This window comes from Capricornis sumatraensis, chromosome 10 (genome assembly GCF_032405125.1).
Source record: "Capricornis sumatraensis isolate serow.1 chromosome 10, serow.2, whole genome shotgun sequence".
NCBI classification, from domain to species: Eukaryota; Metazoa; Chordata; class Mammalia; order Artiodactyla; family Bovidae; genus Capricornis; species Capricornis sumatraensis.
In genome coordinates, this window is record NC_091078.1 from 19813464 (window position 1) to 19866731 (window position 53268).

The 53268-nt window shown below is 38.1% G+C and overlaps 2 protein-coding genes across 2 annotated transcripts in view; both read right to left on the minus strand.

The window, feature by feature from the left end:
- Positions 1 to 14099, minus strand: part of SUPV3L1 (Suv3 like RNA helicase) — a 22013-nt gene extending 7914 nt beyond the window's left edge. The window contains exons 1-10 of the mRNA XM_068982536.1: positions 14022 to 14099; positions 13553 to 13660; positions 12346 to 12460; positions 11013 to 11181; positions 8673 to 8784; positions 6327 to 6404; positions 4992 to 5083; positions 3784 to 3964; positions 3126 to 3219; positions 1 to 68 (exon numbers count right to left, since the gene is read on the minus strand). The exon at positions 1 to 68 is cut by the window's left edge and continues 152 nt beyond it. Of these exons, the coding sequence (XP_068838637.1) occupies positions 1 to 68; positions 3126 to 3219; positions 3784 to 3964; positions 4992 to 5083; positions 6327 to 6404; positions 8673 to 8784; positions 11013 to 11181; positions 12346 to 12460; positions 13553 to 13616 (973 nt within the window). The 5' untranslated portion in view covers positions 13617 to 13660; positions 14022 to 14099. The remainder of the gene's footprint in view (positions 69 to 3125; positions 3220 to 3783; positions 3965 to 4991; positions 5084 to 6326; positions 6405 to 8672; positions 8785 to 11012; positions 11182 to 12345; positions 12461 to 13552; positions 13661 to 14021) is intronic.
- Positions 14100 to 20816: 6717 nt separating this feature from the next.
- On the minus strand, positions 20817 to 48062 carry VPS26A (VPS26 retromer complex component A). The gene is given in 11 exon segments (XM_068981674.1): positions 20817 to 22522; positions 24740 to 24882; positions 27214 to 27282; positions 29611 to 29717; positions 31510 to 31674; positions 32524 to 32680; positions 33784 to 33859; positions 42543 to 42692; positions 47962 to 47982; positions 47984 to 48025; positions 48027 to 48062. Coding segments are annotated over 11 exon segments (1080 nt in total). The 3' UTR covers positions 20817 to 22408.
- Between the last annotated feature and the right edge of the window lie 5206 nt (positions 48063 to 53268).

The window sequence follows — 53268 nt, forward strand, 5'->3', positions numbered from 1 at the left end:
TTTCTTTCTCTCCCTTTTCATTGATACTTGGCTTCATAAGGGAGTAAAAAATAATTCTTCTTATGCTCCTGAAAGAGAAATAAGGATGATCTCATGAGCTGCTGTCTGAAAAGTCATCCATCATTTGGTTCATTGTACAAAGGCTCACTCGAATTCTAGTTAGGCCTACTTGCAATATTGCCCACTGTTTACAAAGTAAGGTAAAGGGGTTTGTCAGTAATTATTTTTCTTCCCTTTAAGTAGCATTTTTTACTAAAAATCATCAAAGCATCCATTTAAAGTGGGTGAAAAGTATAATAACATAAATTTTAGATCATGGCATCCGGTTCCATCACTTTATGGGAAATAGATGGGGAAACAGTAGAAACAGTGTCAGACTTTATTTTTTTGGGGCTCCAAAATCACTGCAGATGGTGACTGCAGCCATGAAATTAAAAGACACTTACTCCTTAGAAGGAAAGTTATGACCAACCTAGATAGCATATTAAAAGCAGAGACATTACTTTGCTGACTAAGATCTGTCTAGTCAAGGCTATGGTTTTTCCTGTGGTCATGTATGGATGTGAGAGTTGGACTGTGAAGAAAGCTGAGCACCAAAGAATTGATGCTTTTGAACTGTGGTGTTGGAGAAGACTCTTGAGAGTCCCTTGGACTGCAAAGAGATCCAACCAGTCCATTCTAAAGGAGATCAACCCTGGGATTTCTTTGGAAGGAATGATGCTAAAGCTGAAGCTCCAGTACTTTGGCCACCTCACGCGAAGTGTTGACTCATTGGAAAAGACTCTGATGCTGGGAGGGATTGGGGGCAGGAGGAGAAGGGGATGACCTAGGATGAGACGGCTGGATGGCATCACGGACTCGATGGACGTGAGTCTGAGTGAACTCCGGGAGATGGTGATGGACAGGGAGGCCTGGTGTGCTGCAATTCATGGGGTCGCAAAGAGTCGGACACGACTGAGCGACTGAACTGAACTGAACTGAAGGCTCTAAAAAATAACTCTTTTTACAAAAAAACCACACAAGATCTTCTTAGGCTACTTTTAAATGCTAGCTTCTATTAATGGCTTTGAATAGCTCATTCATAAAGGTATAGCTGCTTTCATCCCCACAGAGGAATATTTATGCTTAATATTGTTAACCCCTAAAGATAATGGCTGGCCCTACATGCCTAACAGGCACACACACTTGCCGACTGAGACACTGAAAATAAAGTGAGGTAACATAATAGGTATTAAGATATTAAAAAAGAAATACGGATATCTTAAGATATTAAGAAGAAATACAGATATCTTAAGATATTAAGAAGAAAAATACACAGAACTATACAAAAACGATCTTCACAACCCAGATAATCAGGATGGTGTGATCATCAACCTAGAACCAGACATCCTGGAATGTGAAGTCAAGTGGGCCTTAGGCAGCATCACTACAAACAAAGCTAGTGGATGTGATAGAATTCCAGTTGAGCTATTTCAAATCTTAAAAGATGATGCTGTGAAACTGCTGTACTCAATATGCCAGCAAATCTGGAAAACTCAGCAGTGGCCACGGGAATGGAAAAGGTCAGTTTTCATTCCAATCCCAAAGAAAGGCAAAGCCAAAGAATGCTCAAACTACCACACAATTGCACTCATCTCACACGCTAGCAAAGTAATGCTCAAAATTCTCCAAGCCAGCCTTCAACAGTACATGAACTGTGAACTTCAAGATGTTCAAGCTGGTTTTAGAAAAGGCGGAGGAACCAGAGATCAAATTGCCAACATCCACTGGATCATCGAAAAAGCAAGAGAGTTCCAAAAAAACATCTATTTCTGCTTTATTGACTATGCCAAAGCCTTTGACTGTGTGGATCACAACCAACTGTGGAAAATTCTGAAAGAGATGGGAATACCAGACCACCTGACCTGCCTCTTGAGAAATCTGTATGCAGGTCAGGAAGCAACAGTTAGAATCGGACATGGAAAAACAGGCTGGTTCCAAACTGGGGAATGAGTATGTCAAGGCTGTATATTGTCACCCTGCTTATTTAACTTCTATGCAGAGTACACCATGAGAAATGCCGGGCTGGAGGAAGAACAAGCTGGAATCAAGACTGCCGGGAGAAATATCAATAACCTCAGATATGCAGATGACACCACACTTATGGCAGACAGTGAAGAAGAAATAAAGAGCCTCTTGATGAAAGTGAAAGAGGAGAGTGAAAGAGTTGGCTTAAAGCTCAGCACTCAGAAAACTAAGATCATGGCATCCGGTCCTATCACTTCATGGCAAATAGATGGGGAAACAGGGGAAACAGTGACAGACTCTATTTTGGGGGCTCCAAAATCACTGCAGATGGTGACTGTAGCCATGAAATTAAAAGACGTTTGCTCCTTGGAAGAAAAGTTATGACCAACCTAGATAGCATATTAAAAGCAGAGACATTACTTTGCCAATAAAGGTCCATCTAGTCATAGTTATGGTTTTTCCTGTGGTCATGTATGGATGTGAGAGTTGGACTATTAGGAAAGCTGAGCGCCAAAGAATTGATGCTTTTGAACTGTGGTGTTGGAGAAGACTCTTGAGAGTCCCTTGGACTGCAAGGAGATCTAACCAGTCCATCCTAAAGGAAATCAATCCTGAATATTCATTGGAAGGACTGATGCTGAAGCTGAAACTTCAATACTTTGGCCACCTGATGCAAAGAACTGACTCACTGGAAAAGACCCTGATGCTGGGAAAGATCGAAGGCGGGAGAAGGGGACAACAGAGGATGAGACAGGTGGATGGCATTACCAACTCAATGGACAAGAGTTTGAGTAAACTCTGGGAGTTGGTGATGGATAGGGAGGCCTAGCGTACTGCAGTCCATGGAGTCGCAAAGAGTTGGACACAACTGAGAGACTGAACTGAATTGAACTGAACATAATAGGTTAGCAGTGGTAGGGAGCAGCACTCAAAAGTCCAAGTGTATGTGATATTTTAATTTTATTTCTTCAGGTGTGAGCAAGATAAATCTAGGATCTATACTACAATACCCATTCACCTAAAGCCAAAGAGTTTGGTCATTCTAATGACATTGAGAAGTGTTTAAATTGCTATCTAACCCACTGAATATCCTCGATTATTAAAAACAAATTACTTACAAATTAAGTCCCATGCCAATTGCATCTGTAGCAACCAGGATTTTGCATGGATCATCAGGATCATTAAACTTTTTTGCTTGAGCAAGTTTGGTCCCTAAAATAAGAACAGTTTACATTAAATTAATGTTCTCTGTCTTTTACTACATCACACTAAGGAGTATCTTGTAGTGTCTTGGAAACCCTCACCTCTTATTGTCTGTTTTATGGATAAAACTCTCACTGTTTCAAACTTATTTCTTTTTATTCTCAAATAGTCACTTATCCTTTCATTTCTATTCCTCTAAATAACCTCACAAAGAGCAACACAGTCCCCTACCACACTAGCTATATCATTTTTGAGGACACTTTTAATAGATTTCCGGTAATATTTTAGGAATATTACCAGGATCATATTTTAATGACATTTCTGTAAGAAAATCATCAGCTCAACATTTAAAATACAGTCTACTAATAGCAACAATTAACAAGAGCTATAGATAATCAAAATACTTCTATCACCATAAAGATGACTAGAGAAGTATGTACTTTATATGACCTGTTACAAATTATACACCAAGCAACTTAACTCAGTATCTTACGGTGTTTTCTTTATGTATTTCAAAATACGTGGCAAAAACAAGAGACTTCATATCCTATCATGAGGAAAGTCAATAATTACCAGGAGGGAGACTGCCATATATAACAGCTGATTCCAATCCCCGAATTTCAATCTGTCGACTCACAGAATAAATATCATTCTTGCTAAAACAAACAATGCAGTCCCCGGGCCGAAGGTTGTCTAAAGATTCTAGCGCGTGATCCAGCACAGAAATGGGGGTAAGCCTTTTATAGGTTCGAACCTACAATAAAGGACATGATACTGTAAAATAGCATACCTGACGGAACTTCTTATGACTAACCATTGTGAAAAACTCACAAAGCAGTCAAGTAGCTAAAAACTGCTAAAGTTAGACAAGTTCCAACATTTTCAAGAGAAAATACAGAAAAACATTTATTTTGATATTATAAGTGTTACCATCAGTTCTCATTGGTATTTCTAAATTAGTAAAATGTTACAGAGGATTTCACAAATTTTCAAAGCACTTTCATATATATTTGATTTGTATAGGAACTTGCTAAGTTCAGAACAGTTATTAACTGTTACTTCCATTTTATGAAAAAGCAAAATAGAGTCTAATAAGTGACCAAGCCAAAAAAAAAAAAAAAAGAAAGAAAAGATCAGGTCTGATGAGGATTTTTCTGGCTGTAGCCTTCTGTGATTTGCCTAAAAACACAAAGTGAGTTAACAGCAAAACCAAGACTGAAACCCAGAATTTCTTCCACTATACTCCACTATCTCTCCTTGAAAGCTGAGTACAAAACTAATGGACCAGTTTTTAAATATTTCATTTTATTATAGAAGTCTGGTAAAGAAAGCAAAAAGTAGGATTAAGCAGAAATGAGTTGCTTCCTATTTTAGGACTGTGAAAAAAGAATACAAACTATCTCTAGCAATTAGCTGTGTATCAGAGTCCCCAGTATCTGACATTTGAGACTTTGAAAATGACAAACTTTTGCTGAGCCTCAAATTTCTGACATTCCAGATTTATTTAATTCTAAAGAGATTTTTTCAAATTCCAAAAGGTTCTGTCAAGAAAAGGTTAAGGAATCTGCTTGGACTTTTGAAGACTTAGGGTGTGAGAGCCACTCGGTCAGAACTTTAGATCATGAGGTCCAACCAACTATGCATGATCTAGTCAACTACAGGGAAATGAAGCTAATCTTTCAAGTTCTGACTTTGCCATCATCTAGGGCCTATGAAGCCACTGCCTGGGTACTCTGGCTATTTGCTATGCCACCTTGAGAACAAGCCATATAATTGAGTACCTCCACATCCTCCCCAGTTGTGTACATAAGCTCGGTAACCAGATCAATTGCAGCAGATTCTCCACACAAATGGATTTCTTCAGCACAGAGTCCTGTTTAATGCAAAATTGGGATTTTTTTTTATTTTAAAGATACAAAAGTAAATATGTAATACTTCACATACCCAAAATACTTTGCTTACCTACTGCTTTACAACTTTAAGAAGGGTTATCATAAATGCGATCTCTGTGATTCAACCCTGAAAACAAAAATCTTCTAGTGGGCAAAAATTATCACCATTTTTATAAATCTTGGTGTTTTTAAACTGCTGCGGCCAAGGTTTTGAGTCTACTAGATGGTGAAGCCAGTCTGAACTAGAATCTGGCATTTTGATGGTTAGTACTGACCTATACTTTTCTTTTCAAATCAGGCTCCATGAAATCACTGAGGTGACTTGGGGGTGGGGGTTAGGGGCTGGTGGGTACAAGAAACTCCAAGATCCTTACCACTTAACATATACACTTTCATCTATTTTATATTACAGGTTTTAGTGTACACTCTTGGTTTAAAGAAAGAGTTCACCTATTTGTTTTTAAATTTGAAAACACTTGCCCTACAACATGCTGATCAAAAATTCACTCCAAAGATCAAGCAGGAGAAATGTTCATTCATGTCTGTGGACTTCAAGAAGTCCACTTCCAGGAGTCTATCTTAAAGAAATAATAAATAAGAAGTTATGGCTACAAAGATTTTTAAATTGCATCACTAATAATAGGGAAAAATGTTCACCTCTTTGAAAAATGCTCAACAAATTACAACTGGTTTCCCACATCCACAGGTTTCACATTGCAGATTCAACCAGGGGTGGACCACTGGTTGAATTCATGCATGCAGAACCCATCCACCTGGAAGGGATTTGAGCATTTGCAGAGGACAGATACCGAGGGACGACTATAGCACAGCTCTTCAATGGATAATACACAACATTAATATGTGTTATGAAAAAAAGTCTATGAAAAAGCACTGAAAAAAAAAAGCAAGATACAAAATTTATATATATTCACAAAACACCATAAAAATGAGAAAGAAGATTGTCACGAAACACCAAAATGTTAATAGTGGTTGTGTAAATATGGTAAGATTTGGACACTTTTATTAAATGATTATGCTTTTATAATAGAAAAAAAAGACCAATAATTAAAATATTTAGAAAATTAAAATTCACACCTAGCTGACTTTTTTGTTTCATTTGTGTCAAGACAGGGTCTAGCTGGCTCTATTTGGCAGTGCCAAGCACATAAATGCCTTCCAGTGCAGATGTCACAAAGCACAGATTTTACAGTATTAACCACCAACCTAGTAGTGCCCTGGTCCAGGCCCATCCTCTGGCTGGATCTTTAATCATCTGAATTTCGTCAATCACGGCCACTTCATCTTAAAATAGAAAGTTATTGTGAGCAAGACAATCTACTTCAATAGTATTATAAACAAATCACAATATCAAAATTCAAGCTTTCAACATCACCATAATCATCACCATTACTTACTACGTGCTTCTTTGCTGGCAGGCTTGTTCTAAGCGCTTTACAACTACAACTCATTTAATCCTCACAATACACCCACTAAGTGTCATCATAACTTACATTTCCTTTTTTTAAAAAATCTCATACTTGTATTTTTAATTTTAAAAAAAAATTGGGGGGGGGGGGGTGGGCAACTTCCCTGGTGGTCCAGTGGCTAAAACTCTGTGCTCCCAAAGCAGGGGGCTCGAGTTCAGTCCATGGTCAGGAAACTAGATCCCACATGCTGCACCTAACAGTTCACGTGCCACACTAAAGCTCAAAGACCCCATGTGACACAGTTAAGAGCCAATGCAGCCAAATAAATGATTAATTAAAAAAAATTTTGGCAGCACCATCCGGCTTGCAGGATCTTAGTTCCTTGAACAAGAACTGAACCCATACCCTGGGCAGTGAAGTGTGGTGTCCTAACCACTGGACTGCCAGGGAATAGATAAGCCGCTGTAAACGAAGCACCTAAGGAATCCATATGGGTGTTAGGAGAAGTGGAGTGGAAAGTGTAATTCCCTGAGCTACAGCTCGGCTCATTCTTTGGGGTTTTAAAGTTCATTATTATGGCTAAAAAAAAAAGCCTCATTTTATTTTCTAATGCCAAAATGCTTCCAACCATATTATCTTATTCTTTCTGCTGCTGCTGCTGCTGTTAAGTCACTTCAGTCGTGTCCAACTCTGTGCGACCCCAGAGATGGCAGCCCACCAGGCTCCCCCGTCCCTGGGATTCTCCAGGCAAGAACACTGGAGTGGGTTGCCATTTCCTTCTCCAGTGCATGAAAGTGAAAAGTCAAAGTGAAGTCGTTCAGTTGTGTCCGACTCTTAGCGACCTCATGGACTACAGCCTACCAGGCTCCTCCGCCCATGGGATTTTCCAGGCAAGAGTACTGGAGTTGGGTGCCATTGCCTTCTCAGTCACATAAATTATATTTTAGTTCTCTTCCCAAAATACCAAAGATTTGAAAGGAACATGTTTTAAAGAAAAATTTAATATGCCCAGAATGACACTAAGGAAACAAAAGAAAGCTAATTTTTTTCTGAAAAACCATTAGATTAAAAATTACTTAGTATATCTGAGTGTATACAAATAAGGTTAGAAAAGAGGGGGCAGAAGAGGGAGTTTTAATTTATAAGCGCTATTTTAATATTTATAATGTATTACTTTTAGAATAAATTGATTTTTAAAAACTATCCATTTACTCAGAAAGTTAAGATTATTAAAATGAAAAAAGCAAGATACTAAACAGTACATAATGTATAATCCCTATTTTAATATACACACCCACAATGTACATGTAAGCATATGCATACGAACACAACCTAGAAAATACATACCACAGGGTTAATACTTATTGATTCTGGATGGATGGAATTGGGAGATTAATATTTTTTTTTCTCTTTGCATTTATTTTTATATTTTCTATAATGAAGGAATGATTGTCTATATAGTAAGGAAAAAGTTAATTTTCATTTTAAATGTTTTCAAAACTACCATACTTATACAGAAGTTCATTGTGGTACTATATATAATAGTGAAAAACTTTAAAACAACCTAAATACTATTTAATAGAAGAATAAGGAATAAATACACTTAGTCATAATATGGAATACTATGTAACAGTTTCAGTGAATATATGTGATATATATATATTTATGATACATATACATGTAAACAAGACTAGATCTAAATACATGTGTAGAAAAAAAAGCAAGTTGTAGAGCAATAATACAATATGATTGTCATGTAAACATTTTAAAACACACAAACTATAGCATTGATAGGTAATATATAATAGTGACGCCAAAAAAGACAAGAAAGTTATACACCAAATATTTGACAGCAACTGGATCACAGAGGGGAGACGAACTGAACTGTGGAGTGACACAAAGGAAAATTCATATCTGTTAAAATTTCAGTTCTTTTAAGAGAAAAAGGGAGAGAAAATTCAAAAGCAAACATGATGGAAAGTTTGGCATTTTTAAGTAGCAGTTAAATACTGGGTATTTGCTGTTACTAGTCTCTGCCTCAGTTACAAATTTTTTTCACAATAAAAAACACATTCCACATGTTCATCTGTATTTTAAAATAAAAAATACTGAACCATAAAGTTTTAAAATAGTATATACATACAAGGAGTTGTAACACTGCACATCTCAACAGTACAAGCAACATGGGCAGCCTGTTTACCGTCTGGGTCTACTGTAACACGCTCTTCACCTGTTACCAAGTCACATGGCACCCCCTAGGACGACAAAAAGAAAACTGGATTTATCTCCACCTTGAAAACTATAGCAAAAAGAAGATTCGGATGTTTAATAGACTATTCCTTCTATTAAATATAAAGTATTTAATAGACTAGGTCGGAAAGATCCTCTAGAGAAGGGAATAGCTACCCACTCCAGTATTCTTGCCTGCAGAATTCCAAGGACAGAGGAGCCTGGCAGGCTACAGTCCACGGTGTCGAAAAGGGTTGGACCCGAATGAGTGATTAACGCTTGCACTTGTTTTTCTTTTCACTTCCTTCCATTATATCAAATTTATTTGTCTAGTACTTGAAACAAATATTCCCAATCCTCTAAAAAAACTTTTAATAAAAAATAAAAGCCACTTTCATATAAACTATGTACACTTGAACATCTCAAATCAGCTAAATTCTCAGGTAACAAAAGCAACTGAAGCACTTTTATTTTTTCAACTTTGTACTGAACTTTCTTGGTGGCACACTCAATGGGAGTCTGCCTGCCAATGCAGGGGACAAAGGTTCGATCCCTGGTCCAAGAAGATTCCACACGCCATGGAGCAACTGAGCTGGTGATCTAGGGCCCTTGAGTCCCAACTACTGAGTCTGAGTCCTGCAAGGAAAGAAGCCCATGTGCCTAGAGCTCATGCTCTGCAACAAGAGCCTTCCGGACTAAGGCAATGGCACAGCTGAATAAATAAATAACCAAACTTTGTATTATGTCAACAGTTCCTGTACTATTTTAGTTTATTAAAATGAAATTGTTTCTATGTTCAAGAAAAACATTATGAACAACATTTAAGAACATAAAGACCTCCTAAGATATTTCTTTGAGAAGGACTCATATCAGTGCTATGTTATATATGTGAGTAGCCAACTACCCCAATCCACTCAGAACCGAGGGATAACTCAGGACAAAGACCATTTGGTAATAAATCTGGGAAAGTCCAGGCAAACTGCAACAGCTGGTCTCCCTAACGGCCTGAAACTAATGAGGATACATCAGACATCCAAACTGAGTGACAGCTTCCAACACGAATGACCTGTAATCTTCCCAACTGTACAAGTTATGAAACACAAAGACTGAGGGATTGTCCCAGATTAATGGAGAAATGACAATAAAATACAGCAGGAGACCCTGAACAGAACGCTGGAGGTGGCGGGGGCACAGGGGGAGCGGAAGTGGAGCAGTGGTGGTGTTACCGAACAACTGGCAAAATTTGAGTATGGACAGCGGATTAAATAGCGGCATTCTATCAATATTAAATGTCCTGCTTTACATGAACATCCTGACGTTTTGTAAAAGAAAGTCTTTGTTTTGCAGAAATACTTCTAAGTAGTTATAAGAAAGAAGGTATTATGTATGCAAATTATACAAATTATCCAGAACATGATGCAAACTACCTACAAAACTGGTTAATCTCACATTATAAAGTCATAATAAAACAATGATCCAAAATGTGGCCCCGTTTCTGAAATGGTGCCTCAGACCACAGAGCATTCAGTCCTTTTCAGGTTGGAAAGCTGGCTTCAGTCTTTATCATTAGTTCTAGCAATCACATCAAAGGTTTGATCATTAAAAAAAAAAAGGTAAATTGAACACATCAGAGTAGTGGGTACCTCTCAGGGGGTAAAGGAGGGGTTCAGAGGGAGTTTCATCTATATCAATATTTTATTTAATGCTTTTTTTTTTCTGGTCATGCCACACACCTTGTGGGATCTTAGTTCTAACCAGGGGTTGAACCCAGGCCCACGGCAGTGAAAGCATGGAGTCCTAACCACAGGACCACTAGGAAATTCCCCAATATTTTATTTCTTAAAAAAGTTAAAAAAATAAGTAAGTATGGCAAAATGTTAGAATCTGACGGGAGCTGGGTAGGGGACTCAAGTTATTTGAATGTTACGCCTTCATTTCTCTGTATATGTGAAATATTCTATAATATTGTATTTCACTCATTCTAATATATTTTTTCACATTTTAGTATCTCTGAAACCAGGGTATCTCTTAACAATGGGTGGCACGTCAGAATTCAGTTGGCAGCATCAGCATCTTTCTCAATTTTGCATAAAATAATAGTACATCTTACAATTGATGGCCTTAAGTTAAAGGCAATGAAATATGGCACTTTTTGTTAATAGTAAATTAGTACTACACACACCCTCTCCCTCTGCCCGGTTCACTCTTTCCCCCAAATTAGCAAGAAAAAGAGAATATTTGGCAATATACTAACAGCAGCATTACTCTTTTCGAAGATCTCATGTGCCAGTAGTTTTAAAGGGCCACAATACACTCCAGATTTTGCTGACAAGTATTTCTGGATTGCATGATAAGTCTTTCCACTGTTTGTGGGACCTGAATGGAATATTATCTTCCGACGTATGGCTCTAGCTTCTGGGTACCTAAAACATGAGTAGATAAACTGCTTAATTCCATTAACCTCCAAATCCTGGCAAAGGTATTAACTGAAAAAACTTCCAATGAAACATCCCCTTAACATTCACAAAATAGCATCTTTGAAAAACTAAATTAAATGGTGAGTTTCATGTCCACACCAGAATGACTGCTTTCCAAGAATGGCATTTACTAACTAGAGGACCGAAAAACCCAAATGCAAATTAATTTCTTGGATATTCTTGCCATTGTACAAATTCCTTTTCCCCAAGAGTTACTTAAAATAAATTTAAACTGCTATCAGCTCCAGAGACATGTTCACATTATTTTCACATTCTCTATATATGCCCTAGAAGTAAATATTCCCAGGCTTCTGAATTTTAGCATATACAATAAAATGACTGAATCTTCTGCTTCTGGCCATGATGAATGGTACTGGACTTGACCTATTATGATAACTACAAAACTGGACAAAATATATATAGCAGCTCCCTGGTGAATGGGCAAGAGGCAGTGCAGGACTATAAGCTCCCAAAGAAAGAAACACTTGAGATGAGCCCTACGGACCCCAAGAGGGCACAGGGAGGTGGAACCCAAGCAAGTTAAAATAGTCCCACCGAGCTTAGCAGTAGAGATCAAGATTAAAGCTGCTGAAGCAACTGGAATCTGAAGGCCTGAGTGTGGAAGAGAAGAAAGGTGCAATAGAGAGGGAGCTTTGTAAGTCTATGTGGGGGTTCCTTGGGTCCCTGACCAACGGCTGGACTGAACACATGCAGGGCCTAGCAGAGGACAGCTTGCTAAGAGTTTAAGTAGAAAGTCTCAAAGAAATGGCAAAGTGCTAGGAGATGTTAGAGTTCCAGGCACAGCGGTGGTGGAGAGAACTTATTAACAGCATATTCAGTTGAGACACCAGAAAGGTCACACTTGAATTGTAAGGACAACCTAAAGACCTACTTTAGATCTGCCCTAATAAAACCTTAAACCAAGCTTGATTAGGATTTAGGAGGAGATACCAGCTAACTGCCTGCCAAAACTAATTGTGTATTTTTCTAGAGAAAACAATCTAGACTACTTGATTTATCATCTAGTATACACTAAAACATATATATAGTGATCACTAATCTCCCAAGATCAGAAACTGAAAATTTCAAATCCACAATAAAGAAACTAACCAGTTAGGTGGTATTCTTAGGTCACTGATTTTTCGTAGATCATCCTTACATTCCAACACAGGAAATATTTGTTTTGCATGTCTCAAGAAAAATGGAAATAAGTCATCCACATGAGCTGGAAAATAAAACACTGCATTAATCTGTGCAATCTAAATGTTATTCACAACTGAACTTAATGAAAGCTTTATTCTTAGTGAGCTAAGTTAAGGGGACGTTGTCAGGAAAAAAAGGTAAACCCTAGAACAAGGAATGCTATCCTTTCCTGAGATCCTGCTTTGCCTTCTGTTTTCTTCCTTATTTCACTTGTATTTTCTAGGAAAGCAGCAAAGTTTGGCTGTCAGCAACCATGTTCCACTTCTTCAATGCACCAGGTAAAGATCAGCACTGATGAAAGTTAAATTAAAAACAAAGAACCTGGGGGTACCTCCCTGAGAGTCCAGTGCTTCAGACCCAGTGCTCACACTGCCAGTGCCCTGGGATCTATTCCTGGTTGGGAAGGTGGGATCACGGACAGCAAAAAACAAAACAAAACACCTGGGAATATACATTAGCAAGAAGGCTCCATGGTTACCGAAGCAAAATACGGGACCCAGATGCAAGTATTTTTTAAACTACAGATACCACTGAGAAACAAAATGTGAAAGTGAATTGACTTCTCAGCAAGAAGTCACCACACCTTATGGCTTTGATGAGGGTGGGCTGAGTTCCATTCTGCTTTGTGTCCCGGTTCTACCTCACTGCCTGGCCCAGGGCAATGGTCTAACAGTCAAATACATAAAAACATAACCAAAGTTAAACTGCCCATAGGAATAAAATAATGATTATTTCTCCTTTTTTTTTTCTTTTACAGCAAGCGGTCTGTCAAAGTATGAAGGACAAAGAAGTCAGTGGCAAAAACAGATGGAATCTGTATTGTATTAATTCTACCTTGTGTGAGAGTTCATTCTACCGAGGCCTATACTAGTGAAGAGCAGATGCTGACAGATTGTGGTCCCAGTCTTCCTCCAGTCTAAGACACATGGGTGACTTAATAACCAACCCAGGCCTACTATAAAGCAAAAAGACCTAGAAGGCCTCCTATGACAGCACTGAATTATTTAGAGGATGTTAACAGGGCTTATTCTAAAGCAAATAAGCTAACTACAGAAAAAAAAACAAAAGAAACAGCAAGTATGTTGAAAGGATTTTAAAAAGTCTAAATACTTGCCTGCACTGAAGCAAATATCATTCAAAATAATGTGAATGTCCACATCCAGAGAATGAGACTGCATGATATAATTTCGAAAGCTTATGAAAGCTTGGTGGAAGAGACGAGCTGTGGGAAACACAAAATCAAAACAGGTAGGACTTAGTTTTCATTTTCTCCTTTTAAAAAGTACATACACACATCACACCTAACTCATCAAAGTGTCTTTTTCCTTTCTTGTAGTACACCTGGTTTGTTATGATCTGGGCTAAAACTGAAATTCTAGTACAGCATGAAGGAAAGCTGAACACACAGCTCCTTTGCCATGTGTCTGGCTCACCTTTACCCGGACAGAGGCAAAAGACAGGGACATTCTCTATATTACAACTATGAACTTATGTTCAGGCCACACAAGGTCCCACACAATAATGAAAAAGCTGTAATCTAAGCAGCAATAAGGTATCTCTAATGGAAATGGTATTAGTCTTACCATCGAGTCCATAATCAGCACTCAGTTTCTGAATTTCTTTCCTCTTGTAAAACTTGTCTAAGATCTTCTTTACTTCATCTGGAAGAAAGATAACAAAACTGAACATACGTTTAACATTTGTTTTCTAGATAGAGAAATACCCCCAGAGCAAAAGAAACTTGAAGTCCTAACACTCAAGGCAGTGGTCTACTGAGTGTTGCAAGAACTTGAAGGTGGGTTAGTTGATCACAAACTTTTTATGGTTTAATAGTGTCAAGAAAAAGTATAAAGTCAAACAATGCAATCAATATTCCCATTATACTGCAGAAGACTAAGCAAGGTGCCATAGGACTGGCATCACCCTATCCTCCACCGGACCACTGTTAGATACCCATGTTCTGTTTGGTTTACTCACAACCATTCTGCACATCTAATAGTGAGCAGCCAAAAGGTATCTTTTAGCTGAAAGATAACCAGTACTGCAAGGGCCAGATCATCATGCTTTTATGTGAATGACTAAAGGAGCCTCGGATAACCTTTAGCTTGAAGATGATTTCTAGGGAGAACAAATTACATGTATTTCATTCTAGGTGGCATAACTAAAGTCAGTGGGAAGTGAGGCAAACAGATTTCAGTGGAATTTATACAAGAACTTCCTAATAATTAGAATAAGAAAAGGGGTTGCCTGACAAAAGTACCACCTCTGTGTCACTGAAAGTGCTCAAGTAAGGCTTAGATGACTGTATTTCAAGGGTGACAGCAGAGAAATTACTATGCTGCAAAGGAGATTGAATTAGATGCCTGCTGAAATGCTACTATCAATCACTAATTTTACAGGTGAAAATATTTTAAATTAATTAAGCTGAGATTGCATTAACAACCTAAAAAAAAAAGAGAGGTTTAGAACATTTATTTATACAGTAACCTAAAAATACTTATTTTGTTAAATCCTCACATCAACCTATGTTATATAGTTGGGGTAGACTATCTGGCCTCCTAGGGAAACAGTTTTCCCAGCTTCCACACATCAGATTCTACTGTAGGGTAATTCCATTTTTTAAATAGCAAACCTTTAGTACAAGTGATACTAGTTTACACTTATTCATCCCTTCACACTTTTCAAAGTGCTTTGCCAAACACGTTATCATGATTTTCACAATCCAGAGATACAGGCAGAGAAAATATTATTTATATTTTAGCATTTGGGAAGTGGACAAAAGGTAGGTAAACTGTAAATTGTTCCAGTCAGTTAAGCAATACATGACTATCACAAATGTGCAACATTTTCTACTTGTAGTCAGTCTACCCTTACTTGCCTAACTGTATTATGATCAACCAGAAAAAAAATGATATATACATTTACCTATATATGTGTATATATATGATATATACATATACTCATATATGTGTGTGTTACAATCAACCAGAAAAATGTGTATATTTTATACATATATATTACTATATATAACTTTCATATATATATACACACACATACATAGGCACCTACTGTGTGACTAGAAGAGTGCTTGGAAATTAGCACATAGTAGGCATTCAATAAGATTTGTCGAGGATAAAAACTACTTCATAAGCGTTTTTAGGAAGATTAAATAGGTCACATGTTTAAAACAGTACCTGTCTCTAACACTCAGTGTTAGCCAATGTTATTTTTTCGAAAAAGAAGGAACCACAGAGATATTCTAGGGAGCAGGAGTAGCATTATGTAAAAAGCCCTGGAGCACAAGTGCCTATTTCATCAATCTGGCTGAAGGAAGGAGAGTGGTGTGCAACAAACCTTCTCCAAGAGTTACCCAGGCCAGATCAGGCAGGGAGTAAGGACCCTTTCTAACTGGGGACAATGGAAAAGCATTAAGCAATTTTTTGCAGGGGAGCCACAGGATTAGCTATTGCCATTTGCTGATGCTAAGCGAGAGCTTTCTCTCTGGAGCCCTGGATGATCAGGGTACCTTCCGCCTTTGGTAAGCTCACCCTTATCGTGTTCTACCTTGATGTATAGTTGGTCATCCATCGGTCCTTCCTCCCACAAGGCTGTAAGTTTCTGGAGCGGAAGAGATCTGGATCTGAGTCTGGTTCCTCTTGGCAACCACCATACAGCCTAACAGTGTCTGGTTTGCGTAGGTACCCAGTCAATGACAAGAAGTCCTGAAAGAAGTCTTCCTCTGGCTTTTCACCACCCCACTCCCTTGTCCCTTCTGGGAGCAACAGTTATAAGCAGCGGTGGCGGGGGGGAGGGCGGGGGGAGAAAGACTATACTAGAAAGTCAGTCGTGCACCCAACGGCTCAAAAAAGATGAATCGTCCCGTCACAAGGGGACTTAGACCATTACCACGGGTACAGTGAAAGGGAGAAGGCCAGTTCAAGGGCAGCACATCAAAGGATCAGACACAATCCCAAACCTTGAGGGGCTCAAAACCAGCAAGGGAGGCAGGCACTGACAGGTACAGTGACAAAGTTCGAAGGGACCTGGGTCTCCAAGGGATGCAAAAGCAGCTGCCTCGGAGAAGCGTCTCGCGCTGCACCAACCACCCTCGCCACCCTCTCCAGCTCCTACACTCACTCTTGTCCAGAGGGCGGGTTAGCTCAGCCCCGACGTCGCCATCTGCGCTAGGACCCTGAGGTTTCACAGTCAGCGGCACGAACAAGGACGTGTTTGGAGCTTTGGAGCCTCCGGAGGCAGAGGAAGAGGCGCAGGCAATAGCAGGAACGCGCCCCAGAGCCCTAGGAAAGAGCCCGGTGTGGGCGCGAAGGGCAGAGCAGACGGCTGCCCCGTGGCCAGCCTGGCGCCCCGCGGGGAGCCGAGCCCACAACAGGGCACACCGGCGTAAGGACATCGAGACTGCAGGCTCCAGAGGAGGCGGGCTGGAGCAGCCTGGGGACGCGGCGGCGGACAGTGACGCGCGGCCACCGACAGTGACGCAAACCGCCAGTGCCTGAAGCCCTCAAAGACCCAGAGCTGGGGAGCTGCCCAAGAAGAGGCCCGATCAATAAGGAAAAAGCAGAGCCGGAAAATTGCTCATAAAGGGGAGTAAAAACTTCGAAGTGAAAATCAGAAAAGATACGTTCCTGTAAGTCCTTGTTCTCTTTTATAAGAGATTGGCGACAGCTTTCTTTAAAGAAAATAATCAGGCACCTTTGGGGATGTCACAGATGAGAGGCGGGGGCCTGGGAAGTGTGTCACGTGTTGTTAGCAAGCTGGCCCTGAACGGCTGTGTTCAAAGCACGTGGGCAGAGCTGTGAGGTGTGTGGGTGCCACTGGTGGAGATGCGGGTAACTGGGATGTAGCTACAGCGTTCCTTGCGGGTTGGAAACTCTGCAGAGCATTTTCCTTAAGTTCCTTGGATAATTACCTTTAGTTTCCGGATAGAGTAGCGTTAGAGAACATATCTTGATCTACCCTCAGGACCGTAGAAATTCTGAGTTGCTAAGGAATTTTATGAGTTCTTAGGTAAACCCTTTGTATGACATGCGTGTAAATTCTTATACTTTAATAGGAGCAGTGTGTGTACATCATACGCTGCTGTGTTACAACCGTGTAGCAAAAATATGTCCTGGTACCCAGGCCAAAGTTGTTTCTTTTGCATTAGTTGGATACTGTTTCATATGAAGTTGAAACATAAAATTCAAGGTAGGCCCTTGGATTTTCCATATCTCTGTATTATACTTAAAACATCACAGTCTTGCAACTTGAAGGAATATGTCATGTGACCTGTAATAGTGTGTGTCAAGTAGGATTTCAGTAACAACATTATGTGCCTTTGATTCACATACTTTTTAAACATCAGGGATTCAAGTAGACAGCCTCTTGGCCTCAAAGAGTTTCTGATCTGGCTCTGGTCATATGAAGGGTTAACATTAACTAATGCAAATATTTATTATATAATATATAAGCTAATTATATAATATATAAGGTAATTATATAATATATAAGCTAATGAGAGGTCAAAGGACGATTCATGTCAAAACTACAGGCCAGTTGTTAGTTATGTCATCATTTCTCAAGTCCATACGTCATAGGGTGCCAGGTGCAACTGCTGTCACAGCACTAAAATTGTATCATAATTGTGTCTCTTGAGTAGTACTTCTCAAGCTTTAGGGTGTGTAAGAGTCATCTGGAAATTTTGTTAAAATTGTTGGGGCCCTACTTCTGGAGTTTCTGATTCAGAATGTTTGGGGTAATGCCCAAGATTGGAATTTATGTTTTCAGGTGATACTTCTGATGATTTGGGGACCACACTTTGAGAACCAGTGCTCTGGGTTATCGGAGAAGGCAATGGCACCCCAACTCCAGTACTCTTGCCTGGAGAATCCCATGGATGGAGGAGCCTGGTAGGCTGCAGTCCATGGGGTTGCTAAAAGTCGGACATGACTGAGTGACTGCATTTTCACTTTCATGCATTGGAGAAGGAAATGGCAACCCACTCCAGTGTTCTTGCCTGGAGAATCCCAGGGATGGGGGAGCCTGGTGGGCTGCCATCTATGGGGTCGCACAGTGTCAGACACAACTGAAGCGACTTAGCAGCAGCTCTGGGTTATAGTTCCTTCAGGGTAGGGCCAGGGCCAATAAAATAGCACTAAAGAAACACTCAGGAAAATGCTGAATGTGTGTGTGAAAACATAAATGTGAGACAGGGAAAGGAAGTGGGAGAAATAAAGATAACTCTTGTGGTAGGGAATAAAACAAGTTCTCTCTTCTTTGCCTTTGCTGTTAACAAAACCTGGTTTATGAGGTTTCACAAAATGCATTCTAGATTTCTCCCCCACATCTCCCTACAAATTTCTGTACTTTGAGATTTCTGACATTTTTCTAATGTAAGGTTATCGTGATCTAGATACCAAATTGTTCATCATGGAAGGGGTCTCAGAGCTTATCTGGCTGTTTCCCTATCTTAGGAAGGGAGCCAACTATCATATGCATTTGTAGAGCTGTAGTGTCCACATGGTCCTGCTCTGCTGTCTTGCTTTCTCTCCAGGACCTGATATGACTCCTAGAATCCAGTCTATTTCCTTTATTCCAATAATTATACGTTGTATTAACAGTTCTTACCATAATGTTACTACATGTAGACAATGTTTTTTCTAAAGGCCGCCACTTTAATTTTATAATCACTCTTTAGGAAAGTAAGCGTCATCCATTTTCTCAGATATTTTAATGTGTATTATGAGATAAGCACAAAGTATAGCAAAACAAAATGGGCTGAACCCCCAAGAGCTATACTAAGTCCATACAATTAAAAGTCTTCTAAAAGCGGGGTAATAAATAAATAAATAAAAGCGGGGTAAAGTCTTGGAGATGTGCCTGGCGTGACTTGTCAACATAACAAAGGGACATGTAACACTTGAAGAGATGGAGATGGTATCAAGACAAAAATGGCCTGGAGAGTCTTAACTTAAGGGCTGGTTGGCATAAGGGAATGTATTCTCCAAGGAGTCTGGCATAACTGGAGCTGAAGGTGTTTTGTAATAGAGGATTAGAACTTTTCCTGCAATTGAGTCACTAAAAGATTTCAACCAGGGGAGTTACATAAGAATTACGCTCACAGACGACCTCAAGCCTAAAAAACGTTTAAGGGTGCATATTTTCCTCACTCTGTTTTTATCTAATTTGAAATTGTAAAATGTGTTACATTTCAATCCAGGCGGGTATAAACCTCCCAGAGAGGGCCATTATGTATGTTCAGATTCAGCTGAATATAAAAGGAATTAAAGACTTTGCTGACTCACAGGGTAATTAGAATATTCCAGCTTCTTGATCCACATTGAAGGGATCCAGAATACACCACTGTGGCATAAACTTTTTAATAGAATGCATTTGAGTTCCTGAAATCCTGTCTGCCTAAATGCAGAGCCTCCCTAAATGCAGAGCCTGCCATAAGTCCCCTCACAGAGAGCAAACTGGAAGGATTAACTCATCACCGTGAGAACCTGGCATTAACACCTAAACGGACTTTGGTCACAGAATGCTATCTACCACCTGTTCTCCTCAAGACCCTTTGTCTTCCCTAAAGCCATCCGCTTTGCCATTAGTGCTCTTTCCTCCCCACTACTTCCCCTACTAAGTCAGTTGTAAGTGTCCTTCACCCCCATTCCCCTAGCAAGATGGTAAACAACCCTCAAATTCTAACCACCCCTGTAAATCACATTTTTGTGAATGTCCTCTAACTCAATTAGAATCCTTTTCTTTTCCTAATCTACCAGTTTAATAGTAGGCTCTCAAACACAAAAGAAAGCAAAGAGAAGTTTTTCCTCCCTAGCAATTCAGAACAATGACAACTTCACCAGAAGAGAAATAACTAAATGGTTTGAACAGTGGTTCTCAATCCTGGGTAGTTTTTAAACACCGGTGTCCAAGCCCCTGAAATTCTGATTTTATTGGCCTGGATAGGATCTGGCATGATTATTTTTTAAAACTCCTAAAAGTGATTTGACCATGCAGCCCAGGTTGAGAACCACTGCATTAGATATTGTGCTCTAATAGACACAATTTTTTTTCAGTTAATTTCTAATTAACTGGTTAACTTTTTTACAGTTCACCAAATACTGTTCAAATTTTTATTTTTCAAACAGGTTATGCATGAAGTCTCATTTATGCTGAATAAGCATCCTATTTATGACAGTGTTTTAAGCCACCTAGTTAAAAGTAATTATATAGATATTTGAAATTGATATTTGTAATTATCACAATTACAGCTTCTTACACTAGTGAGCAATTTTGTCCTCAAAGATAAATATGACAATGAGAAGAGATTTCAGAATATAAATATTTTAATCATTCAAATAGCAAGCTTAATATCTGTTTCAAATTCTTTATTATACATCATGGTTGCACAATTTGAGACTGGTTAAATACAACTGGTTTTCAATTTTTCTTTGAATATTTTCCAGATTACTACATGCAAGTGACCATGAAAATATTTGGCATTTTAAAATTCTGAAACTCTGAACAGGCACTTACATGAAGGAAAACATTATCATTCACAGATATCCACATTTATAACCAGTGCTCCAGCACTGGAACTTTTTGCCAGTTAAGAAGTTGGTTACTAACCATTTTTCAAAGAGCCACAGTAGTAAAATAGGCTTAAAGAAATGTAATTTGGGTTACTTAGTTTACTCATAAAGTAAGGTTAACTGACAAGACTTGCACTGAAGTGTATAAAAAAATATTGGTACAAAAACCAATGAACCATAAGTGAAAGTAGTTTCATACATCAGGTTTTAGTTCCTATGCCCCGTATTTAGCGTATCTGAGATCAGACCCCATGCATAGCATAAAAACAGATGACTGCAACCTTCTTTTTTAGAGGCTTTGAACAATGTTTGAGTTTAATGTTAAAAAAATTTAAACATAATGGACAAAGAAGTTTAAATCTGAGTTTGAACTAGTCAAGGTTCTGATTTAACAAATGTGAAATTGTCCAGATCTGGGTAACTACATGCTTCACCAGTTCTTCTGAGTGCCCTCATCCTCAAATTTTCTCCGGAAAAGAGAATGTTTGCAACAAAGTTTATATTTGCGTACATGTGCTAAAAAGATTCCTTAAATCAAAAAAACTTTTTTCAAAGTATTATGGAACAATCATATAGTTTTAACAAATTCTAAACTGCCAACATAAAATCCACTCCACACTGCAGAAAACATAACAGTGGTACCTGTTGGATAGCAGTAGCAAAATGGTTACTTAATATGGTCCCCGCCCCAAAAAAAGCTGCAATGACATGCTACATTATCCCTTAGGGGGAAAATTTAATATACCACAGAAGATTTCAAAGAGAACGAAATTCAGGAAGCCATGGAATGGCTCAGAGGCACCTACAGTGAAACACTCATATGCATTTCTCAAACACATATAGAAAAACATTAATGTAGTTTTCAAAAATATTGAGATGCCATGTTTTAAATCTTTGCAGGCTGTAAGGGCCACTCAGGTTTTCTAATTTTATTTGAACACAAATTTTTTTGCATGTAGAGAGAGTAAGAGGTAATCATTAGCATAAGAAAGAAGAAAAGAATTTATAATCAACATTATGCAGAAAAAAAGCACAAGTACAAATATCAACCTACTTACATGAAAATATAATGTTTATGCTGATGTATATCTGAGTGCTTATGATCAAATCAAAGTGTGCAGTTAAAAAGACAAATTAAAAAAAAAAACAACGGCAGTTTAAGAAAGTTCCAGTGTTTCAAAGAAAGCACTTTTTAAAATGTATATACATGAAGAACAGTTATGTCGTAAAATAAATTCAGCACTGTAAGATAAAGGAAGACTATCATAAATGGAGTTTTGGCCTTTTCCCTGCCCTACACGCTGCAACCATCTTTAACCTGCCAAACCTAAATCTCAATGGATATAGGAGGTTTTTTTCTTCTTTTTTTTCTCCCATTCAGTTCACATTTCAGGCTGCTCAGCAGATGCCTGTGATTCTGGTGATTCAAATCGCTGGTGAAAGTTTGTTCTCTGTTTCCTCAGTTTTTCAGGAGCTTTTCTCCACAAAATGATCTCCTAGAAAACAAATGCATAACAAATTAATATCCTCAAATTAATATTCTTGTATTATGCCTTAAATTTTCACCACAGAAATAATACACTTCAATTTTAACCATAACAAAACTAACTTCTTCCCTACAAAAGCTCTCCTCTTTTCCTGATGGACCTACTTTCTTTCAATTCTAATAATGGGTCTCCCCTTCTGCCAACTCTGCTCCTCCAACCAACACCTATGTACACTACCCACCATGAATCCAAACTGACACAAAGGTCTAGCTACTACTGCTTTAAAGAATTCCTAAAATCTGTCGTTTAGTTTGTTTCCCCTGTCCTTATCCAAATTCAAGCCCTTGTCACTAAATATTTCAGCTTCCTAATAGATGGGTCTCCCTCCCTTGCCTGAAACCCTTTTTTAACCCATCCTACCCATCACTGCCAGACTCGTCTAAAACACTGCTGGATGACTCTTCAGTAGCTCTCAGTTCCTCCAGGATAAATCTCCAGCCCAGTGTTCAAGGCCCTCCACAACCTTTATCCGATTTACTAACATCACTCTTCCCCACCAAGGTCCCAGTACCCAGCCAGCGAACTGGGTTACTCTCTGCCTTTAGACACACTTCAAATTAAACTTTCCCTCCATCCTCCCCTTTATATTCTTCAAATTTCGATTCCTCTGCTTGTCTTACCCTAACCAATCCATCCTGAGAGCTCTTCTAAACTCTTTTTTAAAAATAATAATTTGAATTTATTTTTGGCTGTGGTTGGTCTTTGTTGCTCTGCAGCCTTTTTCTCAAGTTTCAGTGAGCAGGTGGTGGTGGTGTAGCCGCTAAGTCGTGTCCGACTCTTGTGACCCCATGGACTATAGCCCGCCAGGCTCCTCTGCCCATGGGATTTCCTCCAGGCAAGAATACTGGAGTGGGTTGCCATTTCCTTCTCCAGGGGATCTTCTTGACCCAGGGATCAAACCCCAGTCTCCTGCATTGCAGGCAGATTCTTTACCAACTAAGCTAGGAGGGAGGCCCTTTCTAGTTGCTGTATACAGCTTCTCATTGTGGTGACTTCTATTGGTGTGAAGCACAGGCTATAGGGCATGTGGGCTTCAGTAGTTGCGGCACGTGGGCTCTAGAGCACAGCAGGCTCAATAGTTGTGGCACACAGGCTTAGCTGCTCCTCAGCATGTGGGATCTTCCCAGACCAGGGACCAAACACTGCATCAGCAGGCAGATTCTTTATCACTGAGCCACCAGGGAGGTCCATCTTCTAAATTCTTCAAATTACTTGCTTCATGAAGTCATGGCAGGCTGTTTGTTTTTTAACCAACATAGCAGAATTTAAACATCTAAATGAATGACCATGGCAGGCATATACTACTCAATAGGGTCATAATATGTAATTGATTTGAAAATTGTAAATTTCACATAATCTAATTTGAAGTTATAAATCACTTATGTTTAACTATATAGCATTATGGCAACATTAGCAAAATAAGTTTTCTCTCTTCCAAATTGTTGTCAAACCATTATTTAAGTTTTCTGTTAATTATATAATTTTTCTTTTTCCACAAATATGCAATATGAGAATTGTAAGGAAAAACTCTGTTTAAAAAGGTGGCTTTTATATTCTTCACAGTCCTCAGCACAGAATGCTTTCTTTTTTCCCCCCAGAATAATTTCCAATTTAGCTTTGAACACTCAACTGACATTCAAATATTTATTACTCTGATAAAGAACAGAGAAGACCATTCTAATCACAGGCTTTACTCAAAATTCACTGAAAGCTTTTAATTGATTTTCAAATAAGAACAAGTTTTATGATAAAGATATTTTAAAAAGTAATAGATTTGGGTCATCTCAAAGACATTTATAAGAGGATTGTTTAATTAGGGAAAAATGGAAAACTGAAATCCATCAAGTGGATGCAGTCATGAAAAATGAAAGGAAATCTTTAAAAAAACAAATAGCAGATTTTGTTTTTATAAAAAACAAAAGTTTCAAGAGAAAAAAATAGAAGCCCTGCCAAATTATAGCCCATCCTGGAGTCCTGCAGAATGACTGGAAGGAGACTGATCACGACAGAGATCCATTCATGCCTTACTTCTGTGTCACACTTTCAGTGTTTTCACTTACTTAGAAACCCCCACTTGCTCAGTACAATAAAGCTTAGAAAAGTGAGTGCTTTCCAGGTGTTTTTAGAACCACCACAGAACAAAATATCATGTAGGTGGCACCATACCTGCTGCTTGAAGTACCTTCTATCTTCTTCATCAACAAGGACTAGATTCAAAAAGTACCTTACTGAAAATTTTTTGTTCACATCTCTCATTGTTGGAGTTGGGTCATATCCTGCTAAAAATAGTCTTATTGGAATTGATTCACCTGAAAGAAAAGCAATTTCTATTTAGTTCTAAAGGATGACCAAATACAGTTACATAACACCTAAAACTAAGTATTATAAAGACACTAACGCTTCAGTTCCTCCTGAGACGGGAGCATAACAAAAACTTTAGACCAGAGTTTCTTAGTGTTGACACTACTGACATTTTAGGCCTAATAATTCTATGTTGTGGGTAAGGTCATATACACTGTAAGAAGTTCAGGGCATTCCTGGTCTCTGCCCATAAGATGCCAGTTAACAGTCCCCAAATATGACAACCAAATACGTCTCCAGACATTGCCAAACTTCCCGTGGGGAGGAGGGAGTTAAAAGTGCACCTGGCTGAGAACCACCAGCTCTAAAGTCAAATGCCTGGATTCGAATTCTAACTCCAGTCAAGTATATCCATCTTATAAAGGATTTGTAAGGACTATATGAACTAATATGTGTAAAAGCTTCAAACAGTGCCAGCAGTTAAGTTCTACTCTAGCACTTTTGTTACTTTCAAGCTTTCATGAATTTTGCCATTTCTCATCATGTGTATAAATTCTTGAATACTTATTACTAATAAGATTGCTATTTTTGGTGACTTGATGGCTTCTCTTTTCCTAAGAGTAATTATTGGCCTATTCTGTTTTGAATTCTTTTTATGTAATACTTTTCTTATGTGTATCTATTTCCTTAAAGATATACAACGGACGGCATGGAAAGGGAACAAAGGAGAAACCTCAGGTGAAACAAACATGCCCTGTTCCTGATCAATGATGAGTGCTAGCCCTAATTTATATAGGGCAGACTGGAGGGAGGAGACAAAAAGTGCAAAAAGAGGGAACCAGATGGGTTGGGGCCACTCCTTCAGGGGTCAGCCCACCCTCATGCCTTGGGGGGTATACTATCCTTTGTTTACCAAATAAAATTAAGCTGTAACCAGGGGGCGGGGGGGGGGGGGAGGATATACAACTGGTTTCTTTTACATAAAAATTTGTGGCTGCTGGAATTTTACTAAGTAATGTTGCATAACACACAAGTACACAGGCATGAGTTTCGAAGTCAGAAACGCCCAGGCTCAAACGCCAACTTTGCAATGATTAGCTCTTGAAAGAAACCAGAATATGTCACCAAAAAATGTGCCTCTTTGACATTAAAATTATTTCTGAGCTGAAGGCAATTAGGCAGCAGTGAAAGCAAAAAAGAATTCCCCTATTCTGCCTAAAGGCAGGATTATTTTATTGGAGACACCCTCTCTTTAGCCCAGGGATGGCACCAGAGGAATCTGCAAACAAGCCTACTCTGCTAGTTTCCTCCCTCATATTTACCTTCCCATAGTCTGTGCCCTTGGAAGCCTAAGCTGCTTTCCTTTGCCCAGTCGTTTCTCTCCAAATTTACTGTTCTTTTGAAGATGCTATATAAGCTGAAATGCTAAGTCACTGCTTTGAGTTACTTTTTTGTTGAGGTTTCTTCTGCATGAGGAGAAGACAATGGCAACCCACTCCAGTACTCTTGCCTGGAAAATCCCATGGACAGAGGAGCCTGGTAGCCTGCTCCTGAGCAACTGAGCGACTTCACTTTCATGCTCCTGCGTGATATGCACTGCATGCGTTAATAAACTGTTTTTCTCTTAATTTTGTTAAACAATTCTAGCTGAAAATCTAAGTGGGTAGAGGTAGTTCTGCCTACCCTAACAAGTTTTTAACCTCTACATCTCAGTTTCAGGGATAAAATAAGGGCTACCACTACCTAACTCAAAGTGTATATGGAAGGGAACTTTAAGCACCTGAGAATACAATGCCTCATCAATAGTTGGCACTCAATAAATGGTTAACTGCTTTTTGAAGTAATTACTAACAGAGTAAGAAAAGCCAAAGATATAAATTTAAAATAAGTACTGGCTTCATTATCTTAGATACTGAAAATTATTTAGTATGGGAGCTGCTTATTTTCTTGGGGGCTATATAGAATTCCAAAATCCCACAGAATAAATGCCCAGCTATACTGTACCTTATGTTCAGCATGAGTAAAAAAAGATTTACAGAGAGAAACTCTTGTAACAGAAGACAAAATATTATAAATTCAGAACTAGGGAACAGATATACATCAATGTCTTTCCTAAATTCTAAATTTAAGCTGAGTAAAAAATTAAACCTTATTTCAAACCAGAAAGTACTACTACAGTCTCCTCAGTATTTATACAAAGATGATCTTAAAAATCATTGTAAAAAACATTTTAAGAATTCACATATTCACAGTGAATAAATACTTTCAAGCTAAACTGCCATGAACACTGCTATCTGCACTACCTATAACACAAAAGAAGTAAAAGAAAAGTTGATTACCTTTAACTGGTGCACCATCCATTATTTCATATTTGGCGATTGTTTCTGTTTCTGTTGTGGTACTGGGTCCTAGGGCAATAATGTAAATGATATTAATTTAACTATTGCTAGAATTTCCAGGCTTATACCTTCTTCCTATTTTCTGATATTATTTTAGTCCTAACTGACTTTCCCCCTTTTGTGAAAATGTTGATCATTCTTTTCTATTTCTTGATCCACACTTATTTGCCACCCAACTGAGGTCTCACTCCCTTCTCCTCAAAGGTAATTCAGTAGACGCCTGAAAAACTGCAGGGGCTGAAGTGCTTCACTGTACACGCATGAAAACCTGCATGTAATTTACAGTCCCTGCTCTGTATCCTCCACTGCTCCCTGTCCACAGTATCCACAGTTCCTTCCTATGCAGATTCAACCAACTGCAGACCACGAAGCAGCATAAAATCTACTACTAAACAAAATCAACTGTAAGTGGACCCATGCATTTCAAAGCTCATGTTCTTCACAGGTCAACTGTATACGGCTCAGAAATAATAAGGAAGTCTCCACAGACTTCCTTCCATCATTCCTAGTATCTGCTGAAACAGAAACTAGGAAGGCACAGCAGAGCACTGACATGCTAGCTTTCTCTGTAACACCCAAATGTCTTTTCTTGTTAACTTTAACAGAGATAAAATATCAAAGTGAATGCTTAATTGACATACAGTTCTTTTGAAGAGTCAATGATACAAGTTTAAAAGTATACCAAAACACACAGTAATGATCCCAATGTTGTAAAGTATATAACATGCAAAGACTAAGATCTGTTCTGGATTATGAGTACAAATTATTTCTTATTGAAAATTTTCTAGAACACCCAAACATAATTTTTATAACTAGAAAAAAATGTTTAAATAACTTTTTTAAACAACAAATGGGAAACTGAAGTTTGGTTTTAATATCTTTAAATCACTTTAGCAGGTAAAAAATGGAGATTAAGAAATCACAGATGTTTATGACTATCAATTATAAATCCTTAAAAAATGGTGCCTAAAATTCTTTTTAGCAGAAAACCAGGAAAATTAGAGGGAACAAATTAAATCTATATACTAATTAAAACTAGGGGAAAAAATAGGCAATTCCTTGGCGATCCAGTGGTTAACACTTTGCGCTTGCACCACAGGGGGCATGGGTTTGATCCCTGGTCAAGAAACTGAGATCTCAGAAGCCCCATAGTGCAGCCAAAAAAAAAAGGAACATTAAAAAGCAGTTATGAAAAAAAAAGCAGTTATGAACTAATAAATGATTTGGGGTAACTCGTCAGCTATCTGGAGAAAAGTATAGCTGGATCCATAGCTGTTTCTTGCTTACATCAGGCCAAATTCCAAATGAATTAAAACTTTAAACAAAATTCCTAAACTACAATGTATTATTTTAGTAGAATCAGGCACAGAAGATTATTTTTAGAACCTCAATGTAAAAAAAGCCTTTCTCACTGTGGTACAAAACCCAGAATCCATAAAAGGAAAAACTGACAATGTGACTTACACAAACATCAAGAACTTCTACATGGTAAAAACTACCACAAGCAAGACAAATGGGAAATTTTGCTGCTCTTAATACAGAAAATGGGGTTGATTTCTCTAATATATAGAGTTTCTACACTTCAAAAGGAAAAGACTAATAATCCAATAGAGATGGGGCAAAGGATATGGATAGGCAGTTTATAGGAAAGAAATACAAATGGCTTTTATACACGTGAAAAGATACTCATCCTCACTCAAATGAGAAAAATGAATCAAAACTACAATGGGGAACCTTTTCCCCGCTCCCATGAGATCAGCTAAAGTTTTATAACATTGTGCTTATGAGAACACATGGAAAAAACGGCACCTTCCTACATTCATTGCTGGTAGTAATACAATTTGGTACAGTCCATAAAGAGGACAAACTGATAATATTAATCAAAATTACAAATGAATATATCCTTGGAAACAGCAATTCCACTTCTAAGATTTTATTTTGCATATAAGCCAACACATGTGAAATGATATTATTAAGTGAAGTGTCTCTAACGCATGCACTGTACATAACCACTTGACTAAAAGGAAGGGTGTAATAAAGAGGCACTTGCATGTGTATGAATAAACGTTTAAATGATTTTAAAACTTTTATCACCTATGAGTAGCTGGGATACATAAATAGGATACTTTTTACTGTATAATCATTCACATTTTATTTTTGAACCATGTGAATTATCTACTCAAAAACTAATTTTTAAAAACATAAATGAGTAACTCACTGCCAGCAATATTAAGTATCAAAGTTAGTATCCAAGGTGGATATTTAAGTTTAAACAGTATTTTAAGATTTTAAAATTTCAACTAAAATGAACTTCAATTCAGGAACCCTTTAACTTACCAATTCCTGTGATCTCTTTTTTAATCAGTTGTAACTCCATATGTTGGATTTTTATTCTTACTAATAAGAAGTAAATTTTTCCAACAATCACATCCTTTAAATGATACCTTTAGGGAAAGAATATTTGTCACTTACTAAATATCAATTTACAAAACAAAGAGTGAAATATGTCCTGAAAAGGTTTATTAGATATCTGTAGGATAATTACTATTGTTTATTGGATATCTGTAGGATAATTACTATTTAAGAATACCATTCTGACTATTCATGTATTTAATGTTCCTTTTTTTCAAAAGAGTATTCATCATTTTACTATAAAAATTAGGAAAAAAAACTTTTACTTCATCATCAATAAACCTCAGAGGGAAAAATTAGCCAGAGTAATTGTTAGTCACCTATTTAGAGGTCAACTTCATTTCTAAAGAACTTAAGCGAGGAAAATTAAGATTTTTATGCCTGAAAATGTTTGGCATATGAAGATGTTCCAAACATTAAAAACTTTATACAGGTGTTTAGTACTCCAAGTGCTAGAATACTGCAGTTAAAAAAATCACCCGGTCACAAAGAGACCTTCTGTAGGTTTGAATCTCAAGATAATATCCCAAGAGTTGACTAATGCAATTATGTCTCTCTGAAGGGAGACTTCCAGTGACAAGTTTTAGGTCCTAAACTAATAATTTTATCAACAATATAATTTAAGACTCTGAACACGTGTATCACAATTTCAGTGATATAAACTGGGACATGACAAGCAATAAAAATCATGTAGGGCTTCCCAGTGGTTAATAATTTGCCTTGCAATCCATAGGACACAGGTTTGATCCCTGGTCTGGGAACATCTCACATGCTATGGGGCAACTAAGCCTGTGAGTCCCAACTACTGAAGCATGCTCACCATAAAGCCCGTGCTCCACAACAAGAGAATCCACTGCAATGAGAAGCCCACACACCTCAACTAGAGAGGAGACCCTGCCCGCAGCAACAAAGAGCCAGCACAGTCAACAATAGGTATATTTTTTAAAAATTCATATACCAGAAGAGTGCACAGGAAGAGGATAAAATAATGAACATTCATTTCTTCAACAAACAAACTTTAATGAAAAAATAAATAAAAGGGAAAACATAAAACAGATTTAAGTATCAAAAACCAAATGTTTTTTGATTAGTGTGTTTGTTAAGTGAGTTTGGATCCACTGGATTTGAACAAATCTTGTTTGGATACTGACATAAACTTTTATAAGTCATTTAAGGAAATGAATACTGACTAGATATGTGAACATGTTAAGAAAATATTAATATTTTTAGATATATACTTTGGTGAAAGTTTAAAAAGACATTAATAAATAAAATTTAAAGAGCCCATTTCTGAAAAAACACAACATATATAAATGCATATACCCCCTCCCATGGAAAGCTATACAAAAGGATATTAATAGTGGTTGAGTGATAAAGGTGAAAATATGTGGTATTTTTATTTCCCTTGACTTTTCTACATTGTCAATTTTTTTAATAATAAAAAGGTATTGTTCATGTAGTCAGAAAAAAGAGCATTTTTGCTTATTTTAAAGAGATGACTAGCTGAAATGATGCCAAGACAGTAAGATAGACTTTCACAGATTTACAGGATTAGCTGCCTTCTGAGATGGTGAGATCTTCTATTAAAAAATGGCCAAGCAGAGTCTTACCAGGCATAGAATATGAAAGACATCTGCACCAAGTCAAATTCCTACTAAAACAAAACCAAATCCTTCTAAAGTTTCTTTCAGTTCGGAGATTCTGATGGTCTCTTAACATCAGATTAATGTTGATTCTATCCTTTCTTTGACCAATTTACAAAGACATAAAAGGTTTATTTCTTAATTTTCCCTGACCATTTATCTGTTTGTAAAAGGTACTTACTTTGATTTATTATACTCAAATTCAATGTGTAGACAATCTTCAATGCCCACTTCCATCTTAATAGAGTTGTTGACATCAGGATAGGTAGCAAGCTGGTGAACAATAAGATCATATTCTTTTACCAAGTCTGTCAGTCTTCTTACTATTGTCACCTTAAGAAAATACCTACAAAAGTTAATGGAGAGGACAAGTTAAACCTCCTGTGAGATACCTCAGTGTTTCAAATAAGCAAACTTCAGCTTTCTCCTTCGTGACATTCCTTAGGGATCAATTTACTCCATTTACTTCATGAAGAAGTTTTCATTTTTAAATAAATGCCTTCACCATGGAAAAAATACAAAGTTCAATTTTAAGAATAGTGGACATACTTTTTAGATCTCTCTAGATCGATTCTTTTTTTCTTTCCTTTCCTACATCACTTCTTAACCATAGACTAAATGAGATTCATTGAGAAACTAATGGATTTAGAGGGTAATTCCATTTACAAGACAAATGAAGTGTCTAAGAAACTGAGGTACATACAAGGGAAGTATATGACTAAAACTTCTTATAATGGGATCCTCTGAATCCTATAGAGGGCTTCCCAGGTGGCACAGTGGTAAAGAATCCGCCTGCCAATGCAGGAGACCCAAGAGATGCAGGTTCGATCCCTGGGTCAGAAGGATCCTTTAGAGTAGGAAATGGCAACCCACTCTGGTATTCTTGTCTAGAAAGTTCCATGGACAGAGAAGCCAGCAGGCTGTAGTTCATGGGGTCACGAAGAGTTGCACATGACTGAACGCACGCGTGCGCATGCACACATATGCACAAATCTGATAGAAGGATCTTATTACATCAGATCTGCATTAGCCAGAAAAAAAAAAAAAAATATATATATATATATATATATTTGACAGAATTTTCAAAATCTTAAGTCTTCCAGTCCAAAATTATAATTAGAAGTTTAGGACATTCAACAGTAGTCATTACCTTCTGGTTTGTGTATCATAAACTGTAGACAAAATCAATTCATACCTTAAGCGGACATTGGCACCGATGTAAGATTCATATGGCTTTTCAACTTGCATAAATTCAAAATCATAACTTCTGCTCTGAGTCAGTTCTCCAGGTAAGGCTAGTTCTTTCACTAGGTTTACAAATTCGTGAGTATTACTCTTGTCATTGAAAAGCTCTAAGAAATTTTGAAAAGAAAGACCAATTATGTTTGATATCCATCTCATCAAAACCCAAACTTCTACTTCCAGAGCAAGTAATTTTTATCAAAAGAATTACTTGGATTTGCCTTCACTTTAAATACCAGAGCTATGATCTGAATTCCATTATCCTATTTTGCTCCACATGGGCACAAAAAAATTCAAGTGGCATAGCAAAATGAAAATTTCTGTTATGAAAGAATTCAATCCTTTAGTGTAGTTAGGGTTTGCCCAATAAGAAGCTGTTTAAATTGCTACATTTCCAGCAATTATTTGAACTTCCTCCCTTCAAGACAAAAAATGCTTTGTTGTTTTGCTTTAGTTAGGCAAATATATTACCCTGATAAAACTATACTATGTAAAAGACTAAAATCAACTATCAGTTAATTACCATAATTTGCCCCTTAAGTATAATCTCATCCAAAATAGATACCTAAACAAACATCTACCCATTCCAATTCTGACACTTTCAAAATAGACAGTAAAACTTAGAAAGCTAGGATCTATTTTCTTTTCTCCTTCTGCATCTGCAGTACCCGAAGATTTATATAGTTTAACTCCTGCTAAAGCAAGAAATATATGTATGGAAACATACACAAGTTGATCTAAGTCAAGAAGAAATTGCAACTTTCCTTTTCACATGGAATTTTCTGTTGACAGGTGAATCTGGCTACAGGTATAAACTAAGTTAGGAAGCCAATGGCATGAGTAATTAGCAAGTGAAGGATGAAGGTGACACCGCTAATTGTGAATAAAGCTGGTGAAAAACGTAGGCAGATGGACATTTCAGGGAGTCAACTAGTTTACTTGAATTATTTTTCAAGGCTGCTAGCTTACATAACCCCTTTCACTTTTAATAATCAGATTTCATCACAAGTAAAGACAGCATGAGGCAAATATCATTTAATATAATTAAAAGAAGCATGATTATTTAATGTTTATAAAATAAATCCTTTTATTATGCAAAATCAATTCCTTCTTTCCATAAAGCTAAACTCTAATTCAATTATTTAACTGCCATATCAAACTCTCTTCAAACTCAGTTAACAACAAAAAAAAGTAGTACTATTTTAAAACTCACCAATTTGACCTACAAATTCAATTCTAATTCCTTGGTGCTCTAGCCTCTTTCCAGGTTGCTTAAAGGCTACATTCACCTGCCAAAACATGAAATTTTAAGAGATGTTAACAATCCTTTGTGGGCCTACTAGTAGATTCCTTCCAGATGAATATAATATATAAATACTTCAGGTGTTCATTTCTGAAGTCTGAGAAACCACCACATACTTAGATTATGATGATCTTATAGCTTCAGAGAAGATAAAACTTACTCCTATATAATCACTAATGAACTTATTACTTACATGTACATTTAAAGCACCTGCTTTGTTAGGAAGGAATGTTTCTTTAGAGCTGGAGAACTACAAAGAATCAATAAAAGGTAAAACTTTCAACTATTCAAATACGTTTTCTGGTCAAATAGTTAAACAATTCTATAATAGCATTTTAATATAAAGGTTATTAATAATTCCAAAAACTGACCTAAAAGATCACTTTCAGCTTTTACAACCAACCATATATTGTTATAATTTTTGATATTAAAAGCAACAGTTACTGCCCAGAGTCTGCTGCTCATCCTAAAAATAGAATATCTAAAGATTTAAATTTTGAGTATGATACATCTTACATACTTTTGAAATTAAGTATATAATCTAAAATCCCTAAATTTGTATCTGCTAAATGGAAACCTTAATAATACACATTTTAATTTGACAAAATATAAAGTACACAGATATTAAAAACAAAATTTCAACCATTTAAGGATTAGCTAAAATTCAAAAAAAAAAAATATACTCCCAGGTTTGTTCTTTACTGTAAAAAATACTGGTAATGTGACTCTTAAAAGCGGTTCTTTCAAACAATGCTTCTCAATAGAAATCAAGAACCAACAAAATGAAGTTCAAATACTTCTGTTTATAAACTATGTAATTAAAATATTCATGCTTTTATATCTTCTACATCTATAACCAGGGTGAGTTAAGTTATTCACCTTCCAAAATTAATACGTCAGAAAAAGAAGTAAATAAATTGGAGTATATCACATGATGGAGTATAATTAAAGTATAAAAATACTAAGGTCAATGAATTTTTAATGCTGTGGGAAGATGTGCATGATATGTTACATGTAGGATGCATGGTCAAATTGTATACAAATATAATGCCAGTTATATTTTTTAAAGTACAGAAAAGAAAAATTCTATGGGTAATTTTGCTTCCTTCTTTGCAGCTTTTTTTTTATTTTTTTTCTTGACAAACAGCAATTAAGTTTAAAAAGTATATGCTACAGGAGTCCCAAGGCAGTTCAATGGGGAAAGAATAGATGATATACAGACAGCAATAAGCACATGAAAAGATGCTCAATATTATTCATCATTCAAGGGAATGCAAAGCAAAACCATATGACCACTTTTCACCCACAAAAAATAATCAGACAGTAATAAACATTGCCAAGAAGGTGAAAAAACTGCAACTCATACATTGCTGGAGAGAATATAAAACGGCACAGCTGCTCTGGAAAAGTCTGGAAGTTCTCCAGAAAGTTAACATATAACCCAGCAATTCCATTCCTAAGTCTACACTCCAGAGAAAAGAAAACACAGTCACACAAAAACGTATACACAAATGTACAGAGATATTCTTAATAGTCAATAAATAGAAACCCAAGTATACTTAACTGAAATGTCGTCAACTGAAGGATGAAGAAAGGTACATCCACATACTAGACAGTCAGTCAGTCAGTTAGTTCAGTCGCTCAGTCGTGTCCGACTCTTTGCGACCCCATGAATCGCAGCATGCCAGGCCTCCCTGTCCATCACCAACTCCCGGAGTTCACCCAAACTCACGTCCGTCGAGTCAGTGATGCCATCCAGCCATTCTCATCCTCTGACGTCCCCTTCTCCTCCTGCCCCCAATCCCTCCCAGCATCAGAGTCTTTTCCAATGAGTCAACTCTTCGCGTGAGGTGGCCAAAATACTGGAGTTTCAGCTTTAGCATCATTCCTTCCAAAGAAATCCCAGGGCTGATCTCCTTCAGAATGGACTGGTTGGATCTCCGTGCAGTCCAAGGGACTCTCAAGAGTCTTCTCCAACACCACAGTTCAAGATCATCAATTCTTCGGCGCTCAGCCTTCCCTCCACAGTCCAACTCTCACATCCATACATGACCATTGGAAAAACCATAGCCTTGACTAGACAGACCTTAGTCAGCAAAGTAATGTCTCTGCTTTTGAATATGCTGTCTAGGCTGGTCATAACTTTTCTTCCAAGGAGTAAGCGTCTTTTAATTTCATGGCTGCACTCACCATCTGCAGTGATTTTGGAGCCCAAAAAAATAAAGTCTGACACTGCTTCCACTGTTTCCCCATCTATTTCCCATGAAGTGATGGGACCAGATGCCATGATCTTCGTTTTCTGAATGTTGAGCTTTAAGCCAACTATTTCATTCTCCTCTTTCACTTTCATCAAGAGGCTTTTTAGTTCCTCTTCACTTTCTGCCATAAGGGTGGTGTCATCTGCATATCTGAGGTTATTGATATTTCTCCTGGCAATCTTGATTCCAGCTTGTGTTTCTTCCAGTCCAGCGTTTCTCATGATGTACTCTGCACAGAAGTTAAATAAGCAGGGTGACAATATACAGCCTTGACGCACTCCTTTTCCTAGTTGGAACCAGTCTGTTGTCCAGTTCTAACTGTTGCTTCCTGACCTGCATACAGATTTCTCAAGAGGCAGGTCAGGTGGTCTGGTATTCCCATCTCTCTCAGAATTTTCCACAGTTTATTGTGATCCACACAGTCAAAGGCTTTGGCATAGTCAATAAAGCAGAAATAGATGTTTTTCTGGAACTCTCTTGCTTTTTCGGTGATCCAGCGGATGTTGGCAATTTGATCTCTGGTTCCTCCACCTTTTCGAAAACCAGCTTGAACATCTGGAAGTCACGGTTCACATATTGTTGAAGCCTGGCTTGGAGAATTTTGAGCATTACTTTACTAGCGTGTGAGATGAGGGCAACTGTTCGGTAGTTTGAGCATTCTTTGGCATTGCCTTTCTTTGGGACTGGAATGAAAACTGACCTTTTCCAGTCCTGTGGCCACTGCTGAGTTTTCCAAATTTGCTGGCATACTGAGTGCAGCACTTTCACAGCATCATCTTTCAGGATTTGAAACAGCTCAACTGGAATTCCATCACCTCCACTAGCTTTGTTCGTAGTGATGCTTTCTAAGGCCCAATTGACTTCACATTCCAGGATGTCTGGCTTTAGATGAGTGATCACACCATCGTGATTATCCGGGTTGTGAAGATCTTTTTTGTACAGTTCTTCTGTGTATTCTTGCCACCTCTTCTTAATGTCTTCTGCTTCTCTTAGGTCCATACCATTTCTGTCCTTTATCGAGCCCATCTTTGCATGAAATGTTCCCTTGGTATCTCTAATTTTCTTGAAGAGATCTCTAGTCTTTCCCATTCTGTTGTTTTCCTCTATTTCTTTGCACTGATCACTGAAGAAGGCTTTCTTATCTCTTCTTGCTATTCTTTGGAACTCTGCATTCAGATGCTTATATCTTTCCTTTTCTCCTTTGCTTTTCACTTCTCTTCGTTTCACAGCTATTTGTAAGGCCTCCCCAGACAGCCATCTTGCTTTTTGCATTTCTTTTCCATGGGGATGGTCTTGATCCCTGTCTCCTGTACAATGTCACGAACCTTATTCCATAGTTCATCAGGTACTCTATCTATCAGATCTAGTCCCTTAAATCTATTTCTCACTTCCACTGTATAATCATAAGGGATTTGATTTAGGTCATACCTAAATGTTCTAGTGGTTTTCCCTACTTTCTTCAATTTAAGTCTGAATTTGGCAGTAAGGAGTTCATGATCTGAGCCACAGTCAGTTCCCAGTCTTGTTTTTGCTGACTGTATAGAGCTTCTCCATCTTTGGGTGCAAAGAATATAATCAATCTGATTTCGGTGTTGACCATCTGGTGATGTCCATGTGTAGAGTCTTCTCTTGTGTTGTTGGAAGAGGGTGTTTGCTATGACCAGTGCATTTTCTTGGCAAAACTCTATTAGTCTTTGCCCTGCTTCATTCCGCATTCAAGGCCAAATTTGCCTGTTACTCCAGGTGTTTCTTGACTTCCTACTTTTGCATTCCAGTCCCCTATAATGAAAAGGACAACTTTTTTGGGTGTTAGTTCTACAGGAGGCAGAGCTCTCCCCACCTCACCTCCTTTATCACAGCCCATTCCCATGAGAGGTCCAGTCAGACCAGCCAGCAATAAGAAGCTGAACGTGTTCCTTAAAGACCAATAGCGGTCTGTGGTCAGAACGGCAGACGCCCCTTCAAGCTCTCTGTTCAGTTCTGTGAAACCCTTTCCAGCCTGCTGGTTTACCAGGAGAATCTTCTGTCCTGTGTGAGAAGGTTAAATTCCCCCAGAGCTTTGCATTTTAGTGGCTCTTTTATTCTATTTCATTTAATAGAGTTTTTATTTCATTACATTTTATTCTATTGTATTTAATTCCCTGGTGGCTCAGAGGTTAAAGTGTCTGCCCGCAACGCAGGAGACCTGGGTTCAATACCTGGGTTGGGAAGATCCCCTGGAGAAGGAAATGGCAACCCACTCCAGTATTCTTGCCTGGAGAATCCCATGGATGGAGGAGCCTGGTGGGCTACTAAAACATCATTCAGCCATAAAAAAGAATCGTGCTTTGATAAATGCTAAAACATGAAAGAATTTTGAAAACATCATGCTACATGAAATGAGGCAGACGCAAGAAGACAGACCTTGTATAACCACTTATATGAAATAGAAGAAGCCCAGAACTGGCAAATTTACAGGGAAAAATAGTAGGCTAGAGGTAGCTATGGACTGGGAGGAAAGGGAAGAGGACAGCTATTGTTCAATGAGCACAAAGTTTCTGTTCGGGATGATGAAAAAATTTCAAAATAGTGGTGATGATTGCACAACATTGTGAATGTGATTAATGCTACTGAATTACATACATTAAAAAGGGTTAAAATAGCAAATTTTACTATATTTTTGACCAAAAATTTTCTTAAAAGTAATAAACCATGAAGACATCATGCTAAGTGAAGGAGCCAAACACAAAGGCCACATGTTGTATGATTCTATTTATATGAAATGTCCAGAATAGGCCAAATCCATAGAGAAAGAAAGTACATCTGTAGATTAGTGGATGCTAAGTGTCTTAGTTCACTCAGGCTGCTGTAACAAAAAACAACAGACTAGGTGGCTTAAAAACAACATAAATTTACTGCTTACAGTTCTGGAAGCTGTGAAGTTCAAGATCAAAGCACTAGCAGATTTGGTGTCTGGGAGAGTTTGCTTTCTGGTTCACAGAAGGCTACCTTTTCACTATGTCCTCACATGTCAGAAGGTGCACACAAGATTTCTCTGAGGACATTAATCCCATTCATGAGGGCACAGCCCTTATGACCTCATCATTTCCCAAAGCCTCTCCCCCTCCCCCTCCACTCAGCCCCACCCCACCTACAAGTACATCATACTAAGGATTAGGGTTTAACACACAAATCTTATGAGGACACAAACATTTAGTATATGGCACCAAGTGAATGACTGCTAATGTTATGGTGTTTCTTCTCGGTGATGAAAACATTATGGAATTAGCTAGTGATGACAGCTGCACAACTCTGCAAAAGTAGTGAAAATCTCTTAACTGTATATACTCAGTAGGGTAAATTTATGATATGTGAATTATAACTCAATAAAGCTATATTTTTTAAATATAAAAGAAAGTATATATCACAAATAAAACAATGGAATAGAACAGAGAGGCTGAAACAGACTCATACAACCTCTGGTTACTGACAAAGGTGACGCTACAATGCAGTGGTGGAAAGGATGGCTTTTTCAATAAATGTCCTGGGTCAATTAGATATCCATATGGGGAAAAAAATAATAAGTAGCCTTGACTCTTATGTCATAAAGACAAAATCAATTTCAAAAAACAGAGAATCTAAATGTGAAATATGAAACTACTTAAAATTATAGGAGGAACAGGAGAATATCTTCATGCCCATAAGGTAGGCAAAGATGTCTTAAATAGGATACAAAAAGCACTACCAAAAAGGAAACACAACATTTGTAGAGTATATTATTATTATTATTATATATTATACATTATACATTTGTCCAAACCCATAGAATATACATCACCACAAGTGAACCCTTAGATAAATTACAAACTTTGGATGACTATAATGTGTCAATGTAAGTTCATCCTTGATCAAAAATGTACCATTCTAGGGGCTGATGTCGATAATGGGAAATCTCTATACCTCCCTCGCAATTTTATGTAAATCTAAAACTACTCTTAGAAAAAACCTGGAAAAAAAGGTATACATAGACAGCTCACATGTCAGGAATATTCTTGCTCTAGGCAGGATGTCAGGTCTTCCAGTCTCTAAGATTTTTTTTCTAATACATGAAGTATTCTTCCTACAATGCATAACAAAGTTTGGAAACCAATGATTTAGTCCAACCTCAACTTACATGTGAGATCTACAAAGTTAAATGACTGCCCAGAGGTACCTATCAAGACAGTGGTAAAGTCCAAGGCTAGATCTTCCAACCCCAGCCAAATGATCTTTTAACTATATTCAGACATTTTACAAAGCCTAGACTAGTGTGGTAAGACTTGTTTTTGGTGGTGTTATGTCTATAAATTTTGAAAATCTGAGGTTCAGTCTCTCCCTAGAAAAACTAGACTGGTATCTCTACCCCTTCTACTCAAAGTGAAGTCACTCAGTCGTGTCCGACTCTTTGGGACCCCATGGACTGTAGCCCACCAGGCTACTCCATCCATGGAATTTTCCAGGCAAGAGTACTGGACTGGGTTGCCATTTCCTTCTACCTCTTCTAATCCCACCATATTAACAACTCATCTTTTCCATAGATCAAGCACTATTTCCTTTACTTGTTTGATGTGTTCCATCCTTTTAATGATTTTGTCACTCTCTTTCAGATTTCTTCTCTTTCTCCCCATCATTTTAAAGGAAGAGTAAAGTAGAAAAGAAAAACATTTATTTCAGATATAACACTAAGACACCAGTAAGTGGCAAAGGACCAGAATAGACGATGCAGTAAAACGGCTGGTAAACCTAAGTTCAACCTATCTAGTAACCAAAGAATGCTATCAAAGAATAGTATCATTTTTGCCTACAGAAATAGCAAAGGTTAAAAAGTGATCATATTCAGCTCTACCCTGAGTGAAACAAGGTATTAAGTGAACATGAGATTTCATGCAAATTTTCCAGGTTAACATGTATCAATACCCTTCAAATATTCATGTCAAATATTCATGTCCAGCCACTCCTAGGAATTCATTCTAAAGGAAATAATCTTATCCTACAGAAATCTGAAGAAAAACTTATGTATAAAATGTCTGTATTACTAAACATATGGGGATATACTACAAGCAATTTGAAAAACAGAAACTAGTTACATATCCAACAGTAGGGAAAAGGTATGCTTAATATATTACATATACATAAACATTAACTAATGCAGACAGACTAGGAAGAAACACATTCAAATTTTAATAGTGAGTTATTTCCATATGATGGGACTATAGATAACTATTTTATTTCCCAAACTGTTTACAATGTATATGTATTACCTTAACAAGCAGGAGAGAAAAACTCTTAATATTTTTAAATCTTTTATATTTAGAAAAATTTTTTCAAACATTTTATGATTTGATTTTATCTAGGATATTACCATTCTTCAGTATCACAAATTAATGAGTAGTAATCATATTCCATAAGGTATAAGAATAATCCTTGGTAAGGAAAAGGGGGATAAAGTTAAACCACAGAAGGTATCACAAATGTATCTGAGCAAGCATGGACACATTCTAAATGTGATTAAATCTTCTACAGAGTATCAAGAAATGAGATCAATAGACACAAGGAAAGTAGTACAGACTGATAACCTATAAAGAATGAGAAAAAAACTTTTAGGAATTGTCTAGTCAAGGCTATGGTTTTTCCAGTGGTCATATATAGATGTGAGAGTTGGACTGTGAAGAAAGCTGAGCGCCAAAGAATTGATGCTTTTGAACTGTGGTGCTGGAGAAGACTCTTGAGAGTCCCTTGGACTGCAAGGAGATCCAACCAGTCCATCCTAAAGGAGATCAGTCCTGGGGGTTCATTGGAAGGACTGATGCTGAAGCTGAAACTCCAATACTCTGGCCACCTCTTGCGAAGAGTTGACTCACTGGAAAAGACTCTGATGCTGGGAGGGATTGGGGGCAGGAGGAGAAGGAGACAGAGGATGAGATGGCTGGATGGCATCACCGACTCGATGGACATGAGTTTGAGTGAACTCTGGGAGTTGGTGATGGACAGGGAGGCCTGGTGTGCTGCAGTTCATGGGGTCGCAAAGAGTCAGACATGACTGACCGACTGAACTGAACTAGAGAATTATCCTCAGTCTCCATAACTCAATTAAAGGAGAAACAAACTTTGAGTGGATCACAGCCCCACTGTAGAAACTGCTGTATGTTAAACAGATTCACATGGTCACAAACACAAAATTCTGCACATAGTTTAATTTAGACTCTGCCCATAACCATTTCAGTATAAGAATCTTTCCTGCAAGTGTTCTGTTGAATCAAAGCTTTCAGCTGACCTTCTGAAAAACATTTTCCATCTCTAATAAAATCATTCAAATTTAGATACAGCACAAGCCACTTTCATGACTAATTCTAATATTCTACAACTAGATAATTCTCCAAACAAAATATTTACCTTTCCTGAAACAGATTCTCCATCATAGAAAAGATAGTGTTTTTCTACTTTGCCATCTTCAGTTTTCATTTCCGCCATTTTCCTGGTTTCCCCATCATTAAGGACAACGTCGATCTCACAAATGGGACCGAAAAATCCTCCAAGAAAACTCTAAAATAAAAGAAAAATTCTCACAATTGTTTTGTCAGTCACTACAGTTTAAAATTCAAACTTGATTACCTATAACCTAAAGTTAACCTATGAATTCAGGATGAAGTAAGAATTCATACCAAATACTGCATCAAAACTAAATAAATATCATACAATATGCATATAGCTAATGCTGCACTGTACCCTTAAAAATTTATTGCAGATAAATTTGTTTTCTACCACAATAAAATAAACAGTCCCCCTGAAACTAAATAAATTGAAACACTATAATTTCAATCATTTCCACAAGTAACCACTATGAATAATCAAATTCTAACATATACCAAAAATCTAAAAAATTAACTTAACATCTGGATTTGAAAAAAGTTACCTTTAGTTATACATCTTTGAGGTTCTTTCATTATATTGCTATAATGAAACTCATACAATCCCAATTACTCATGAATTATTACAATGTACTACTTATGGAAAACCTACTGCTATGTAAGTCTGAACAGGATATGTTACATTGTGTAAACCCTTGAAATAAAACTGGCTCTAATAGAGGAGACTAATTAAATGTTAATTTTTCTAAACAAAGTGTATAAGCCTTGTTCTGTAAATCCTGAATATGACAGAAGTAAAAGAGACAAAGATCAATTGCTTATGAACGGCAAAACACATTAGCTGGAAATAATACAGAATCCATTGGCTATTCCAATGTCACATATAGTTGTGGATTATTTTTTGCCTGCTATAAAAGCTAGTTTTCTAGTCTTTTTTAAAATTTACACAGAGTTTTCTCTTAAAAACATAAATCTGGGGACTTCTTTGGAGGCCCAGTGGTTAGGATGTCACGCTTCCATTGCACCGGCACAGGTTCGATCCTTGGTTGGGGAACTAAGATTTGGAATGCTGTGCAGTGCAACAGAAATAAATAAATAAATAAACCCAATCATATCCTTCAATATGCTGGTGGCAGTATAAATTGGAACAACTACTTTAGAAAATAGTTGGCATTATCTGGTAAAGCTAAAGATATATATATATATATAAATGATCCAGCAATTATACCCCTAGGTATCTACCCTAAACAGAAACTTACACATATAAACCAGGAGACCAATATAAGAATGTTCATAACATCATTGTTCACAACAGGCCCACTTAGGAAATAATCCAAATATTTATCAATGAGAAAATGGACACATACACTTTTATCTATATTCATACAGTGGGCAATGGAATGAATTACAACAAAGATGAATCTCACATACACGTTGAGTGAAAGAGACCAGACACAAAAATACACTGTATTATTCCATTTATTAAAAAATAAAAAACATGATGCACATTATAGTGGTATTAGAAGTCAGGAAGTAGTTGGAAGAAAGCACTGGGGTACTATTAATGTTCTGTTTGGTTTTATCTGAGTGCTTAACACATAGGTATATTGACTTTGTGAAAGTTCATCAGGCTGTACACTTATTTGTGCACTTGTCTATAGTTAACACTTACTTTAATGAAATGCTATTTTAAACATATACATACACAATGTATTCCATAACATGACCTATACATATCTTGCTCTATTCATCCCTCCAGCCACACCAGACTCAGGTGATGCAAGCTCTCAAATACGCCCAGGCTCCTTCTTGTCCTAGACCAAGTTATCCTAACAAAGTCATCCTTTCACTGTGACTCACCTCCATAAAGAGGCCTTCCCTAACTTCCTAATCAAAACTGAATTCTCCAAATCTGGGAAGTGCAACACCACGTAAGTTTACTTCATCATTTATTATAAAAATGTTAGTCACTCAGTCATGTCCAACTCTGTAACCCCATGGGTTGTAGCCCACCAGGTTTCTCTGTCCATGAAAATTTCCAGGCAAGCGTACCGGAGTGGGTTGCCATTTCCCTCTCCATGGGATCTTCCCAACCCAGGTCTCCTGCATTGCAGGCAAACTCTTTACCATCTGAGCCACCAGGGAAGCCCATTTATTATAATCTGTGTACTTCCTGAGTATCTGACTCCCCAACTGAACTATAAACTTCATGAGGACAGAGACCTTATCCTTTGCTCAACATTGAAGACTCAGTGGCCAGGGGCAGCATGTGGCATTTAATAGAAGGCATTCAAATACTTGTTGATTGTTAATTTTGAGTAAAACACATACTGTCCTGATAATAAAAAATAAATGGATACAAAAAAGAAATGAGCTAAAACTTAGCATGTTTGGTAAGACCAGCCCTCCCCCAGGCAGTTGGCATTGATGCAGTAGTGAAGTCTAGAGCAAGGAGCTTGAGTTAAGGCTCAGTTCTGTGCTCAGGAGGAAGGATAATGGCAAATAAGCTAACAATCCTGCTAAGGCTATGCGGATCACAGGGTGATACTACTAATATGATGGACGGAGACCGTTTTCCTAAATTCTGAGCTTGCTTCTTTGTTTTTTGGGTTTTTTTTTTTTTTTGGCTACAGCACACTGTTTGTGGGACCCTGGTTATCAAACCTGGGCCCTTGGCAGTGAAAACACAGAGTCCCAACCACTGGACCACAAGGAAAATTCCTGCTTCTTCATTTTTATTAATCCTTTATTAACAAAAGGATTATAATTTCAAGAAAGCAACTCAATGAATTACCAGATTAGTACTCATACTCCAAATATATAAAGAGCAAATTTTCCTTTTGACAAGATGTTTTGTCCCTTCCTAGTTAGCTTTCATACCCCAAGTTTTAAACTCACAACTTGCTCAAAATGGTATACATTCTCCTAAGAGCTACAAATATGAGAATGTATAGCAGGTCAAAATCAGTCAGCTGATATTTACTAATCATCAACTACCTGCAAAGCACTGATCCAGCAAAGGCGGCAGGTACTGGGGAGCTGCCATGAGAGAAACAATTATGAAAGAATAGACGTCAGTCTCAAAATTTGAATCATAAAACTGCAGCAGGAAAATAAAAAAAAATTTTTTTATTCCTCCTTAATACTTCCTAGAGTTAGTTCCAGGAAAAATGAGATTTGAAAACTATAAGAATTGTTATGAAACAAAATATTATGGTTACTTTTTCCCACATACATAATGCTTAACATATACAACTGAACTGGGATTTGAAAGTTGATATTAAAAGATCAATACTCAAATATAAAATGTCAAAGTTGCCACTAATTAAAATGGTATAAAACAGACTTAAAAGTACATAAACTTCACAATTAACTAAGGACAATTAGTAATTGTAAACAATAAGTCTTGTTTTGACACCATATGTAAAACTTAAAAATTGTTAGGCATTAAAAATATGTAAAAACTATCTGTTGTCCTCAATCATTTTCTGCATGCATGAAGTATTTCATAAATAGTGGTTAGGACTCAGCGCTTTCACTGCCAAGGGCACAGGTTTGATCCATCCCTGGTCAGGGATCTAAGATCCCACAAGTCACCTTGTGTGGCCAAAAATTAAACAAATAAAGTTTTTATTTCAAGATGTGCATCTTCTTGCACATCCTATCATTTCAAACAAAAAGTTACAAAATTTAAATCTTTTAAAAATTATTCACAGTCAAATGATAATACTTCTGATTTATATAAAGAGGGAAAAATACAGAATTGTCAGAATGGTGAAGACTACAAGGCAAAGGAATAAAAGCTGTAAAGAAGGTTAGGATATATTAATGCACACTTGTGCTGAAATTACAAGAGGCACTTCTGAAATCTTAAGAGAAAGACTGCCAAGATCTTTTAGAAAAGATACCTTCAAGTATGTATTCAAAATATGGGATGTTCAGGAGCAATACTAGAAATTATAAATCAAAACTCTTAGGTAGCCTTTAAATAACTACAGGGCACTATATATGACTAATTAAATATTAGAACAATTATTTTCACAGTTTTCTAATCGTATCCTAAACTTCACATCAATAACTTTAAGATTTTTCACATAATTTGTAACCCAACATTGAGCATTACTATCTAGCAAAATTACAAGTGGACGTTAAAAGACGAATTTTATAGCCCTCACTGAAGAAATTTCACTACATCCTCTGAATGTAAAGAAAAGCAACTCAAGGTGAGGCAGAAGAGAAGCTCTCAAAATTTATTAACTTAGTGCATTCTGGAGCAATGAAACAGCAAATTTTCATACATATATTATTACACTTGTGCCTATTTCAGTGTTTCCAAGCTTTACAACTGTATTTGTTTCACGAGTAACTTGAAAATAAAAACTGTTCTTGAAAATAATGCATTAAAAGTAGTAATATTAAATGTAAGCAAAAAATAGGAAGGCCTTTTACGTTTCCTTTGCAAATTATATTCAATTAAAGAAGCCATCTCTAACCCCCTGACTAGTAAGGTCACCCCCCAATACTTCCTTCTTATCACAGCTGTTTTATTTGTTTCCACGTTAAACAAATAATCACACAAATGTTTATCTCCTTCTTGCCTGCAAGCTACAAGAGAGCAAGGGCTGATTCAGTCTTGCTCAGAGCCCCTGGGAGCGCCTAAGTATAGCTGATGAAAAAAAGAGAAAAGGGCTCGAAGTTTAAGAATGAACATTTCTGTGCTCCTTTTCTTTTTTAAATTTAAAACAACTCGATTCCTGACTTTAAAATGTATTCATCAAATGTAACTTTTTCAAAAAATAAACCTAGCTTAGTCTTGAAGTCAAGTCTCAAGCAGATTACGGAACTGGGTGAGCTCTGGGAAACCAGGGTACTATTAAAGGAAAATAGACAGTAGGCGCTCAACATATGCATGCTAAGTGAACCAAGTAAATTAATACTACCATAAAATGAGTCAAATGAGATCCAATCGAGAGGAAATCGCTAACACACACAAAGCTGAAAGCCATCGTGCTCACGCTTGTGCTTCCCACTAATTGTGGTGCAAGTACTGACTTCCCTCCCTCCTCTGCTCCCTAGGCCATTTCAACATCCCAAAGAGATAAGTTTCCAAAATGGCTTGGTGAAGGAAATGAGAGCCAACGTTTAAACCAGTGGGCACGAAACTACTGCCTTTGACTTAAAAACGTCCTCGCCTCCAACGTCCTTTTCTTTTTCTCGCTCATTCTACAAGTGTCAACGTTAAGGCTAACCTGGGGTCAGGAAATCGCAGGTTATCACCATATGCTAGTTTAAAAAGAAAAAAAAAAAAGACTCAAGGAGTTTACCAAGCTCCTGATCAACACTAGAAGAGAGTGACCAAGTCCACCGAGTCCGGAACTGGGGGACTCTTGGGTCACCCCATCTGAAAGGAAGCGAGGCTGCCCAGGAGCAGAAGGTCTGGCTACCTTGGAAGGGGAGGCGGTGGCGGGTCCGCAGAGGCGGGATCCGAGTAACCAGCCACGGCCCCCTATAGCCGATCGAAGAACGCTGGCAGAGGCTCCGACATAGCCAGGAGAACGCCTCGTCACCCGCAGGTACTCGGGCCTTGCCGAGACCGGGAAGAAGCGGCGCAGCCCGCTCTTCCCTAGCCCCGCGGCGGCCAGACAGGCCTAACCCGGCTCCCCGCCCCTGCCCGCCTACCCTCTCCTGCCGCTCCCAAAAGCCGTCCCCGCGACATCGGGCCCGCAGTTGGCCGTCCGGCCGCGCGCTCCGGGACAAAGGCTGCGGGCGAGCGCGCGGGCCGCCGTGCACTCACCATTGTCAGCGCTGCCGCCGCCGCGTCCCCCCCACTTCACGCCTCTTCCCTCAGGAGAACTCCTAGCCCCAGTTCCCTCCTCCCAGGCGCCCGTCACGTGACCTCAGGCCGCCGGCCGCACGTGACCCGTCCTTTCCTTTCCTGCCCTCCCCTAGAGCAGGGCCCCGCTGAGCCTCCCGCCCCGCCCTACTGGCCAGACTGGCCCTCCGAGGGGAGGCCGTTTGGAGGAGGGGCCTCGTGCTCCACCCCACGGCGGAGGGGCGGGGTCACTGCGACGGCCTCAAGGGGGCGGGGCCAGGGCGGACCGAGGCTCCCCAAGTCCTCCGCGCCCTCCTGTCATGTGACAGGCGGTTCCCTGACTGACTTTTTTTTGCCACACCCAGTTCCTCTTCTTGGTGGAAATTTGAGCTGCTGGGAAAGAAGGTAGAAAGAAAAGGTTCTTGTGGGAGGCTATCCCTGCGGATGGTTTATGGGGCCGCGGAGTTGAAGGGTAGCTGCTACCCGAGGCCCTCTTTCGTTAGACTTCTCAAGAGACTTGCTCCCTCAATTCCGGGAAGAGGCATCCTGCCACCATTCTCGAGCTTTGCCTAACTTATATCCTCTCCCTCAGAGAGCTTCTGAGTTTTGAGAACTTACTAGCTTTGTCACCTCTGACAATCCCCACCCCCGAAAAAGAGAGTACTACATCCGTTGCTTCGAGAGAGACACAGATGGCTGGTGAAGTATCAATCTCGAGCTGTAGCAGACTCAGAACAGTTGTACCGCCCTGCCATTCCGTGAAGCTTAGAAAGCGTTCCTTAACAGTCCGATGCTGCTGCTCGAAAGTACGGTCTTTCAGTTAAGTCGCTTAGTCGTGTCCGACTCTGCGACTCCATGGACTGCAGTAGGGTGACAATATACAGCCTTGAGGTACTCCTTTCTTGAACCGCGTCCTAATCCTTGTAGTGTAAATTTTGGGGATATACCCCTGAGTGGAATACTGTTTTAAGATATCAGAACTTAGTGTTGCGCTACCACAGCGCACTCTATCTATACAAAACCAAAGCAAGAGAAGAAGAAAAAAAAAAAAGACAGTCTAAACCCACCGGTTTTCCCATCATAACAAAACCCCATCAAGTTTGTGACGCAGGGTCATTAAACAAGTCTCATATTTAAGAGGCTAGAAATTAGAATATGGTCTCTAACCACAACAGAATTAAACTAGAAATAACAAAAAGCCAGAAAATCCACAAATATTTGGAAGGTAACCAATGTAATTCTAAACCTCTAAGTCAGAGAACAATGGGAATTTTTCAATGGTTTGAACTGGAAGATAATGAAAATACGACCTAAGAGAATTTATGGGATGCAGTGAGAGTAGTGTTTAGAGGAAGATCTGTACCTTTACATGCATATATTTGAAAAGAAAGTTTCATAATCTAAGTTTACATCAGGAAGCTAAAAGCGTATTTAGCATGTGGGTTGGGGAGCAGCAAGGGATACATGAGAATTCTGTACTTGCTGTGAATCTAAACCTGCTCTGAAAACTATATTTTTTAAAAGTCCTCAGGTATCTAGTCAAATGATCTTTGACAAAGGTGCAATGATGACTCAGTGGGAAAAGGACAGTCTGTTCAACAAATGGTGTCAGGAAAATTGGGTATCCACGTTCAAAAGAATGAACTTGAACCATTATATCATATATAAAAATTAATTCAAAATGGATTAAGGACCTAAACCTAAGACCTAAAACTGTAAAACTTTTAGGAGAAAACAGGGGAAAATCTTCAGGACCTTGGACTTGGCAATGAATGATTTCTTGTTTATGACACAAAAAGCTTGGGCAACAAAAGCAAATACAGACAAATGGGGCTACATCAACTTAATAACTTTTATGTGGGACATCCCTGGTGGTCCAGTGGTTAGGATACTGCCCTTCCACTGCAGGGGGCATGGGTTTGATCCCTGGTAGGGGAACGAAGACCCTGCATGCCATACAGCATGGTCAAAAAAAAAAACTTTTGTGTATCAAATGACATAGCAGAGTGAAAAAGCAGCCTATGGATGGAAAAAATTTTTGCCAATCATTTGTGTGATAAGACATCCAGAATATATGAAGAACTCCTACAACTCAGTAGCCAAAAAATCAAATAAATTGATTTAACAGTGGGCAAAGGACTTGACAAAACATTTCCCAAAGATGATACACTAATGTTCAACAGGCATATAAAAAGATACTCAACATCACTAATCATCAAAGAAATGCACATCAGAACCACAAAATACCGCCTCACAGCCATTAGGATGGCTACTATTAAGAAAAGAACAAATATAGATGAGGATGTAAAGAAATGAGAATCCTTGTGCACTATTGGTGAGATTGCAAAATGGTTCAGCCCTTATGGAAAACAGTAGGTGGTTCTTCGAAAAAGTGTGAATGGAACTACCATATGATTTAGCAACACCGGTTCTGGATGTATATCCAAAAGAATTGAGAGTAGGGCATTTGCATATAAGTGCACAGCATATATTAACATTCCTGTTCATTCATAATAGCCAAGAGATAGAAGCAACCCAAAGGTTCATGATCAGATTAATGTTAATCAGTCTTTAAAAGGAAGAAAATTCTGTCATATGCTACAACATAGATGAAGTCATTATGCTAAGTGAAATAAGCCAGTCACAAGAAGACAAATACTGTATGATTCTTTATGAGATACCTAAAGTAGTGAAATTTGTAGAAATAGAAAGTAGGATAGCAGTTACCAGAGACTGAAAGGAGGAGAAAGGGAAATTGCCATTAAATAGGCTTTGTTGTTGTTCAGTTGCTCAGTAATGTCTGAATCTTTGTGACCCTATGGACTATAGGCTTCCCTGTCATTCACTATCTCCTGGAATTTGCTCAAAGTCATGTCCGTGGAGTCAGTGATGCCATCCAACCATCTCATCCTCTGTCAACCCCTTCTCCTGCCCTCAATTTTTCCCAGCATCAGGATCTTTTCCAGTGAGTCAGTTCTGCGCATCCAGTGGCCAAAGTATTGGAGCTTCAGCTTCAGCTTCAGCATCAGTCCTTCCAATGAATATTCAGGATTGTTTCCTTTAGAATTTACTGGTTTGATCTCCTTGCTGTCCAAAGGACTCTCAGGAGTCCTCTCTAGTGCCACAGTTAGAAAGAATCAATCCTTTAGTGCTCAGCCTTCTTTATGGTCCAGCTCTCACATCCATACATGACTACTGGAAAAACCATAGCTTTGACTATATGAACCTCCATCTGCAAAGTGATGTCTCTGCTTTTTAATATGCTGTCTAGTTTTATCATAGCTTTTCTTGCAAGGAGCAAGCATCTTTTAATTTCATGGCTTTAGTCACCACTTTCAATGATTTGGGAACCCAAGAAAATAAAGTCTGTCACTATTTCCATTTTTTCCCCTTCTATTTGCCATGAAGTGATGGGACCAGATGCCGTGATCTTAGTTTTTTGAATGTTGAAGTTTTAAGCCAGCTCTTTCACTCTCCTCTTTCACTTTCATCAAGAGGCTCTCAGTTCCTCCTCATTTTCTGCCGTTAGAACGGTATCATCTGCATATCTGAGATTGTTGATATTTCTCCCAGCAATCTTGATTCCAGCTTGTGCTTCACCCAGCCTGGCATTTTGCATGATGTACTCTGCATATAAGTTAAATAAGCAGGGTGACAGTATACAGCCTTGACATACTCCTTTCCCGATTTGGAACCTGTCCATTGTTCATGTCCAGTTCTAGCTGTTGCTTCTTGACCTGCATACAGGTTTCTCAGGAGACAGGTAAAGTGGTTTGGTATTCTCATCTCTTGAAGATTGTCCAGTTTGTTGTGATCCACACAGTCAAAGTCTTTCGTGTAGTCAATGAAGCAGAAGTAGATGTTTTTCTGGAATTCTGTTGCTTTTTCTATGATCCAGAGAATGTTTGCAATTTGTTCTCTGGTTCTTCTGCCTTTTCTAGAAATTCTTGGTTAACATACTGTTGAAGCCTAACTTGAAGGATTTTGAGCATTACCTTCCTAGCATGTGAAATGAGTGCAATTGTCTGGTAATGTGAACATTCTTTGGCACTGACTTAAAAAGACATCAAGTTATAGGTTATTAAATATTTTGGATACAAGTCCTGTGTTAGATATATCAAATTGCAAATATTTTCTCCCAGTCTATAGCTTTACTATTTATTTTCCTAATAATGTTTTTGGATGACATGAGAATTTTGGCTTTTACATTTAGCTATGTGATCCATTTTTAGTTAAACTTTGCAGATAATGTGAGATAAGATTTTAGAGCTTATTTTTGTCCCCATAGTTTCAGCACCACCTGTTGAAAATAATTTCCTTTCCCCATAAACTGCTTTGGTGCCTTTGTTAAAAATCTGTTGACTACAGGGACTTCCTTGGCAATCCGTTGGTTAAGACTTGGTGCTTCCAATGCAAGGGGCACGGGTTCAATCCCTAGTCAAGGAACTAAGATCTCACCATATGCCTCCAGCATCCCCCCCCCCCACCAAATTTTTGAGTATGTGATTATGGATTTATTTCTGGATTTTATTTCTGTTTTATTGATCTATTTGTCTTTCTGCAATACCACATTGCCATGATTACTATAGATTTATAGTAAGCCTGGAAAGGTAAGGAAGGGTAGTTACTCCAAATTAGTTCTTTTTCAAGAACGTTTTGGTTGTCCTAAGTTCTTTGTGTGTGTGTTAGTTGCTCAGTTGAGTCTGACTTTTTGTGATCCTATGGACTGTAGCCCACCAAGGCTCCTCTGTCCATGGAATTCTCCAGGCAAGAATGCTGAAGTGGTTAGCCATTCCCTTCTCCAGGGGATCTCCCTGACCCAAGGATTGAACCTGGGTCTCCTGCATTGTAGGCAGATTCTTTGCTGTCTGAACCACTAGGGAATCCCATCTATATAACTTTTTGAATTGTTAATTCACTTTTATTTTTCTTAAGGCTG